Genomic DNA, 72,089 nt, shown 5'->3' with positions numbered 1-72,089 from the left:
TATAGCATCTCCTATGCCTCATTACAATTTTGATTAAGATTAATACCAAAGATCTTAAACCTCTTACTCAAACCCAATTCAATCACCTATGATCGACCAAAACCTCTGCATATGGTTACAACCTTATTTGCACACAGATAATCACATAACCATCCATCCCGTGATCTACAAAAAGATCTTATATCATATTTATACAAACCCTGGACCTAAACAATTAGGTCGACCACCTAAAAGATAATACAATAAATCCATTACATAAACCCGCAAACCAATGATAGTCCAAGTCGACCTAAGATCGAAACAATATTAACCAAACAATAAATCCAACTAGTAACGCATCGGGATCATCCACCAACATGTTACATAAACCGGTCCATAACCTAATAGAATAGCATCAGACCTAAAATAGGTCGCCATAAGCCAAATGCAACACCATCGATCAACTAGAACATGAACAAGATAACCATCAACATCCCAAGAACCTTCTAGAAGCCGCACCAACACCACTTATCGAATCCATCAAAAGATCTTTAACAAAGCTCTATCCGTAAAACCCTTATCAGTAAACAAAAGGCTTACTAGAATATATGATAGCTTTCAGATCACCAAATCCCAAACCAATTGACTGTGACACGCACATGAATGACCGAACCAAACCAATTCCACCAAATGGAACATACCAGAGAATACTGGAGATGATCTCTAGATCAATATCATAATCCAACCACTCTATCGGAACCCGACATATAACCAAACAAGCTAGTGTTGACATCAATGACAAACATCAATGCAACACATAATCAATTCCTCCAAATTGCCAACAATCTCCCCCTTTGACATTGATGGCAACACTAGATGTGAAAAAAATCCAAGTGCCAAGAAATGCCAAACAAGTCTCCCCCAATGGAAGATATCCAACAAATGATATATCAATGAAGTTCTGAACCAATTATCTTTGCACCAATTAACCATCCATAGACTTGAACCAAAACTACCCCAATGGGATACAACCAATCTGAAATTTTGTTCCTTCCCTTTTGACTGATATCTCTATTAAGCTTTGTTTTTCACATGTATATCTCTCCCCCTTTGACATCAATGCCATAAATCTAACATAAATATTGAAGAAAAACCATAGATCCTCTGAACCACATAGCTGACTACTTCCCCTGAGTAGTATCACCAACTCATCAATCCATAATGAATGATAGTTCTGATAATGCATATCGGACTGATGCCAATCAACATCACTTAAGTCTTTATTGGAGGGGCAGAGACCCCCAATCTATCTCTAAAGTACTCAAATGATTCCTTGGGCAAAGGTTTAGTGAAGATATCTGCAATTTGCTCTTTAGTGTTCACATAAGCCAATCCGACTTCATTTGCTTCCACCTTTTCCTTCAAAAAGTTATACTTGATTGATATGTGCTTTGTCTTTACATAAAATATCAGATTCTTTGATATGTCAATAGAAACATATCGCAGTGAATAACTATTGATTCATCACAATCTACCCTTATATATTTCAACATTTGCTTCATCCATAGAACTTGTATACATCTCGTAGCAGGAACAACATACTCAGCTTTAGTAGTAGATAAAGAAGTACATGACTGTTTCTTTCTGATCCATGAAACAAGTTTCTTTCCAAGAAAGAAAACTCCATCGGATTTGGTTTTCTGGTAATCTATATCTCCAACCCAATTCGCATCTGTATATATGCACATAGTGTAAAGTCATTACAAATCACAAACCATACCTGAAAATCCTTGTTACTGGAGCAAAAGATTCATCATAATCAATTCCTTATGAGAATATCCTTTGCAAACCAATCTAGTCTTGTTGCTCACAACTTGTCCATCTTCATTCAATTTATTCCTAAAAACCATTTAGTTCCAATATCATTCTTATTTTTAGGTCGGGGAACTAAAGTCCATGTGTTGTTCTTTTCTATTTGATCCAATTCCTCTTCCACAACTTTCGTCCAAAACTCAGCTTTACATGCTTCAACTACTGATGTCGGTTCAATTTGAAAAATTAAGCATACCTCATCAGCTACCAACCTTCTCCTTGTCATCACTCCTTTGCTCTTGTCTCCAATGATATGATCTTCTGAATGATTCAACCTTACATACCTAGGACTCTTCTGACTTTCCATTCCTCTGCTCTGATCTTCAGTTACTATTGAATTTTCTGATACTACCGAGGTTCAACATTTTGTTTCAGTATAGGCATTACTAGATCAGTTATGATCATTTCCACTTTCGATTCTCTTTCATAAGTCCTGATTTGACCTTTGTACTTCTCATTCACTTTGACATTAGCACTCTCCATAATTCTCTGCAATCTTCTGTTATAACATCTATATGCTTTACTTTCATTTGAATAACCAAGAAATATCCCTTCATCACATCTAGGATCAAACTTTCCAATTCACTACCTAAGATTCTGAAATACTTAACTGTAGGTGTATGACCAAACCATAACTCATAAAGTGTCTTACTGGTAAACCAAACCAGATCCAAGATCCAACAAATATTTGTTGGTTAAACTTCAAGCTAACTTCTCCAAAGTCTGAAACAGACTTTTAGACCACTACCAGGGGCAATGGAAGATCTGTCATCAATTTTCCTACCCCAAAGGCTAATGCCCTAGTTACCAGATGATTTTCCTATGGGTGCAAGAACATTTTGCTCTGTTGGTTGAGTAACCAAGGTATTTGCTTTTGTCGGTTGATCCCCATACTTTCTAATCCACTTCTTCTCATGCTCCTTCCCAATATCATCAACTTTTTGCTTTCCCTTCTCATTGGATTTGTTGTTTCCTGGTGGTAGGTTCCTGCTTTTGCAAAATTTAGCAATGTGTCCTATTTTGTTGCATGCATAACAAGTGACATTGTTCTTTTGAATTGCCTTGCTATAACCTTGATTATTTCTTGACCTAATTTAATTAGCCATATGTCCAAACTTTCCACATGCATGATATTTTACATTCATTCTACAATTTGTTGCCCTATGACCATACTTGTTGCAATTGAAACACTGATCGGTAAATGAATTGTTGTTCTGATTGACTCCATTTCTGCATTGACTTTCCATATGACCAAACTTATTGCAAATAAAGCATTTACCATTAAATTTACGTGCATTGGGTTGTCTTACTGATGACCTCTAATTCCAGTTGACTAGTGGATTCTCCTGATTGTTCTTCTTCCCAGATGTATCATCCTAATTTGCAGTACCAGAGCTTTCTCCATGCTCAAATCCAAGACCTCTAGTTTCTTCATTGTCCGTTTGATTCTTCAATAATTCATCAAGATTTGCAAAACCGACCTTGAACTTGTCTTTGTACTCATTTGCAACATCCAGATCACCTCTTAGGACTATTATCATTCTTTCCAACTTTTGCTCATTGTTCCGAGATTGCACCAATTCATTTCTCAACATAGCATTCTCATGTGCCAACCTAATGCATTCTTCATATCTGTCTTTCAGAGATTTGGCAAGATTTTCTTCATTCTTCTTCTGGTCTTCAATCTCCTTAGATATCCTCATAGTTAGGGGTTGCATTTCATTCTTCATCACACCATTTTCCTGACTCAACGACTGACATAGTTCCTTAAGAGCATTCTTTTCTCCATCATCCTGATTTTGTAATTGATCACAAAGTTCTTTCCTTTTGGCTTGGGCATATGACAACCTCTCTTGCAGAGTAAAGATAAATTCCTTCGTAGATCTCAACTCATCTTGCAACTTCATGTTCCTCAATTTTTTAACATCATAGTCTTCAAGTGCTACTTGAAGCTCTTTCCTCAAACTCATCTCCATGGATTCCGGATTCAGGATCTTCCTCGAGCTGTTAGAATTATTTCGAGGCACCAGGTTCTGATACCAATTGTTGGAATCCAAGAACACTGAGAGAGGGGGGGGTGAATCAGTGTTCTCTGAAATGATTAATTTTAACCTTATTAACACACCAACTTAGCAACCGGTATGCATAAAAGCAAATAACAATAAGTAATAATGCAACCACAAATATGAACACCATAACACCACAAATTTATATGCGGAAAACCTCAATGAGGAAAAACTACGGTGGGAATGGAGACCCACAATATCTATCCATTGATCAGATGAATAAATATTACATATAAGGGGTCTGCACATGCAAGAAGACCAACAACCTAGAGCGCACTGCTCATCACAAAAGGAGCCTCACTGACTACATAAATCTTTGGACTACAATCCAGAAAGAAGAGTGAACTACAAGTATAGCATCTCCTATGCTTGAGTACAGTTCCAGTTAAGTTCAATACCAGAGGTCTTAAACCTCTTACTCAGACCCAATTCGATCACCTATGATCGATCAAAACCTCTGCATATAATTACAACCTTATTCGCACACAGATAATCAAATAACCATCCATCCCATGATCTACAAAGAGATCTTACATCATATTTATACAAACCCTGGACCTAAACAATTAGGTTGGCCACCTAAAAGATAATACAATAAACCTATTACATAAACCCATAAACCAATGATAGTCCAAGTCCCCCTAAGATCGAAACAACACTAACCAAACAATAAATCCAACCGGCAACGCATCAAGAGCATTCACCAACACGTTACATAAACCGGTCCATAACCTAACATAATAGCACCAGACCTAAAATAGGTCGCCATAAGCCAAATGAAACACCACCGATCAACTGGAACATGAACAAGATAACCATCAACATCCTGAGAACCTTCTAGAAGCCGCACCAACACCACTTATCAAATCCATCAAAATATCTTTAACAAAGCTTTGCCGGTAAAACCCTTACCGGTAACCAAAAGGCTTACTAGAACATATGATAGCTTCTGTATCACCAAATCCCGAACCAACTAAATGTGACACGCACATGAATGACAAAACCAAACCAATTCCACCAAACAGAACATATCAAAGAATACCAGAGATGATCTCCAGATCAATATAACAATCCAACCACTCTACCAGAACCTGGTAGATAACCAAACAAGTTAGTGTTGACATCAATGACAAACATCAATGCAACACATAATCAGTTCCTCCAATTTTCCAAAACCTATCACATCAGCATGGTCATTCTCATAATGGGGGCTAGATTTTGTTGGGAAAGTTAATCCTACCTCTTCCAATAGACACAAATTCATCTTAACGACTACCAAATATTTTACCAAATGGGTTGAGGCAATCCCTCTAACATACACCATTGGTAAGCAGATAGCTAAATTCATGCTTAACTACATCATTTTCTCGTATGGGGTACCAATGTGTATGGTGACTGACAATGAACGTCCATTTAAGAATCAAGAAATGCGTGAACTGTGTGACCAATTCCAGATACAACAGAGATTTGCAACTCCATACTATCCAAAAAGTAATGGACAAGTAGAGGCAACTAACAAAATAATATTAAAGATCCCAAAGAAAGTTGTCACTAAAACATGATGAGATTGGCATCTCCATTCAAATCCCGCTCTTTAGGCTTGTAGAATAGGTGTGTGCACAACTACAGGAGCGACACCTTATTCATTAGTCTATGATTCAGAAGCAATTCTGCATGTTGAAATAGAACGACCTTCTTTAAGAGTTTCCCTGAAACACATTATATTAGAGGAAGACTATCGAGTTGCAAGGCTACAAGAGCTTGAAACGCTCGATGAAAAGCAACAAAGTGCATTAAATTGCTTGTAAGGCTATCAAAATAGACTGAGAATGAGCTACAATAAAAGAGTGAGGCCAAGGAATTTTGAAGTAGGAGATCTAGTCCTCAAGGAGAATCAAAGGAACCTAGGAGAACATGAAAAGCTAGGAAAGTTTGAACCTAACTAGCTAGGTCCTTTTATTATAACAAGGGTCATTGAAAACATAGCATATAATTTGGCTACCATAGAGGGAGACCCACTCTTTGAACCTATGAATAGCATGCACCTTAAACGATACTACATCTAAAGGCTAGGTTAGTTTAGGTTTTATTTTCTGCATTTGCATATTCATTTTCTTAAAAACATTACATCGCATATAGTTTCTTTTTCAAAAGCATCACATTCAAAAAAATCTCATGGTATATAGTTGCATCAATAAAGCAAGGATATTTTCTTAGTTAGTCACTTATTTGCGCTCAAAATGAGAAAAGGTCATCTCATTTCCTAGATACTCATGCATGATGTTTTTGAAAGTCTAAGGTTATTCATCTTCAATGTCACCTTGTGATTGAGATTTATCTATGGTTGGGTAGAAGTTTTACTATTGACTCTTGTTACCCAAAGTCTATCAATTAATATATCATACATATTGATCATTGCTCTAAGTCATTATAGATTCCTGGTTGATCATATGGCTAGTGAAAAATCCAAAATTCTACTTTAGCACCGCTATAATTATCACACCCATGTAGGTTTCATTATTTACAAGCCAATACAAAATAATAAAAAAGAAAAAAAGCTATGCCAAATTACATATCAAAATATCAAGGCGAAAGAGAAAAGATATATAGCTGAAATATCATGCAATAAAAGCTCGGCTATGGGAACATATGGGTAACTCCATCAAGGCTATGTACACCTATTGGCGATGGAGAAATATTCGGGTGATTAAAATGTATAACCTTGTCAGGGATATAGACATTTGACTGGAAATGAGGCTCTATCCAAGATGCTTTTGAAGTTAGAATAAACTTACATAGCTAGTCATATAGGATTTTGTTGGCCATTTTGTTGAATTGATTAATGTGTTGCATTGATTTTTTGTCATTGATGTCAATACTAGCTGTTTGGATGCTTTACTAGCACCCTTCTGGTCCCGGTAGGTTGAGTGGTTTCTGATTAACTTGGATCCGATATGATCCGTCAGACTCCGGTATAATCTAGTGATGGAATTGGCTTGTTCATGATACTTATACTCATATTTGATCAGTTGATTTTGGTCTGGTGATTGGATGCCATCCTGCTTGCTTAGAAGATTGGTTTTTGGTTCCGACAAGGGTTTCACCGATAGAGATTTTGATGGATATCTTTGATGAATTACATAAGTGGTGTTGGTGTAACTTTTGATGGAGTTTCAGGATGCTGTTGGTGATCATGTTTGAGACTTGACGATTGGAGATCATTGCTGAAGTGTGTGGACCTATACTTGGTCCCAGTTGATCTAGGTTATGGACCGACCTTAATGTAACATGTGGGAAGGACCTATTGATGTATTTTTGGGATATCTTATGTGTTGGATATTATTTATTTGGTCTCAGGCCAACATGGTTTGTAATTATGTAATCGGTTTATTGTCTGGTGCCCGACCTGATTGTTTATGGTCGAGGGTTTGTATAAATAGATGTAAGATCTCATTGTAGATCATAATGGTTAATGTAAGAGGTCATGGTCAAGGAATATAATGTGAGAATAAAAGTAATATAATTCAAGCAGAGGAGTTGGTCGATCATTGGATATCGAATTGGGTTTATGTAAGAGGATTTAGTCCTCCGGTATTGAGCTTAACCAAAACTGTACTCTGGCATAGGAGATGTTATCTTTTGCAATTCAACACTTCTCTGGATTGTAGTCTAGATTTATATGTAGTCAGTGAGGCTCCTTTTGTGATGAGCAGTGTGCTCTAGGTTGTTGGCCTTCCTGCAAGTGCAGGCCCCTTCATTGTAATTCACATACTTACTGTAGAAGTATTATCTAACTGTGGGTAGGATTCTCACTGTGGTTTTTCTCTTTACCAAGTTTTCCACGTACAAATCTTGGTGTTGTGTGGATGGATTTTATTTTGTGATTATGGTTTATGCTTAATTGGATTAACTACTATTTTGGTATTAATGCTTTGGGTTCGGGTATAAAAGTTTTAATTGCTAGATGTTCTTGTGATCCGAGACAACTGATTCACCCCCTCCTCTCATTTGTCTTCCAGTTATCTAAATTGTCTAATAGATTCTAAGGGTCTCTAACGTTTACAAGAGTCAAAATAAATTCAATCGTACACACATAGGAAAAAGAATATCAAAAGTTTCAAGTATCAGTGGGGAACTTTTCCGTGTCTCCATTTATAAATCCTAGTTACTCAGTGTGTTAGGTTGGATGATCCAAGGTCTTTTGAAGATGGATTGAACTCTTATCTCTGAAATGTTTTGTACCTTTTATTCAATCAGTGCATAACACAGGGATAAACATAGACAATCATCCTTGTCCAAATAGGAAACACATTTTCATCCTACACATCATATTGCATAGAATAGTTTCATATCAAAAATTTCATTGTCTGTACTTGCATCCTATTGATCATCATATCATAACGTTTTCATATTGGGGGCATAGTTGAAAAAATCCATAAATCAGAAAAAGTCTTGCAAAAACCCCTAAAAATTGGAAAAAGTCTTGCAAAAATCCCTAAAAATTAGAAAAAGTCCTACAAAAATCCCTAAAAATTGGAAAAAGTCCAACAAAATCACCAAAAACATTCAAATATAGTCTTGGAAAAATACCAAAAACATCCAAATATGATCCCAAAAAAAAAAAAAAAAAAGTCCAACAAAAACACCAAAAACATTCAAATACAGTCTTGGAAAAATACCAAAAACATCGAAAAACACAAAAGTACCAAAAACATCCAAATACGATCCCGAAAAAATAAAATGAAAAAACATCTAGAAAATAAGCAAAAACATGAAAAACTTGCAATAAAATGTCTTGTAAGAATCAAACACCCTAGCAGATATCCAACAAACACTTCATATGTAGTTAACAAAGGATATAACTATCAAAGCAACAATCTGCAATCAAGCTGATCAAATCGTCTTATCAATCGTATCAATTATCCATATCAAGTGATCATTGTCTTGTCTTAAACAAAATATGATACACTCAAAATCAAATAGGTCAATCTTAAATGGGGTCCAAACTTTATGAGATCGGACATTATCAACCATCACATCAAACAATCAAAGCAAAGACACACATTAGTATGGTTGCTGAATTTTGTCCTAGTCAGTCTTTATCTTTTATCATTTGGCAACAAGTCATGTTTCTATGCTACTCAAGGATGTCCACAAGTGACTAGAGGAGTCGAGATGGGCATGATCCTTTTCTTTGTTTGTTGTTTGTGGTGTGAACCAATGAAGTTCTGGGGCAATGGTACCTTGGGTGTTTGTGTTGGTACATTCATTGGACAAATATCTCATGCAAAATATCATGGATAGTTATGCTTGTGACTATCGCACATACCTCGACCCTTGGCGCTATTCCTAGAATGGAGGGGTTCACTCCTTGTTTGCTACGTGTTTATTTATGCAATAAGATATCTTTACATCTTGGTTCCTTATACCTTGATGTGCAAAGCTCCATTGTTACATAATAAGGCTCAATGATGATTATATACTGCGCTATGAATAACAGGCACAAGTTCGTGTATCAATCATAATCAATCATTTCCAATCATTCTTGTTTCACCTTATTTGCTTATTTCTAGTTTTACTGATTCTTTCTCTTCATCATTCTTCCATCATGTTTCTCTCTTTTGAATAATTTTCTTTCCTTTTATCTAACATATTCTTTCATCAATTTTCTCTCTCTTTCATCCTATTAACATTTCTTCTAAGATTGGGTCAAGAGGTAAAAAAAAAATGTTCTGACATGTTTCAACAAATATATTCATGAGCACATAGTTGCATAATTGCATTCATTACATTATCATGTAGTTAATTGTAGTTCATTTTAGTTGCATTATCACATGTAGTTCATTTTAATCGCATTATTATATACTCACATTCATTACATTATCTTGTAGTTGCATTCATTCTAAATTACATTTTGTTATTATATGACCACATCATTAATACATTGCATTCATTCATTTCAATTTATTTTATCATGAGATAATATTCAATTACTTTATTAGTTGCATACATTGCATTATCATCATCATTTGCATCAATATAAAGTATAAGGAAAATAAACATAGAATGCATCACATAATCACATAGAAGGCATCACACAAACACATAGAAAGCATCATAAAGGCATATAGAATCATGCATTATAGATGTAAGACAAGCAAATAAAACTGCCGCCAAAACTGCATATGATATAGATCTCAAAAATGATAATGTGTCAGAATACAATCATATAAAATTCTCAATGGCTCAAGTAGCATCGTCAATAAGTGTCTCAACCGACATTGCCTCTATCAGGAGGTGGATCCTGTCCACTAGTTCTTGCCCCAAGATGACCCAATGGTGCTTGGGGTGGACCCATCACTCCTCCACTGCTAGTCTTGTGCAATGTCGATTGACTGGATCTCCTCTCATATATATAAGTACTATAGCTCAAACATCGCTCTCCCTTAGGGACAAGCCTCTCGTACTCCCGATGCCAGTATAAACACTCCTAAGCTAAAGCAATGAGTCGATCTTCACGCGACCTGGAACTTGGCACTATAAACTACTGGTAGGCATCATGTGCAAACTGTTCTGTCCTAATGACATTGTCCCACTCTCTTTGGAGACGGTCCCTCTCAACAGCCACCTGGTCCCTTTCTATCACCACTATTGCATACTCCCTCCAAAATAAATCTCGATCACTTCTACGTGTCTTCCGCTCTGTGGCTAGGGAATCCTCCAAACTCCATATCTGAGCTCTAAGGACCTCCAGATCATCATCACCACCCTGCTCCTATCCACCCTCCCCACCTACTCCTACAACAAGTACATCTTCAACCTTTGGCATATCAATGTCCTGCGAGCTCTCATCATCATCATCATCATCCCCCCCACTACTCGATGATTTTGAAGACAACTCATCATCATCACTGCTAGACTCGATGTTGCCACCAATTTCTACCTCCTCCTCCTCTCCCTCATCCTCCTCCCCCTCGTCTCCTCCTACAACAGCAATGGTCGCACCTGCTCCCCTCTCTCCATCGCCTCCCCCATCATCCCCTCCTCCGTCTCCATCCTCCCCCCTCCCTGTCGTCTCTAATGCCGATTCTTTTGTGGCGAGATGGGAATAATCAGATCAGTCAATGGAACAGGCCTTTGTCTAGCCCACCACCCGTCATACTGCGGTGTAGTCCCTATATCTACCAATACCACACCCAAACCCCACTATACTGCATGAAGTGAATCAAACTCAATAAAAGCAATATGAGGCTGTATACAAGCCTCCCAATCAAACACCTCTCGAGCAACATAAGAAAAATAGTTTGTAACATCAGGTACACCTTGTACCTCCCCAAACTATTTGAGCACTCATCCTGGAAGATGCAAGTCTATGATCTGCTACGTCTCAACGAATCGACCAATGCGATATCTCTGTTGTTTGCAGAAAGGCAAATGTTGTGCATCATCAGCCCAGCCAGGGCAATCTAAGTATGGTCTCCAAATAAAGTACTGTATAATATCTATCTGGTGCCTCCAATACAAGATGTCCCCCGAACCCCTGTGTCTGATACTCAGAGTGTACCTGTATGCGTAAGGCTCCTCTGCCTGAAGAGATACATGAACAACTAGTATGAAGATTGAAATATGCTCCCAAGCCCAGATCTGGAGCAATATAACACCACAATTGATAGATCTATAAGTCAAATAGACAATACCATGCATCTGATAATACAACATGGCGAGAAGACAAGGACCCCATGCAAACATGCGTCTATGAGCAATCATGTCGTGAATGAATCAACCTCATCAAATTGGAAACCCATGAGATCACTTGTCAGGGATAAGAAGACCTGCTACTATACTGCATAGGACTATAGTGAGGTGATTGTAATCAAGATGATACCATGCTATCTCATATCGGCCAGTCATCTGTAAATCTTGTTCAATGCACTCGAATAGATCATACAATCCCGTGATACTTAATTTGTGGCCATTTACTACTCTCGCACCATGAATCAAAATATGCAAAATCCGCCATAAATCCTCTAAAGTGATCAAGGCCTCACCACTCGGAAGATGGAACAAGCATGCCTCAGAATACCACCACTCGACCAAAGCAATGATCATGGCCCTGTTGGTTGTAACCTCAGGTAAATATAAAACACGATATAACCCAAGATGTCTAATCAATGTAACATCCACCTGAAGTAATTGATCTCAAAGATCAAGACTATCAGGCCTCGTCTATCTACAAATAAGTACATTGAGATTCTCCTACAAGAGAAAAGCAAGAAAAAAGTCAGATATCATAAGTCGCATGACAAAATCCAATTCATACATGTTAAAATATTAATATTTACAATGAATGTGAATCATTTAGGATGAATGCCACACAATAAACACTAATGTGAGCCATTTAAAATGAATGCGAGACAATAAAGATGATTGTGCATCAATAAAGACATGTGAATTTAACAGTTGAATGCACATCAATAAAGAATTTTGCGACATAAATTACGAATGCGCATCATTTGCAATGAATGCAAATAAATCGAAGTACAAATGCACATCACTTAACAAATTTTGGTCTAACAAAATTTCAAAAAATTGGACACAAACAGGTAAAAATGGGCAAAATTTTCAAATACATACCATGCCTCCAGTCTCGGCTAGTCTCTGATTTTATTTGACTCGCTCAGAAAGGTGAAGACGTGCTTTGTAACAAGCCATGATGCTCAAATAATTGTAAGAAATCTCGAAACTCACATAAAACTCAATGAACTCAAAAGAAAGCTAATGAGCAAATGAAGGGGTAAAATTTCTATTTATAGCTCAAAATTAGGGTTTTTCTCACTCTGACGGTCATGGTCCGGCCCCTAAACTTCAATGCACTTGTAGGACAGTCAAATGGACTCAAAATTGCACAAAACTTGACACGATTTCTCACTAGCATGGTATCATTAAATTGGTCTCAATTTTATAATTTTTCAACCACTTTTTCGAGGGGGCATATTTATACTGTAAGCGTCACCGAGGCATACAGGGGCAAAATGTTTTTCATTTTCTTTGAAACAAAGTCATTCTGACATTGTCTCAAAGAGGGGCAAATGTAGATACCTAAAAATGTCTCATTAATCATGTACTAATTATTCGTCTAATTGATTAAATAATTCTTTAATTCTTTAATTAAGTTGATTAATCTTATTCATCTAAATTCACATTTCTTCATCATTATATCACCATCTTATTAATTATTCCTATTTCAATTTCTATTCCTCATCAATTAATCATTTAACCCTTTTCTAATATTAATTAAATATTTATTATTTAATTAATTATGATTTAATTCTTTTAATTAAATAATATTTATTATTTAATTAAATTTAATTTCTAAATAATTAAATTATTTCTTTAAATTATTTAATTAGTTAATTAATTCTTCAATTCCAAATCCCCAAATTCTAATTTCGTCTAATTTCATTTATTCATCTAATTCAGATTCATATTCTTCCAATTTTATCTAATTTTGTTACATGTGCATTTCAATTTTATGATTTCAAAAATCAAATTGAATTCCTAAATTAGGTTTGCATGATTTCAAAGATCAAGTTGAATTTAAATAAAATCAAAATTCAATTAACATTCAAAAATCAAATTGAGTTTTAAAGTCAAGTTCTAAAAATATTCAAAGATCAAATTGAATTATAAAAATTCATTATCATGCAAGATTAAATTAAATTTCTAAATCAAGTTCAAAAGCATGCAAGATGGAATTGACTTTCAATAAAATATCCTACAACACATATTAAATTAATCTATTCAATTAATTGATTAATTATTTCATTTATTTTTTCCCAAAAAGCTTTCAATCAGTCATCTCTAGTTAACAATTTAATCTATTTAATTGATCATTTCAATTAATTGATTAATTAAATCATTTTCTCAATTATCCTCCAATCATTTTTTTTCATCTTTCAATCAGTTAACTCTTTTATCTATTCAATCTATGTTGTTCCACCTCTCAATCAACTATTCAACTATCAATCAATATGTGAGCTCACTTGAGTTACACCTCATTCAATCTTCTCCAAAATTCTATAAATTCAACATCAATTCTACATTTTCAACAATCACGAACTTCAAATCTTTATGCCATTTGCAAGTTAGCAACACAATATCTGAGAGCCAACAATACTCAAAGAAGAGAAGAACAGTGGAAGCTATATGCGATCATGGAATAGGGAGTTTTAATTGAATATTATACATCCTTATTGTCTTATTTGCATTATTCCATTGATATTTGTTAGAATTCATAGCTAGAATAGGGATTCATGATTTCCTTATTATTTCTAGTTAGTTATAATGAATTTTACTGAGTGACAATAACCATTGGAAATATTGGAAAGCAACTCATTAGAGAGCCAAATGGAAACATTATCCTCTGTAAACATTGAATAAAATTGTCAAACTAGCTCACCATTTGAAAAAGGAAAAAGACAAAAAATATATTATTGGGGGGGAGGTGAAATAACTTAGGTTCTATAGGGTGGCCATTAGGAAAATAGGCAAGAATCTTTATAGGTTGGGAGAAAGGGTACATTTCTTATTTATGTTAGAATAAGGATGTTCAAGATATGATATAGAAATTAGAATATATCAAAGAGGAAGAGGATAACAATTTTGGGAGGGAGATGATAGAATGGATGGTATGCTGACGGAATAGAGAGTTGAAGGAGGAATGGATCAAAGCTTTAAAACTATGAGACAACATTTCTTGAAACATTGAATTTTTTTGCCTTGGGTACATTATTAATATTTTTTAGTCTGAGGTAACACGACTAACCAACCATCCTTTTTCATAGATAATGGTCATCATACTATTATTTAGACATTTTAACTTTGTTAATTGTAATGGATTAGAAACTCTTTTTTTGTCGATATTGATGAATTTTTTATTAATATCAAAAGAAGAGTACAATATTCATAGTCTTAGCTTTTCAGCAACAAAAAAATAACACCAAAATTGTTCCATAGATAAAGTCTAGAGTCGTAAGGCATTCAACCAAAACCCTACCACCATCTACCCACTAACTTTCCTATTACACCCATAAAAGTCTAAAGCGAGAATAACATATAACAAACTATCTTGTAATTACATACAATGGTCATATAACAAAAAATATATATAGATTCACAATTCATTTCTTCCTCATGGATTTGAGTGGTCCATTCACCCACTAGTCTTTTAGCTCAAACCCTTTCTCTAGTTCCTCCATCATCCTCACCTTCCTCTTTCCCTTGGCTCACTCATGTTCCTTCTCCCATAGAAAGAGCTTCAGCGAATCAAAACCAATGTACGTTCCTGTCTGACATTCATCCTTATCAATCCCCTTTTCCCAACAAATGAACGACATTAATTGTTGGGGCACATCCTTGTTTGAGCTCTTCACCACCTCTATAGACAGAAACTATGCTCTCGAGACTACTTGTTCAAGCACCGCCTATAGGCCATACAACCAATCACTTTCCATACAACCCTTCAAAACCCACTCAATCTCTTCTTTCCTACCAACCTCCAGCCCCCACACCACCATCGTTGACACAATATCCATAAATTTATTCTGTATTTGTGTTTTGTCGTCAAGAATTGTTCACCAAGAAGAATCTCCATTATTTAAATGAAGATGTCCTCATCAAATTTGCAAAGATTTTTCGTTCTCTTCTTTGATGTTTTCCCCAAAATGGTAGCTATTGCTTCAACATTATCAATGAGAAGGTGGCTTCCATATTGTGTTTCACTCGCCACCCATTTATACTTGTGAATACTAAGTGCAATCTCTGCGAGCTTTGTTTACCTTCCTGACAACCCATGTCACATCAACCTGCCACCACACCAATTCATTAATGCCTGCTAAGAATGGCAGTATACTATTCCATCTCATCAATCAAGCTCGAGATCTCAAAAATCTTTCACCATACTACTTGACTCATCATTTAATGACAATGCCCACTTTGACAGCCTATCAGCCATGTCATTACTTTACCTCAACACATGTCCAACTTCAGATTCTTCAAAAGTTTCTAATAAATGATTGGCAACAAATAATTATTTACATAAGTTCCATGCATGCATCTCACCATTCTTGATGGCATTAATAATAATAAAAGAGTCTCCTTCAAGCTGAATTTTTGAAAGATCCATATTTTTTGCCATTTTCAACACCTCAATAGGCGCTTATGCCTAAACTTCATTATTCGTTCCCTCTGATAGTCTTGATGCACCAACTGCAATGATATTGCTCTCTCAATCTCATGCCACACATGGATAACTTTAAGAAACCACCCCCTGGGCAAAAGTGTAAAATCCTGGCGAATCAGACATTATTTTTGGGGGGAAATTTTCATATTGATGGCAAATTTTTTTTTCAAAATAGGGAAAAAATTATTTTGTATTGGCGATTTTTTTCTAAAGTACGAAAATTCCATAAATTTCTGGCGAATAATATCTTGTTCTATGGGGAAAATTCCATAAATTTCTGGCGAATAATACCTTGTTCTATGGGGAAAATATATATTGTAGGAGGCGAGTAAATTTTGTTAAAAGGAACAAATATATAATTGTATGGGCGAAAATTTTTACTTTGAAGGAAAAATTATTTAAATGTATTGCGATTTTTATCCACCGCTTGAAGATTATTTAATTTGTTTTGGCGAATATTTTGTTATTTATGGAAAAATATATAATTTATTGGCGATTTCATGAATTAATTACCATTAATAGATAAGACACATCACATCACATCAGTACATCACATTGAGTCTGGACTCTGCATGATGTATCAATAAGTGCGACCTCTTTGACACGTGAAGGGTGAAACATACCTAAAATCCATCAATGATTTTAAACCATTCGATGATCGTAGATCAATGGCTGAAGTTTTATTTCGGCCCAATTTTTTGAAGAGAACATAGCTCACCAGAAAGTGCCCGGAATGGAATTGGATTCAATAGACACGTATCAAATGTCACGATCGATAATTTCAGTCATTTAATATATATCTATTTACTAATTGCAATCCACTCCGTCCCCACGACTTCCAATGTCCAACTTGGTACTGGTTTATAGTTGTTTCCAATTTCACACACTAGTGCATTTATGGGAAATATTTGCAAAGATACGAAAGATTTAAAAAAATTTAAAGTAATTAATACGGTTAGAGAAGTAATTATTACAATAAAGATCTTCAACTATTTATATACGATCTCTGCTTCTTTCATCTTCAATTAGCCTTTGCCATTTGGTAGATAAATCATCGGAGCTCATGGTATTTAAATTTTGCCTCTGGTTTAGGTCTATAGGCTCAGGTTGTTTAATTTAGTAATTTGATTTCTCAAGATGGACACTCCCATCCACTTGAGAAGCATTTCTACAGAGGACCAGAGGGCCTTTCTGGGCTCCGTTAGAGACCTAACCCTCCAATCGGTCCGCAAGGAGGTTGGGTCGTTCACCAATGAGGCTATGCGGATGTTGTTGGGTAGAGACTTTATGCTGAACGAAAATAGATACCGTGTTAACACGGACATTACATCTCCGTTCTTGGCATCTCTTTTGGACCTCAGAGGAGACAAGGTGGATATGTTGATGTTGTTGAGGAAGGTGTTTAAGGAAGACTTCCTTGGAGATGACGTTACTATTGTCATCCTTGCAAAAGTAAGGGTGGGGATCTCTTGGGCAAGTGAACTAACCAAGCTTCTCCTCCCTGACCAAATAGTGCCAGTGGCTAGGCAACCGTTTCTTCTAAACCTAAATGTGGAGCAGTTGACGCATCATAGGAAATGGGCGCAGATAGGTAGGGACTTTCTCTGAAAATGGTTGCTCCTGGATGACTTTCCAAACTACAGGTGGCTTGAAGAATTCTCTTAGCTTAATCTGTCTGAAGAATTCTACATGGAAGGAGGGCTAGATTCTTAGGGTAAACCATTCACTACTTGTGCCCTAGCCCTGACCCCCTAGTAGTTTTTTTTTAGCCTATGTCCTCAAAACCTCATAGGCTTAGTGGCTCACTCATTTTGGCTTTAAAGTTTTTGAGGGACTCAAGTCTCAAACATATAAAAATTGTAAATTTTCAAAACATAAATATTAATGATAATTTTTCAAATTCCAATTTGTTTCAGTTTGCCTTTGATGGATATAAAAATGCTTTCTATTTCATTTTTATTAATGAAAGTTTTTCAAATGCTTTTTGTCTATGAACTACGTTATTTCAATATTTTGTTAAACAATGGAAATAAATTTAATACTGTGATCTTTTTTATGTAATGCTTCTTCCTCTATATTTAATATATAAAAAATAAATTCAGTTCGTTCCATTAATTATTTGTATATTGATTATGGTTGATTATAATTTTATAAATATATTTAAAAAAGATGTTTATCTCGCGAAAAACAAGTGAATTAAAACTAAAAGTCCAACTTACTTCTTGTTGAATTTTTTAACTAGTGCATGCGTGGGTTGGTATTGGGTACATGCTATGATTTATAGTTAAGATTTTATCATAATGAAGAAATTTGAGACATTTATGAAGGGTAGATGGGATCGCTTTCATGGAAGAGAACCAAGGGCAAGGATGTCCCAACTTCACACAAAATTGATCTGATGTAGGATTTAGGAATGATAGCAAAAATGACATCTAAGAACTTAGTACCAACCTTAACAGGAAGAGTAATAGAACCTATAGTAGGGCAAGAGAAACCATCAAAGATCTTAACCACTAAATCAAATTTATCATATCAATATGTTACTTCATGCAATTGTAAAGTATAAAGATATTCTTAAGTTATTACGTTCACCATACATGTATAGCCTAATAATCATCAATGAGAACCCCTCGTGAGAGTATGTCTTTGATCTTTGCAGTGATATATAAACTTATAGTGGGCCATTAGGTGTTTCAATAGTCTCACTAGGATCAAAGGTAATGCATATTGCATAGGTCCTTAAGAGGTACAAGTTTATCAATAAGATTCACCACATTATTAGACTCAAGGCCAAGGTCATTAGAAGAAAATTCAAGATTCTAGACTCAATTAGAGAACAAGATTAGACTCAATTAGATCAATGGCTTATGGTGGATTTTTCATAGAGGCTATAAACTTTGTTGTAAACACAATCATATAATTTTTTTATAGTCTTTATTTGTTTATTAAATTAATTTGAACTAAATTAAATTAAAATTTATATTAAACTAAATTTATGTTAAACTTTTATATATATTTTTAGTCTTTATTTATTTATTAAATTAAATTAAATTAAAATTTATAGTACACTAAATTTATGTTGAAATTATATATATATATATATTTTAAACTATTTTTTAAAATTATATATCGTAAACATATTTTTAAAGAATTTTGTTAAACTTTAAATTTATATTTTAGATTTAATATTGAATGTTTTCTTTTTTATATTAAACTTTTACCTTTCAAATTGTATATCAAAATTTATATTTTTATTTAGTTATTTTTTTTATTCTAGAATCTAAGTTTCATGTTCTATACTATTTTTGAATTTCATATTTTTACAAATAATATTAACATTATATTTAATAGTTATCTCAAACTATTGCACATCTTTAAATGTCTCTTATTATGGGACCCACGACATCTCATAACAAGTACCATCGTCCGTTGGATGAGCAAAGATCAACGACTTAGGGTGGATTTCGGCCTGAATGTGGGAAGTGAACACATTTGTGAGAACTTCGCCCAGAATTGAACGTTTTACATTTAATTAAATATAATTAAGTCTATAAAGCTCTTTCTCGAGCGGAAGTTTAAAATGATTAAACAGACTTAAAAAATAGTCCCGAAAAGTGACTCGAGTGTGGTGATGTGCCCAAAAAATGGCAAAAGTCATGGGACCCATGACAACTGACAACAGAGACCATCGTCCGTTGGATGAGCACAAATCAACGACTTAGGGTGGATTTCGACCCGAATGTGGGAAGTGAACACATTTGTGAGAACTTCACCCGGAATTGACCGTTTTACATTAAATCAAATATAATTAAGTCTATAAAGCTCTATTTCGGGCTGAAGTTGACGGATTAAAGAGACTTAAAAAAATAGTCTGAAAAAGTGACTCAAGTGTGGTGACGTGCCCGAAAAATGGCAAAAGTCATGGGATCCATGACAACTGACAATAGATACCATCGTCCGTTGGATGAGCACAAATCAACGACTTAGGGTGGATTTTGGCCCGAATGTGGGAAGTGAACTTATTTCTGAGAACTTCGCCCAAAATTGAACGTTTTACATTTAATTAAATATAATTAAGTCGATAAAGCTCTATTAGGGGCGGAAGTTGAAGGATTAAAAAGACTTAAAAAACAATCTAGAAAAGTGACTCGAGTGCGGTGATGTGCCTGAAAAATGGCAAAAGTCATGGGACCCACGACAATTGACAACAGATACCATCGTCCGTTGGATGAGCACAGATCAACGACTTAGGGTGGATTTTGGCCCGAATGTGGGAAGTGAACACATTTGTGAGAACTTCGCCCTGAATTGAAAGTTTTACATTTAATGTCCTTATAATTTAGACTGAAGTAATGAATGTTTTGTCCTTCGGCGACAAATAGATATTAATAATAATTAATAAAATTACAACATGATTCTAGATATTTTTCCCTTTAGGTATTACTTTTGTACTTTTTAGAGTTTTCAAAATAAGTGACTCATAAATCATAATCGTATTTCATTTCATGGACAAACCAATAAATCGAGGGAGATTCAGAAACATCTACTAGATTGAGGAATGCAAGTTGCAACAGAGACTGTTTGCGCCAATCTAGTGAAATAGAAATTTCGGGTAAAATCTAGAACACCTACATCCCGCCTTTTTTACTTTTTTTTTAATCTGGTGGTCCAATTTGAGGGTTAGCATTTTCAGGTTAGTATCTAGCATTATTTTAAATTATTAACAATAACCGCGATGGGGAAAACGAGAAGCAGTAGCTCAACAGGAAGCCAAGTGAAAAAAAAAGTACCTAACCGAACTGGTTAATACACCAGGTTTCACTGATGAATACCATGATATTTATGACCCTGCTATCCATGGTGAAAAGCGTATCATAGATATTAGATATGCATTGTCTAGTAAGGCGGCAAATCCAACCAGGGCAAAATTTACTGTTTTCAACACAATGTTAAAACAAAGAACAAATAAAATCGCATCGTGGGATGCTGGATTAGGAAGCTTGGTGTGACCTGAAGTATTCCCTTGCCCCGATTTTGTCATGGTCTATGCTGAAAATTATGATGAAGATAAAAAACAATTGTCAATAAAAATACAAAAGAGGAAATTCTATCCATAAACATGGGAGAATTTGCTCGTTTGTTGAACCTAGGGTTTGAAGCACAAAACTCAAACGCCCAAATTGACCTAGGAAGACTGGCAGAGACTTATGAGAGTCTCGATCCAAGTCGTATAGATTCATTTATCGAAGCTCTAATAAAGCGTGGTACTCTGTTGGATCAGAATCATAAGCCTCCTTATGATTCTCACATTTTTGTTCCATGGGTTGGGGATACAGTTTCCTTGTTGTCGTTTTACCTGGGATTGGAAAATGATAGGGAAGTGGGTGCAAGCCTTCTTGAAATGATTTAAAATATCCATTGTGTAGCTCAGCCAGTAAGATATAATTTTGTTGAGCACGTTGTTCAATCCATGCAAAAACAATTACTAATGATCAAAAAAGGTTCCTGTAAGACATTTAGGTTCTCATCCTACTTGTGCTATCTCCTTCTATCCAAGTATCGTGCAATATTCAAGACCAACAATCTTCAAATTGTGAACTATAAGATTGATGAGAAGACTCATAATAGAACAGAGTGTCCAATATATGAATGGACACCAAAGATAAGGATGCATGATAACCGAAAGAACTACAACCATTTTGTAGACTTCTTTTTGGCACCAATGTATAATGAAATTACAAGCACTCCAATGCCTAGATTGCTTGTGTCTTGTAGAGATTGCATTCAACTCGAAAGTCAAATAGAATTGGCTGACTGGTTCTTCATGGAAGAATGCACTATTTTAAGGTTTTACGGATCAACAGTAAAACTATATAGACTTCCAATACATGTGACAGAGAGGGTATTTGCATTGGAATATGTACGACAGTTGGAGAGCACAAATAGGCACTTCCATGGTCAGCAAAAGAAGAACATATTTCCTTCCTTGCCTTTCTCATGTGGAGGGTTCACATTTGAGAGAAAAGCATTCAATGTGGCAAATGATTTTTTGACAGTTTTTTAGCTTTGGTGATGAGGGTCTCTGGTAGTATGATCAAATTGGTGTAGTTCAAGAAAGGATTAAGAAAAATGGGAACTCTTCAGCGTTATGTCAATATGAAAGTAAACCATTGCTAGCAAAGCTTAGAAACATGGACTCCTGGGATGAGGTAAAAAAAGAGATGGAGAAAATTGCCACTGACAATAAAATTTCAACAGAAGAAATGTCATCACAAATTATGGTATTGCACACACACAGGACAACAGAGGAGGGCCAGGGCATCCAAAATAGGAGGTCCTACAATTTCTACCAAAAATCTGTATCTATTCCCAAATCAATTCTATAAGAATGTAAAGAGAGTTATTGGACTCAAACCAAAATAAATGATTTTTGGACTATGAGGAAGAATCTCGGTGAACCAAAGAGCAGTGCAAAATTTGAGATCATCGACGAGGATGAAGAGTTTAGCAAATTGTGGAATATGGAGCATCCCACAACAACATATGATAGGAGTGAAGATGATGATGAGTATGAGGTTGAGGCCACTCTGACAACTACTACAGTCCCTAAAATATTAGGTGAAGTCAATGAGTCCATGAAAGAAAAAAATAGCAAAGGGGCAAACATTATGGAAAAAATGGGTTTTGTAGGTGGTGGTCTAGGTCCCAAAGGAGAAGGCATTTGGTATCCACTTGAGGTACAACTTCCATCAGATTCAAAATCAAAAGCTCTTGTTAAACCAGTCATTGGACTTGATTCTTCAGATTCATCACAGAAAGGTACTACTCATTACCCTCAGGGTCCACCTGCATTTGTTTCGGGTTCAAATCCACAACCACCACCACATCATGGTATTCCCATTGGTGGTGAATCAAGTTCCACTACCACTGGTGTTGAATATGGGGATAGTATTCCTATTAGTGTTCAGTCAAGTGCCGTTGTGATTGGTGGGGTTGGCATGAGTACTACTACTGATACTAGTTGTCTTGGTGTTGGACAAGGGCAACAACAAAATATCTCTTGCAAGAGGCCACTAGTGGTAGATACTCATACTATTCAGAATCCTATATCAAGTGCCACTGACACTACAAATCAATCATTTGCAGCTTCATATCAAACACCTCAAAAGATTATAAAAACTACACATGAAAGTGTCAGTGGGACAAGATCAGGAATGGTTGTTGGTAATCCTAGTAACGCATTAGTTAAAATCACAAGCATAAGTGGAACTAGAGCCTCAACTATTCCTATGTCACCTTTCAAACATTCAATTGTTTTAGCAAGCCCACATTTTCAATTTCGTGATTACCATGAAAAAATTGAACACACAACAAATGCAAATAAAGAAAAAAAAAGAGAGCATTTCATAGGGTTGCCCTGAATGAAGTTTTAGATGAACAACCTGCAAGGAACATGGTATTTCCAACATATGACCCACACAAAGATATGATGGAGTTCATGGTTGTTATGCCCCCAACTAAAGATAAAAATCCACCACACAGTCAGATAGATCCCTCTGAATTCCAAGTTAGCGCCCTCCAAATGGATTTTTCCAAAGTACATAATGTGGACAAAATTAGTGTGTCAAAAAGGACTAATGAAGTGGTCTACAGTTCACTGCTAAAGGTGGAGAGAGAAAAAAATAAATTGGAGAAACAAATAGAAAAGTTACAGGTAGACATGGCAAACAAAAAATCAAAGAGGAAAGCAACAAATAACAAGTGCAATGATTTACAGAAAATGATAAAAAATTCGGGCTCTGCAGTAGAAATTGCAGAGAAGGAAAAGATGGATGCAGAATTGAAAGACTTGAGAGAAAAACTGGCTAAAAGCAGTAAAAAAATTGATGAGGAAAGAGCCAGTTTTCAAAAATTATACAAAAGTTACGAGTCTGTTGTTGCCGAAATAAGAAAAACACAGGACCTATTGGGTCATGAGAAGGAAAAAGAAACACATTTGGAAGAGGAAGTAGAGGAAGAAAGAAAAAAATGTGCACAAATGAAAGAAGACTTGCACAATGTAAATGATAAAAGTAAAACTTTGGAGGATAGATTGAAAGATAATATGAAAAATACAACGAAGTATATAAAAGAAAACATTTGGCGACAAATAATGCAGAGTAGTGATAAGTTGGGTGAATGGTTTGAATTGAATGAAAGTCCGAGATTAATTTATATGAAAATCAAAGGGCACTTTGAGAAGAGCATACATGTTTATTCAAAAGTGGATATGGCAAAACAAATTCTGCAAGTAGTCTACAGTACTAGTGACAACTACTTGGCATCCAAGGGAATTAAGAGTCACATTGATGCCACAATTTAAGACATCATTTATCCTTAAAAAATGCCAGAAACTAAGGGAAACATCAGAAGTTATGGAGAAATGTGGCAAAAAGATATTGAAGCTGCAAGAAAAGAAAACTACTTTGATTAAACTTGGTTTTCCTAAGACCGTTGACCCATCAAGTAAATTCATTGGAAAAGAAGCTTACAAAAAAATAATGGAGATAAAAATGAAGTCTGATTTAGACTTGCTTCCTAAGAACACAACTCCCCAAAGCTTTCTAGAATTCATCCAACCATTTACAACTCTGAATGAGGTATTGGGCGAAACATTGATATCAAGTCACTTTTCTAAACATGGATTGTTGATGAAGTTGCAGTTTACTTTCCATAGTTTACAGAATATTGACCTTCCATTAGACGAAGAGTGGAGGACCCTACAAAAATTGGCACAAAAATCTTAAGAATCATAGTATGAAATCTTAATAATCATAGTATGTATTGCACAATTTTCTTCTTTTACTCTTAATTTCAAGGTTTTATGTTTTTTCTGTTTGGAATTTGGCATCGCTTGAAATAACTCTATTTTATGAATAGGAAAAAACCAGCACTCGCTATTGCTAAATTGCTAATCTAGCCTATGAATCTATGATGCACAATGCAAAACTTCAGCCTGTAAATTTGTATTCTCAAATTCTCCCAAGGTTTAACATTTTTGCATTTCTCTATTTTTGATTACTAGGTTTTGGGCACTGCTATTATCTATATTTAATTTGTCATGGCTTGAATTAATATTTAATTTTGAACTCTATTTTTTGAACAAGAGACATCAGACATGTAGCAGTTGTTAAATTGCTAATCCGGCTTGTGCTGGCCATGTAAATTTGTGCTGAGTTTGTGATTTTGATGTTGGGTCTTCACATGTTGCAAATCGACCTGAAGCTGTTGTTGCTCCCTTGTTTCTAGAAAAGGGAATTCATGGTCATTTGCAAAGGGTTCTGAAACTTTATATTAACTTTTGCATGGAGAATCACACAGATTGGTGTATTACTATTGAATGAATTGTATCATATGGCTATATTTTGAAAGAATTAATGAAAATCTAAGTTCTCAAACATGTCTAAATAAACATCTTTGTATCAATAAACACATTATGGTCTTTTATTATGCTATTTTAAATATGGAAATAGAAAGTTGAAAAATACAATTACAAATCAATATTAAATTCTAATTGCAAAAAGTTAACAGACTCATAAAATATCATCAAGTTATCAACCATAATAATATACTTTTGTAATATGAATGATGAGATACGGTAATAAGATTAATAAATACCAATCTCTTACAGTTGCCATTCATCCTCATCAAAGTCAGAGCTTTCTTGATTCTTGTATGTGGTTTCTTCACTCTGAGTTTGCATACCTTCGTTGAACTACATCTCAATGCTACCAGTAGGTCCAGTACACGAGTCAATAGTTCCACTGGCACTTTGGTTTGAAGTGTTTCCCAAACCTCTTCTTTCACATTTGGACCTCCAAATTTGTAGTGCCCTATCGTAAGGAAAAGTGTGGACATCATACCTAGATGTATAGAGCCTCAAACAATTTTCCAAATTTTTGTCTAGTTTGTTTCTTAGCTTTGATTTTAGGAACCCCAAAGCACTGGAAACTCTCTCATCTTCCACCGAATCCAATATCATGGTAAGACATAAATCAACAAGCTTCAAATATTGGCATTGAATCATGCAACGCTGCATTCTTAGCTATATATTTCCAAAGCCTTGTTACTGATCCCTCTTCGCGGGGGTTCTCCATCGTACCATATTGTTCTCTCGTAGTGTATACAAAATGAGATGATTGCTCTCAAAGACGAGTTTCATCTAATATTCCATTTATAGTTACTCCATTCAATTCTCTGGATATGCAAAATTGTTTTATCAAAGTCAGTAGCTTACTTCGAAAATCAGCTGCTCTGTTGAGGCTCCAATATTGAGGAAACACAATACACATGGCTTCGAGTAGGTTGTCAGGAGGGAATCTGCTTCTAATTTGTGAGGAAAGATCATAGGCAATTTTCTTCACAGAAGTAGTTACAGTCTCAACAATCTTGTCGAAATCTTCCCTTGTAACTCTTGCTAGTTGCTTCCTAGGGCGCTTTCCTGGTTCCTTGGGGTTGACCGTGGCATATAAGTGCATTGGTATCTCAACTCCCCATACATTGACACATACCTCCTCGTTTGCACCCATTTATAAAAAATTATCAGGATTGTTCAAATCTGTGAGTGTCCGCCACTTAACATTTTTTTCATCAGATAGTGTTGGTTGATTTCGATAGAGATTGTCGAGGGTCATGCATGTCATCTTACACAGCGTAGCATATTTTGCATATACAGAGCTTTTTTTTGAGCAGCCTTCATAATATTCCTCATTTCCTCTAGCATGGGCAGAAGAGCTGCTAAAGTTAAGAGTGTCTCTAGATTACTTAACCTTCGAAGAAGGTCAGGAAATTTTGGTTGCTCTGATTCGTCGCGAGTTGTGTGAAATAGTCCAATCAAGGATGGATATTCTGAAAAAACTCGATGCGCTGGACCATCCAAAGAGATCCATCGGGTATCATTGTCCTTGAGAAGCTTGTTCCCATCAGTTATTCCATCAGCAAAGTGTTGAAATTCCATAAATCGCTTGGACTTCGACAGAAGTGTGAGTAGAGCTCTCTGATTAAGATTTCAATTTTTTTTACCGAAGCATACTTGCTCACAATTCCAAAAGATAGATTCATTCTGTGAGCCAAGCAGTAAATTGTAGTAATGTATAATGCAAATGAAGTTTCAATCTTTGTACAAAGACCGTTCCTGTGACCTTGCATTACTGAAGCTCCATTTGCTCCAACACACACCAATTTTTTGGCAACCGTCATGTCATCACCTCCATATTCAATTAAACTTCTCTTTACTAGTTGAAATAAATTTTTCGTTGTCACACTCTCCTTCATTTTAGCAATAGATAGTAGATGAGGTTGGTGGGTATGATTCTGTACAATATAAACATGCATGCATACCCATGAAGTATTGTCTACTGCCGTAACATCGTCTAAAGAAAATGCAATAAAGTTTGGCTCTCTTATTTTTTCCTTTACATCTTCTTTTTCAACCTCAGCAAGACAACTTGACCATTCCCATCCACTGTTTACTGACCAGTGTCTATTAGGATAGTTAGGAACTTTCAAAAAGTGTAATAAACCACTAATTTATGGGAAATCTGTCATAGCGCGCCCTCTGCTCAAAATATAAAAAACAAAGTTTAACTGAACAACTTTTCCTAGTTGTTCTATTTGCATTGCTTTTCCAAAACTAGCTTCAATAGAACCTTTAACTTCATCAGGCTTCATTTGTATTTTCTCATGAAAATAATACCCTTCGGCATTCCTCACATGCTTACATTCCTCCTTTTTTTTCCATCTTATCACTGATTTTTCAACTCCGTCTATCATTTGTTTTTCATAAACTTTACCCATATGCTTTTCTATGGTGTCAAATTTTAGCTGCAATCTAATTTCCTTGTTATGTTTCCAAGTGCAAATCTTACACTTGCATTCTATTAGAGGCTCGCCTTCAATTGGATTCTCCACTGGTTCAATGAATGGATACTTTGATGCCCAATTAATTTAAAAATTCCTCACTGACATTTCCCACTTTCGATCCTTTTTTGATTGTGGTTAATCCTTTTTTGATCTGGCTTTTCTTTTCCCCTTCCATGCATTATCATCAATGGCATTATCACCCAAGTCGATTATATCATTTTGAATAACTTGGGCATCTACTAGATAATCTTCTTCAAGATCATCCTAGTCTGAGATATCAGGTTCGCTGTTGTCTTCAACATGCGGTGTAGGTTGCAAATTTTGTACTTGTACTTGTGATGATGTACCTTCTTGATTTTCACCATAATCTTTTCCAAAGCCAAAGTAAGAAGACAACGTTCTTCTTTTTGTTGGCCTCTCATGACCTTCCCCACATTCAGGTTTCCTACCCTTCTTCCCGTATACGCCTAAAAACGGTCTGAAGATAATTAATTAAATAAGTAATTATTTAATTAATCCCCCTTCCCAATTTAATTGAATTCATTAGGCATTTTGATTAAATTCTCCCTTTCATCTACTTATTAATAAATCTAAGGATTTATTTAATAGGTTCATTTCCATAGTCGCCTTTGATTAATTAATTCAAATTAATTAATCTCCCCTCCATTTCAATTAATTCTTCTAATCCCCTAATTAATTAAAACAAATCAATTTATGAGTTGTTGAGAATTAATTAGTCTTTTCCTATTATTTTAATTTTTAAATTCAAATTACCCACATGCCTCCTAACTTCTAACCACCTAACCTAACCATCCCTCTAACCTAACCCATTCCACCTAACCTTGGGTTTAACTAACCCTATCCTATCTTGCACATTCTAACCTCCTTATCCTAACCTCCTATGGTGTGGATATTTTCTTCTTGAGACACATGACACTTTGGCCACATGTCTCCTCTCTTGGACACTTGCCCTTTTATGAGCAAATCTCCTTGACACTTGTCACCACAGAGATGACAAGTGTCTCTTCCTCCAACCTCTTCTCCAACCTCCTCCAATTTCACCCTTGATATCTTTAGACTCAATCTTGGTCATTGATTCTTGCCACCTCACCCCTGGCCTTGGAAATCCTATAAATATCCCCCATTTTGGAGCAATAAGGACCCCATCTCATAGCAATTTATGCATTGTTACTATAGGCATATCCATTCTAGCATATCATTTGAGCATTGTTATTATAGGCATTTGCATCTTAGATCTAGTTTAATTTGATCATTTTCTAGCATAGTTGCTGAATCATGTAGCTTAATCAATTTCTTTTCTAGCTTAATTGCATCATCATCATAGCTTAATCATGCACATCATTAGCTTAATTAGTCTCTTGGATCGATCTAGCATAATCAATCTCATCTTTGCATATCGTTATCATTTCAAATCCTCCATCTAGGTGTAGTCAAGTCACTGGGATTGTTTATCTAGATCTGAGAGCAAATCCATACTCACATTTCTTAGGAGGCGATAGGTCGCTTTGTCATGGTTCATCTTTGTTTGCTTATTATTTGCTAACCATGCTTGTATTGATCTATTGAGTGCTTTGTGTTGCAGTTGTAGGTATCACACTTCACAAGCACGATACTTCCTGTTCGACATCTCCAACAAAATAAAGGCTGCCAAAAATATATCAATTTGTTGAATAAGCAATAATAGACTATAAAGTATAATATATGTTTCATTGGCCCTACGACCTACAATCTAGATGTCTGAGGTCTGAATGTCCTGACTGACCACTTGGCATTGACGGGTCGTCACTGAATAAAAATGAACTCAACAGTGCAAACAAATATAGATAATTTTAGAATAATATTATAACACTTCAAAAATATAATCGCTCACCTTTAGGTCACTAGCAGTCGCCAATGCAGTCAACAACAATGATTTTCCTTGGTCTGAAACTTTGCTATTAATCTAAATTCAGAGCCTAGAACCCACCAGATTGTGTTGAGATAGATTTGATCTTTGCATGTATTTATACCAATCCTTATATGGCGAATTCCGCGGGAATTTTATATGGTATATAGATATTTGATGAATTCCGCGTAACTATAACACAACATGTAATTTTTGAGGCGATTATGGGTCGTCCAAATAATTGGCAAATACAATATAGTTGGCAAAAGTTGGGGTGAATGGAGACACACGTCGGCAAAATGTCGGCCGAATTGGGTCCTCCTGGCTAACAAATCTTCACATGCCTATAGGCGAATTATGGTCGTCTATTAAGGCAACCTCAAAGAGTGTAGGCGAAAAAATTAAATTTACCATGTGTCCATCGTATATTGTATTGGCGAAATCCTTGCATAGAAACATTTAATTACATAAAACATATGGCGATTAGGCCGTGAATTTGACGGAAATTGATAATGTTTTGGCGACATGACCACCCCCAGTCGATACAAAATATTCGCCATTTCTCAGGTCGTCGACATGAAAAATTCGCCATTGGCGAATATTCGCCACTAAAGTAATCTCTGGCGCCACATAACTAGCCCCCAATGGTCCTGGGTTACCCTTTGAAGCCCCATCTTCTCTAATATATGTTTTTAGTAAAATGTATAAAGAATAAATGAATAGTGAGACTCATGTTAAGCCTCTTAGTGTATTAAATTGCTATCTTATTATAGAAAAAAAGATGATAACTATAGAAAGGTAGTAAATTAGAGATTATAACTTTTAATTCTCTAAGTAGTTTTGATGACAATATATCATCATGAGTGTTTAGGGTTTAAAGGGAGTTAAATGGAATTATGGATGATCATTTTAGAAAGGCAAATGTTATATTTTTGCATGTTAGAGTGAATAGAAATGATGTAGACTTATTCATGTTATAGTTATTATTAAAGTTGTTATAGCATAAGAATGTATACACATTTATATGTACATACGAGTATATATATGTATACACATACATACATGTGATAGACCTTCAAGTAATTAAATATTTGTATAATCTTGATCATTGTTGAAATCTCCTTATTCTGTTATAAATTTGCTTGCTTATTTAGACATGAATGTTGACGTAATTGCATTGGAAAAGAACAACACATAAGTACTCATGGTTATTATGCGCAAAGAATCATGTAGATTCAGTTGCATTGAGAAATATTATTTAGTTGTGTTATCATTTCAAGATCCATAATAGGAGAATAATGCATTAGATTCATAATGGTGGGCATATGCATGTAAGAAATTGAATAGACTTATTAAGCATTTGCATGATTTCTTGCATTATAGACAGTAGTTATTTCTCCTTGTGTGTGTTTAAGTTATGAATTCTAGGAAAGGGTGTCAAACATGGGTAAACAAAGAAGGATGATCCTCTTTTCTTATTATGTTTCTCTATTATATCTTGAAATAAGAGTATTGCATCATCATATATTTAGATATGTATGTAGATGTGTCAAGTTGCACCAAGGTTTCCTCCTTGCCATTGTTCCATGTAGTTAGGCTCTTCATGTAGGGTCGGTGGTTCTTTGTGTAATGAAGAACTTCGGGGAAGCAATGCTTCATGGTTGGGCAGAAAAGTGCTAGGGCCATGATGTTCCCATCCTCGACTTGTAGTTGACCATGCGAGTTAATGGCAACCAAGGATAATTGTTATGAACTTGTATTATTGTAAATTTCACATTTCATTGATTTATTATTGATGTATCCATGACATGAAATCTATTATTGTACAAAAGTATATATTTGTACTATTACTTAGAATAAACACTTGAACCTTGAAATTGTATTTATGACATTATGTAATTATTAGAATTAATATTTTAATTTACGACTTAATGATGTATTAAATGAATAATTAAATTAATTTGTGAGATATTCAAGAATAGGAAGCTTACATCCCAATCTATATGATGTAAGATACATCATAAATAAATATTAGTTTTACTTTATGTAGACAACACACCTCATAAATAATCAAATTTATTCATTCATAGAAACCAATCTCTGATTTTATTTTAGTAAAAAATAGATAAACGGGTCAAATAAAAATTTAAAATTTTAAAAACATATAGGTAGAACCGATAATTTATTAAAACTCGTGCGTGTTACAGTCAGGATATATGCAGTGTTGTGTTCGAATCCTTCGCCACGTGATTTTAATTATTTAAAAATTACCAGTACTCAAATCATTTCGGATCTCTTAAACTTCAATTAATTACAAATGTATGAGTTTTCAAATTCTTCCATACCTGCCAACCTTAATTGAATAAAAACCTATGAAATTTTTTCCACACGAAATGTATACCCGCGGTTAGGAATCAGAGAAATCACCAAATTTTAAATTAGTTTATGCTTGCATAGCTGTGTTCTTCAGGGCTTCCTGAATCTGCTCAGGAAAGCCGGAAAGTCGACGAAAATGAATCTTGGAATTGCAAAGTGCAAGCTATATTCCACCCAGAACTTTCCGGCTGTACTATGGATAAGGGCAACACGTCAGCTCTTCATTCAACGTTTTTTCTGCGAATCAGACAGCTTGTGGTTGTCTGAAAAACATGGACCCAGAATTCATCTACCGTCCATCAGCTATATATACATCCTCTTTTCTCCTCAAATCACAACAAAATAGTTGAGAGCCATTTTTTTTGGTTGTTGGAAATTTTGATCTCTACTTGCGAGATTATGACGATTGGGTCGGCCTTTGCAATCAGCGAAGGGAATCTGGTCATACAAGGGAAAGTGGTGCTCACGGAAGTTCCCCACAATGTCTTTCTGTCAAATGATGAGCCGTCGAATTCTGTATTCCTCGGAGCAAAATCTTCTCACCCTAGCAGTCGCCATGTCTTCAAGCTTGGACAACTCCAGTAATTTCCAACCCTTCTATTTTTCCTTCAAAATTTTATGTTGGCCACATTTTATTTTCCTGAATAATTTGTCTGTAATATTAAGCACAATAGATTCTGTAACCATCTTAACAAAGAACTAGGCTTATCAACCTCTTTGATAACATATGATCCATCAATTCGGGATCTCCTCTACTTGATAATGTATTATCCATCTTTTAGGGATCTCCACTAATTGATAATGCATTATCTATCTTTTAGGGATCTCAACTATAACTGTGTTTGGACTGATTCACCTATAGAGGCTAGTAGCTCAGTGGTAGAACTACCTCCACCCAGCCTATGAAGGGCTATAGCTTTCAATCCCATATCAGATCCATGAACAATTAACATGTGCATAACAAGCACCATCCTCTCTAAGGCCTTGCATATTAGATAATGAACTAATCTGGCTTAATTGTTATTTGAATTCCATTATAAGCAAACCAGGTTAGCCTAGGTATGATTGAAACTCAACTATTAAGCTGGCTTATCCCGAATGGGGTAGAAAACTAAGTTAGCTTAGTTTGATTGAAATTTTAATGTTAAACTGGCTTATCCTGAAATAGGTAGCAAACTAAGGTAGCCTAGTGATGAGAGAAAATTCATCAATAACACTGTTAAGCTGTGTTATCCTGAAGTAAAACTAAGCCAGCCATTACAATATAAACTCCACTATTAAGCTGGCTTATCCTGAATTTAGGGGCAAAGTTAGCTAACCTACTTATGATCTGAACATTATTAATTTGGATTGATCCTGAAATCATACTGTATCTATGAGAGATGGGTTCTGATGAACCACTATTTTTGAAAGAAAGGCCGTGAAAGTTGATTTAACAAGTAACTGATTCATGATGCAATAAAAAACAATGTTCTGTTCCAGGTAATTGACCTCTATGATTTTTTAATGGTTTGCAGGGGATATAGGCTGATGTGCTTGTTCCGCTTCAAGTTATGGTGGATGCTACCTCATGCGGGAAACTGTGGCAAGGACGTACCTGTGGAATCGCAGATGTTGTTGTTAGAGGCCAGACAAAAGTGTGCTGTGGACCTGAACAATGGGGACTATACCTCCGACGATGTATTCTATATCCTGTTTTTGCCTGTCTTGGAGGGTTCATTCAGAAGCAGTCTGCAGGGTAACGAAGCAAATGAATTAGAATTATGTGTAGAAAGCGGTGAGTTGTCAATCTGAAGAATTGATTCCAACTACCCACAAGTTTAAAACTATACATTAATGGAAATGGATTTCTATCATGTGACTACTGTGTAAGAGTCAAAAAAATGAGAGGAGTTTATAGTAAATTCCAAATATAGAAGCCAATCTTTAGAATGCTATGAACACATGTTTTTTAACTTGTTTTATGATGCTAGCGTATTATTATTTGTGATTCCAATCAATTCCTTTAACTTGTGTATTCTCTCTCTTTAGGAGACCCTGCGGTGCAAACCACACAGGCATTGCAGGCTGTATTTGTCAATGCAGGGGAGAATCCATTTGAGCTCATAACTGAGTCTTTCAAGTAAGCTCACGAGATCAAATATTTTGATTGCGTGTAGGATTTGCTTGGCAACTCTTCTCTCAGAACTATACTCAACTTATAATCAAACTTTTGTTGAATGACAGGGCTCTGCAGAAGCAAAAGGGCACATTTGTTCAACGCGAAAGGAAGAAGGTAAGCATATTTTACTGATCTATTGGAGTTTTATTTGATGGAAGAGAATGATTTAAGGTATTGTTAAATAAAAGTGGCCATGGAAACCATATTTCTAATTTCCATAAACCTGTGGAAAGGAATTACAGTAGTAAGAGAGGAAGCTTTAATAACCCGAACACAACATGTCTTTGATAAATTTGGGTCTAATTGAGGATTCCATCTTGTTAGATTGATTGCATATTGGCTCCCTTCAACAGATGCCTGGAATCCTTGATTGGTTTGGGTGGTGTACATGGGATGCATTCTACACCGATGTCAATCCAGAGGGAATAAGTCAAGGTTTGCAAAGGTGATTCTTAATGACGAACTGTTATGGCTCTAAATTTAACGTGCATATTCGTTTTCTCTCCTCATAGCTCTGAAGTTCTTACCATTTTTGGTCTTTTAGTCTTAGTTTAGAAGCATAGATTGAAACAAAAATTCATTTGCTCACCATTGGTTATTATGATCAGCTTGGCAGAAGGAGGTACTCCAGCAAGGTTCCTTTTAATTGACGATGGTTGGCAAGAAACAATCAATGAATTCAAAACAGAAGGAGAACCATTTATTGAAGGCACCCAGTAAGTTTCCTAAGCTGTTCTCAAGGAAAATCTTTAATGTCTAACTATAAGTAGAGTTGGCTGGCACATACAGTGTCCAGTATTATAGTAAAAGAGAATGACCATTTTTAAGCATAAAAATAACAGCCAAACATAGTAGAAATATTTCCATCAAAACTTTGAAAACTAGACAAATTTTTTGAAAGAAATTATTTGTTATTCTAACTGATTATTTAAACCAGTGAACAAATATTCAATTAAAAATTAGCAGTCAGATTAGAGCACTCTCTATTCTAGCCTTGGTTTAAAAGAGCAGGGAATTGTGCATACTATCCCTCAGTCAGCCTTGTAACGTGTGTATTCTCAGTATTCCTCTATGTTTGCTTTATTCGGCAGAGCCTGTGCTTTAGATACCAAGGGTTAAAACAAAGCTTTTGAATGACTAACTACCTTTTTGGGATTCCCAGGTTTGCAACAAGGCTAGCTGATATCAAGGAAAATAAAAAGTTCCGGAAACATGGTCAAGAAGGTTCCGAAGAATTGGTTGATGGTTTGCATGATATTGTTAAGCATCTCAGAGAAACCTACGACCTCAAGTAAATGATGATAATCTGAATTCCTTCATATTCAAAGAGTCTGGTGTAAAACAGGATTTTCAATTAATTACTTAAATGTTGCAACATGTTTTTTTAATTTTTACAGGTATGTGTATGTATGGCATGCGCTAGCAGGATACTGGGGTGGTCTTCTACCATATGCTCCAAATCTAAAGAAATATGAAGCAACCTTAAATTATCCAGTACAATCACCAGGAAATTTAAGCAACGTGCGTGATATAGCCATGGACAATATGGAAAAATATGGAATTGGAATCATTAACCCCAACAAGATTGGGGAATTTTACAATGACTTGCATAGATATCTTGCTTCAGCAGGAATAGATGGTGTCAAGGTAGATGTGCAAAATCTAATTGAAACCCTTGGTGCCGGATTTGGAGGCCGAGTATCTCTAACTCAAAAATACCAACATGCTCTGGAAGATTCTATAGCCAGGAACTTCTCTGAGAATGCCTGCATATCTTGTATGAGTCACAACACTGATTCAATTTACAGGTATGTCTTCTTCTTCTTACATCATAGACAACTACAGTGTCCTTCTATTTATGGCTTTTGATTTTGCTGTTGAACAGTCTGGATGGGAAACTTATATGGAATGGATTTCTTTAGGGTCCTTTGGTTCATGTGTCTCTTTGGGTCATTTCTTTCCTACATCTGTTTGTGATGAAGAAATCACTGCTCTTAGCCAAAAAGAACTTTTCAGTGAAGGGAAACAGCCTAAAGTTTGCAGAGGAAGTGCTTCTTACCTGACTTAAAAATCCAGAAAATTTAAAAATTAGCAATGTGGGAAACTTATATGGAATGAATTTCTTTAGGGTTCTTGGATTCATGTGTCTCTTTCGGTTATTTGTTTCCTACATTTATTTATGATGAAGAAATCATTGCTTCTACCTAAAAAAACTTTCAGTGAAGGGAAACAGCCTAAAGTTTGTGAAGGAACTGCTTCCTACCCGACTTTAAAAACCCAGAAAATTATAAAATTGCAATGTGGTAGCTATTTTCTCAACACCTTCCTAAGTTTTGTATTTTTAGAAACTGAAACCGCTGCTTCAGAGACACGGTAATTGACAAATTTTGCTGTTCAGCTTTCTTTATTTTGTTAAATCATGAATTTCTAATCCAAGAGTGTAAACTCAAAATCAGAAGCTAAACTTGATCTGAATCTTTAACTGCTGGAGAATGTATTTAATCCCTAATTTTTTGTAAGAGCATAAGTAAACTATTGATTTTTGGGGCAGATTTTCATTGGGGAAAATGCACTCACATTATTTTTGCTTCTTTAAAAATTTTCATAGTTGCTTCTTTAAAAAGAGTATATATTATTGATGACTATTCTGAAGAAAAATTAGTAGTGGTAAACTGGATTTCTGATCTTCCTGCCTAAAGCTACACTTAATGCTAAAGAATCTGCAGAAACTTTTCTAATCTTTGCTAGACTCTCCAGCAGAAGATTCTAGACCGGCACTAAAAAACAACATGGTTGTTCTATCATAAACTTGACACAATGCTAGACAATAGTTAAAATATAATCATAGTTTTGGATTGTTTTTATTATCAGAGATAGTTTTACATAGTTTTGTTCTACTCAATTCTTCCCAGCATATTTTCATTTGTATGAAATTCTCCATGAAGTATAGCTAAGTTGAAATCCCCAATGTTGAAACTATTCCAAGAAGCAAAATATATAATAATATAAACCAAATATAGATACTGCCTTTCTTTATACGAGTAAAACTCAGCTGGCAATTTGCATTTAAATAGCAGAACGAAATAATCTATGAAAGAGGAACATTACTTTTTAAGGTATCGTAGTCATGAAACTCAATCCGTGGAATGATTCACTTGGACTGTTTTTTGGCACATTGTATCATCATTTCATAATTTTTCTTGTCACTGCATTTTTTATTCCGATAATCCAACTTCAGTAGAGATATAAAATTATAAATAGTTTAAGGATTAAGAGTTTTTACCTCACGTAATTAGAAAACTTTGACTTCCAAGTTCTAACTCTGACGAAGTGCTTAAGCAGTTCCAAGCAGACTGCTATTGTAAGAGCATCAGAGGATTTCATGCCAGGGAATCCAACGTCGCAAACTCTCCATATTATTTCTGTGGCCTTCAACAGCCTACTTTTGGGAGAGGTGATGCTGCCTGATTGGGATATGTTTCATGTAAGTGTGGAATTTATATCGCATTGCCCCGTTGTTTAACAGAAAGCAATCTTAAATATTTCCTGACCTAATTCTTCTGTCTTCTGAATTGTAGAGTAAACATATTGCAGCAGAATGTCATGCTGCAGCACGGGCTGTGGGAGGCTGTGGAATATATGTCAGGTATGAAGTTTTACCATCTGACTGCTCAGTGTTTTAGAGTAAGAGCTTGTGAGATTCAGGGCTTTAATCCGCTTTAATTATGACCTTAGAGTTTAGAGCTCATTAGGCCTGTTGATATCTATGTGTACCCATGAACATGTGCTTGCTACTTATTACAATATTGGTTCTCATGGCTTGATTAGAAGGTCTTGTAACCAAAAAGTATCTTGAATCTCACAGTGATAGGCCTGGTGATCATGACTTCAAGGTCCTGAAAAAGCTTGTCCTCCCTGATGGATCAGTACTTCGAGCAAGATTTCCTGGAAGGCCCACCCGCGATTGTCTCTTTGTTGATCCCACAGGGGACAAGAAAAGGTGATTTCGATATCACTTACACTGTACAAGCCATGACTTTGTCTGTAGTTCATGTATTGTTCTGCTTTTTTTCTTTGATCGTCTCTCACTTGTTTGAGTTATGTTTGTGAGTTGGTTTTACAGCCTGCTCAAGATATGGAACATGAATGCATGCACAGGAGTTGTAGGAGTGTTCAATTGCCAAGGAGCTGGATGGTCAGATGAGCATAAATGCATTGAGGCCTATGACAGTCCTCCTGAATGTGTTACAGGTTGTGTCCGTCCAATAGATGTGGAATCTTTACTAGATGTTGCAGAGGGAGAATGGAATGGGGATTGTGCAATGTATGCCCATAATACAGGTCAGTCATTACAAAACATTGCATTTTCTTTTGCTCTGATATCTAACTACCTACTCACAAAAGTCTGAAAAAAAAGGAATGAGGGATGAGTTTAATTAAAGGTTTATAACGCACTACATAACCTAACAGTCATGCCAATCTGGAAGTAGTCTTGGGGTGCAAGTCCCTGGGTTGATGTGAGGATCCATGGCATCCTACTGTACTCTGGTGCAAAATTTCAATGCAGTATCATACGCATCTTTAGGTCAAGAGGTGTTTGGTGGCATCAGTGGAGTGTCATTTCTTGACCAGGTAAAAAGATAACTAAAAAATTTAAAATTATAAAATAATTCTTATAAATAAACTAAAGATAATTCCTAAATAGTTCTAAAATAAAATAGAACGACTTTTTTTTTTTTTAAACAAAAGGGGTAAAAATATATTAATCATAGAAGTAAAATACAAAAGAGAAATGACCAACAGCCCAACAAAGAACAACCAATTATACAGCCTTATCCTCCACAACTAATTGCTGGAACATATGAGATAAATCCAGAGGCAAATCTCCTCTATTCCCAACATTCCAACCCTGCAATCCTTGGGACACCCATTTGGTCAGGCAATCTGCAACTCTATTCGACTTTCGGGGAATGTGAGAATAGGTAATAAAAATACAGCGACTCTGAAAAAAAAACTCCTAACTAAATAAAAATAACTATAACAGCTTAAAAAAAACTAAAACACAGCTGACATATTTTAAAAACAACAAAACTTATAAGTAAATCTTAATTAAATTAGTGTAGATATCTTAAATACATTTATGTACAAATGTCTCCTTCATATCTTAAGTACATAGTCACATCATTAGTATCAAAGATCTATGAAAATAAAATATTCATAGTAAGGTCATTATTATATTAAATACTTTGATATGTAAATGACTGTTAAATTCAAGGTAAAAGGTAAGTTTTTCCCATTTCTCCCTACCCTTTGCCGTCTCTGTAAAAATCAGAGTAATAAAATAAAACAACTCTTAAGCATAGAAACAGGACTCAGACTAGGCGAGGCCGACTCGGCAAAGTGAAAAACTCAAGAAATTTAGAGATTTTTAAAGATTTAAAACTTGTTTCATGCACCCTTTATTAAATACACTTTAAAGACACAATAACATCATCAAATAGAAGCTAATTTGATTACATACACAAGTATACATCAATCATATAAGCATAAACACAAATTGTAGCTGAAGGAATATAAATATTGTCAAATGTATACAATATTACAAAACTCATGGAATAAAAAATCCATGTCATCATATGATCAAATGAGATGCAAACTCTTCCTTCCCAACTCTTGATGCACCAAATGACAGTATATGTTGTTATATGGAGCCTAATCAGACTTGGAGGTTAAAATTTCCCTACTTTTATCAGCGTAGTTTCCCCCCTAATTTTACAACGGGGGTTTGGGGGCAGCGCCCCTTGCAGGGTCGAGGGGCAACGCCCCGCGAGACAAAAAGACTTTATTATTTTATAAAGGCGTCGGGTGTTATTTTTCTATTGTTTCTCCTCACAACTCACCTTTCTCCTCCTATTTTGCCAAATGAATGAAATGAAGTTCACTTTTAGGCTCAAAGCATAATATAAACAAAAAAAAAATCAATTCGAAACATATTAGAAGTGTTTTTTTTTTTTTAACTTAAAGTTACATGCCACTGGCCGAGTTTGGGAGTCGGGACTTGCCAAACTCGGCCAAAATCGCCGACTCCGAGTTTGGGTGATTTTGGGCCCCCAACTCGGCCGAGTCCAAGTCCGAGCCCCCTGCCTGACTTGACTCGGAAATCGCCCAAACTTGGCGATTTCTGGCGATTCTCGTTTCTCTGCTCTTAAGTAAATAAAATAATAGTGTTTTCAGCTTTTTAATTTATATATTTAAGATATCTATATTAGTTTACTGCACATTAAGGTAGAAAGTAGGCACTGAACATTTTTCTGCATGAAACAATCTCTTTTTAATTCCTAATTTATGGCTGAAAAAAAGGCACTTTTGGAAACATAAACAAAGCAAACAGCTTATATCTCAGAGCTCACTATTCATTTTCAATATTTTAGGGAAAAAAAACAGTGGCTGATTTTGTTTTTGCTCTCTTTTTACAGGAAACCTTACAAAGCTCTCAAAAACAGGATCTTTGACAGTGTCGCTTAAGATTCTAGATTATGAAGTTTACACAGTCAGTCCCATAATGGTTAGTTTTACTTACTTTTTAGCTTTTCCTTTATTCCTGCAGTGCCTTTAATTCAATAGGGTATGGAGCTATAATGGATAAGAAAAAAGTTGTATTAGATTGGATTTTTCAAGTTAGAAAAATAAAGGCTGTTTAATGGATTTTTACAGTGACATTTTAAATCACATTCTAATCGATTATACTTTGGGATTCCAAAGGTGGATGTAACCTGCTGTTCCAAAATTTTCTCCAAAGACTTGAAAAATCCACTTCAATGAACTGTGAAAATCCTAATGCTACTGTATTTATTTGTGTAACTTGTTGCAGGATTATAAGAGTAATGTTTGTTTTGCACCTTTGGGACTCATTGATATGTATAATGCTGGAGGTGCTGTTGAGAGTATAGAGTATACTGATGAAGACAATAAGTTTTCACTTAAGATGACAGTGCGAGGCTGTGGAAGATTTGGAGCATATACAAGCAAGAACCCAACAAGCTGCCTTGTGAATATGAAACAAGTAGAACATTCTTATGAAAGTAGCAACTGTTTACTAACTCTCATTATTCCAACTTATGTTGCCTCAAAAAAAATCACAAGTCAAGAAATTGAAGTTCAATTCTGAATTGAACAGTGATTGATACTGATTGATAGATAGGGGCAGTAGCTAATCTGGCTCCAAAAACATCACGTTTTCTGCATAATAACATGAAGGTTGGTCAGCCGTTTTGGAGCCAGATTAACCACGTCCATAGATAGAAGATTGAGAAGATTGATGGCCTTCAGATGTGCCTTAAGATTCATTCATGTGGGGAAATACCTTCACCCACTAGTTAATAGTTTGTATGTGATAACTTGAACGTTTATTCAAAAATTGAAAATGAATATATGTCCCATGGATTTAGTTTTGTATGTTTCATAATCTTCTCACAGGATGGTTTAACTTTCTTGAAAGATCCAAATTTTTTTATATAAAAACTTATCTGAATTTCAACAATCAATAAACAAACAATTACATGGACCCACAATACTAGGACAGTAAACTATCAGCAATAAACTTAAACCAACAACATAGAGTTAGCTAACACAACAAAGACTATAAACACTAAGCTAATTAGGAGGCTGGAAGCTAGAGAGCTCCAAAGAGCTCTAAACTCAGAGATCAACCTTGCTTGCTGAATCGTCGAAGTAGGATGGCTTCTTGATCATTCTTCCTGTTTTACGGTCAATCCAAGATCAAAAAATATTTTAGACTTCCTTATTGCTTTCATGCAAAATAAACACTAGAACTCAAATCCTCATTTTTTCCAAGAGAATGCAAAACCGTTTGAATAGAACAAAAAATGTTCTTTCACCCTAGCCTATCAAACAAATCTTCGTAATCAATGAACTCCCCTTCTCATATCAGAGACCCATTCTCTTGGGGTTATTTACAAAATGGGAAGAGATATCACTCTCAAAATATTTTATTCATTTAAAGTTATTTTATTATATTATAAATTATTTTATTTATATACATACAGATTCATAAATTGTTATTTTTATTTAAGAACTATTTTTAGAGAAATATATGTGAAGAATACCAATCTATATCTTTGATTGAAAACTAACTTTTATTCTTAGTTCATTTTATGTGTTGTTTGTAATACTATTGTTATATTAAAATTTACGTAGAATTGTTAATTTGCACAATATTTTCTCATAAATTCAAAAAAAAAAATTTAATTTTTTCTTTTATTTAATATATAAATTTTATTTTAAACACAAAAACTATCTATACATTTTTTGAAATTAAAAATAAACCAGCTCAATCACACTCTCAATATGCAATGCTTTTTAACTGATAGAAAAATACATGACCCTTTATAAATTCTGTACCTTTTGTAAATTCTTAAAGAAGAAGTAATTTTTTTTTTCAAATGTATTATTTTTCACCATATATGATCCTAAAAACTCAAATTTATATGCTAAATCATTCTATAATTTAAAGTGATGTCATTTTGAAGGAAAGCAAGCATGATTAAATAGAAGTCCATGTAAATGAAAAACCTGCACTAAACAAATGATTTGGATAGAATATAAGCATCCATTATCAATGATTAAAATTCAACTCTATCATTCAAAGTAGGTGATTTGGTCAAAAAGTGAAAGGTCAAAGAAAAAAATTTCTCAATTAGTATAAAATAAATTTGATGAAAAATTATAGCAAATACAATTAGCATGTGTAAAGTCAATGCAAAACCTCAATCCACCAAGTGTTCCTTTGTTGTGACATTGATTAGAAACCCGATTGCAATGCCAATCAAGGAAAACATGACAAATGCAAAAGAATAAGTGGTTGTTGAGAAGAGTAGCTTGCTTGGAATTAATTGTAACAATGCTACACCCATTGCAATTCCTAGGGCTTTCCATGCTTTGCTAATAATTTTCAGATGTGTCTCCATCAAATCATTTGAAGTAAAGAATTCAAATCTGACCAATTTAACGTTATTAAATTTAAATCTGGAATTAATTAACAACAAATTTTATACATTACTATTCTTTGTTCAACACATATATGATTCTACTATGGTTGCAAAAATCTTCATTGTAATTTAATGCCATACCCATCAAAAATAACAAACTAAGCACAAAAAAAATATCAACATGTAACTCCCAATTATAAATTTAATCTCTTTCATGTTGTAGATATAGGAAAAGTTGAACAAGATTTGCAAGGTACAAATTAATGAGTGTTGCAACACTTACAAGTCTTGTTAAGGATTGTTAAGGTCGCATACATCACTGAACAATTCTTTATCATCAAGTGGGTTCACTCCATAGGCTCATCCATCATGCTGCTAGTAGAGGCAAGCTCATAACAATGCAAAAATTGTGAATAGAATATATATCACAACCAAAAAAAGTTCATATTTTTTGTTTTTTGTTTTATTTTGCAGAAACCATAAACAAACAGAGTCAAAAAAATATTTATAGATGGGTAAAAATTGTCTTACCCCCACATGAAAAGGACTTGAAGCCTTGGCTTTCCTAAATAGCAACTCCATTCCCTTGTCCTTTACCATTCTCCTTAATCTCCATAAGGGAGAAGAGGATAGTGCTTTTGTTGCTCACATATACTACAAATAATTATTATAATAGTATAATAATATAAGATCATATTAAAGTAGAGGAAAAAATATTAAATATATTAATAATGAAAACTAATATAATAGTAATAATTAATTTAATATTAATATTAATTACTTAATTATATTATTATTATAGTTAATATTAAATTTGATTAATTTAATTAGAACTAATTTATTAATAATAAGAATATATTTATAATGACCTATTAATGGGTCATCTAGGGTTCATCCTCCTCATTGTGCAAAGAGTAGTGAAATTTGGATGAATTCGTAAGCTGGATGGATCAAGATCAATTTTGACGGGTTGTCTAGGGGTAACCCAAGATCATCTGGGGTTGGTTGCATTGCAAGAAATGACAATGGTGATGTATTGGCAATGGAAGCACAAAAATTGAAAGATGGTACCAATAATGAAGTGGAGGCTCAATCGGTGCTCATTGTAGTCTCTCTGGCAGGCAGATTGTCGATGTCAAGACTTCAAAATCTTGGCTATATAGAGAGAGGGTAACTAGGAGGTAGATTTTCTTTCCAATGGGAGGTGTGATCTTAATAAGAAAGAGGTAAAATGGTGGGAAGGCTTACGTAAAGGAAAAATGATTGAGAAGATGGTGGAAGGTGATGTCATGAGGTGAGTTGGCAGGGCAATAGATGAGGTGGCGAGTAGATTTGAATCCCCAATAAGCTCTGCAGGTTTAAATGCTTGATAGTCACATCCAATAGTAGTGATAATGATCGATCAAGGACTACGTTGCCAAAACTCAAATTTATTTGGCGTGGTGCGAACCACAAGCAAATTTGAAGGATTGATACGTGTGAGCATTTATGGCAAGGTAAGGAGGTGGCACACATCACGCAACATCCATTTTGAACGGATTTTTATGAGATTGGCGAGGCTTTTTAAATGATTGCAAGGTAATGCAAAGAATTTCATTTTTGGAACTGAAACAAGAAGGGTGCATAAAAATGTTGCTTTGAGAGTAGAGATTGCAGAGTCTTGGTCTGCTCTTGGTTGTAGGGGGGAAACAACAGAATGTTGGTGGTGCGGCGGTGGAAATGGAGGCAAATTTTTCGCTTGTCACAACAAAACAGTAACTGGCTTTCATAGGGCGATATCGAAAGATATAATGCGTAATGTATTCAAGATTGAGGACCAAAAATTCTTCTAGATGGTGGACGTGTTGTTGGGGAGGGAATTCATTGAATCTAAATTCAAGAATACAAACAATGCTGATTTGGTTTCTATGTTCTTTGCATGGGGGATTGCATTAGGAATGAAGGAGGATGTCAAGTGAATTATGAGGGAGAGTGTCAAGGAGGAATGAAAGTTTAAAATGGAGACATTCATGACCATGGCAAGACTAGGGGAAGGATTCGTGTCCACAAATGGAAAATGGATTCACCCTATCGAGTTCATGCCACCTTTGAGACCATTTCTGATTTGGGGGGTGGACATAGACTAGGAAGCTCGAAGGGAGGAGGCGTAGGTGGGGTGGGAATACATTAAGGAATAATTGAGAAGCAGAGAGCATATGGTGGACATGGTGGGGCCAGATGAGCTAAAGAAGACAAAGAAAAAGAGCGCCTTCAAGAAGGAGGACTACTGGTTGAGCCATAAGAAGCTAGTGAACTAAAATTGCATAGAGTTTTTTTTTGTTTATCTTTGCATAATACTTAGTTTAGATTGATAGAAAGTTTATATTCTGTATAAGGAATTGGTAGTAGATCATGGTGAGTAGGAATAGTTAGATGAATAGAGTCGGTTATGGTGGTTGAAATTTTATTTTATTTTGTCTCTGAGGTTTTGAAGATTCAAAAGCTATGAACTATTTGTAGTTAATTTTGATGATATTGATATATATACTATTTACCAATAAAAAGAAGACTATGATAACAATATAATAAATATATTTGTATAAAAAACTATTATATAACAATAAAATTACATTATTAGTATTATTATAATATTAAAACAATAATATAATATAAAAATTATGTTAGGAATGATATCCTTATTTATTCGATGACAATTTATCATTTAATATTTAATTCTATATGTCTCTCAATGTAATTATTTTTGATGAATAAGTGTGTCTATATCTATTAATCAAGTATAATTACACATATTCAAAAAAAGATAGGAGGACACAAGGTCACTTCGTCAAAGTCACTCGAGTAGAGCCCCAAAAAGCATAAAAAAAGTCATATGGGTTGAGCCCGAAAAAAAAATAACAATCACACAAGTAGAGCCCGGAAATCAAAATAACAGTTACATAGGAAAAACACAAAAAGTAGATAAAACAATATAACATGCCACTTAAGCGACAAGAACAACTTTAGATGGTGATGGAGGGGATCCTTGTCATCCACTTTTCCCCATACATCAGCAAGGTCTTGGGTGATGTTAGGTATGTGTTAACGAGTGTACTCGTTTAACCACATACAATGACTCAGATCTGTTGTCTTCCCAATCATAGATGATATACTGCTATCGTCTCCCCCGAGCACTCTGCCTATGTATCGACCTACTTGTCTTGGTATACAAACTGCTCTTCATATTATACAATATGTGCTTTATGTTCTTCGATACTTAAGGGAAGAGGATAGATCCTTATTTATATTCAAACATAGACACCCTTTCACCAAGGGTCGGCCTCTTTTGAAGCAAGGCGACTTTACATCAAGGTGATGGACTCTCCTAAAGTCGGCCACTTAACAAAATACCAACTATATAAAGTCAGCTATATAAATGAGTAAAGCTGATTAGGCTACTTACTCATTTGATCTCTCCAAGTCGTCCCAGAAGGAGACCAAACACAACTATAACATCAACACTCCCTCTTAGCTAGGGAGGACTCCTTCCTGATATCTATGTCAAGGAATGACATTCACCATGGCTACTCTTAGAGGGTGGAATAGAGTTCCTCACGAAGGCACTCAACGTGATGACATCCATCGTGGCTACTCCCATGTATGAAAATGAATACGTACACAAGTTCCCATCACGAATTCACTCAATGTGATGTCGTCATCTCATCATGACGTTCACCATGGCTACTCCCAGAGGGTGAATAAACACAAGTGCTAAGTCATGGAGTCTCTCAAACATGACATCCACCATGGCTACTCCCAGAGGGTAGAACAAGGGCTTTCACCTCAAACTTCTCTCTCACAGAGAAGAATGCATTAGCAAGGGCTTTCACCTCAAACTTCCCTCTCACAGAGAAGAATGCATTAACAAGGGCTTGAACCTCAAACTTTTCCCTCACAGAGAAGAATGCATTAACAAGGGCTTGCACCTCAAACTTCTCTCTCAGAGAGAAGAATGCATTATAGTACATCTCATGAAATTACTGATGTCGAGACTCCCTCTCAGCAAGGGCTTCATTCTCCACAACTCCAAGCTTGTCTAAAAAATGCACAAACTTCACTTTGGAAAGAGGCTTGGTGAGAATATTGTTCGTTTGATCATCAGTGCTAATGTATCTCAACTGAAGGGTCAGTGCAAGAAGATAAGTCCACTTTTTGGCCAAAAAGTGGAAGTGTTTTCCTTGTTTTTCAGATTTTGTCTCATTTGAGCTTAAATTTTGAAACACTTAGAGATTGAATCTTGGAAAAAGTCAGTAATATAAAAGATAGCCCTCTGAGTTTACTTTTTAAATATGTAATTTATTTTAATACCCACATAATAAAAAATAACTTTTTGAATGGAGTTCTAAAAACTATGTTTTAAAAATCCCTGTTTCAGGACCATACCATGCATGTGTACGACCCACACTTTTTGACACAATTAAAATTATTTTCTCAAACCATTTTGGGAAATGGTTTGTAACACACTGAAGATTGATGAGCATATTTTCTGTATTTTGTTTTCAAATATATTTTTTTTAATTAATTTTTTAATGGCCGTAATTATCTTTTTAAAAATTTGACGTGTACGACCCACATAATTTGACGTAAACTTAGCATTTTTTGAATTTTTTTTTTTAAATAGAAAATAATTTTGTGTAGATTGATGACATATAATTTTTTTTTCGAAATTCATTAAAATAAAAAAGTTATTAAATTAAGAAAATTAGTTAATATTTCAAATTTATGGACCTGATTTAGTATAAATTAAATGAAAAATAGTTAAAATAATCAATTTTTAAATTAATTTACATATTTAGAATCTAGACAGTATAATTTGAAATGGGTTTCAATTTTGTATAAAAATTCTCTAATTAGAGGCACGTAAACTATTTCAGAAGTTCATATTTGTGCTTTCATTCATGGAGCTTTGAATTTGCAAGTTCATGTCTTAGGTGTGGCCATCCCAGGCCTATCTCGGGCCTAATCCCAAGGCAAGTGGCAGGTTGTGGATTCAAATTTTACATAACGTTGTTGCTAGCCCCGTACTCTAGCAGGCGTACATTAATTGAGGCGGGTGGGAGGATATAGTGGGGGTAGTTGCAAAAACGGGGGCCCGTTCCATTTTTTTGCCCGTTGGATTTAATAACGGGTCCTCGTTTCTAAATAACCGTTACTGTAAAAAAAAAGATAGATTGCATCGATTTACCACACTATCATTGAAATCCATACTGACAAAGATTTTTTACATCATTTGGCAGTACTTTTTAATATTTTTTACACGATTTTTTGAAGAACTCAGTAAAAAGATATTATTTTTTGAAGACGAGTTTGTAAAAATGGGTTCTAAGCAACGTCAAAAGAAAAAAAAGAGGACAATGACAGTGGACGAAATTCAAGCACAAAGAGAGGAGGCAAAACGCCAAAGAGATCGAAGATCACAACAACAACAATTGAATAACACTTCTGAAGCATCTAGTTCAGTGCCCGTTGTAGATGAGACCATTGAAGACATCATGATGGATGCAAGAAATGTAGAACCACACACGGGTATGACTGTTGATGCAAATGTTGATGTAGATGCGAATCCTGGTATGTTTTTAAATCCCGATGACTATGATGCCAATCAAATTGCTGATTTAAATGAAGCTGGATATAAATTTCATACACCAATACAAAAAGAAAAAAAAATTGAAAATATTACACCACCCTCTCTGAAAGAAAATGAATGTAATTTGTTTACTATTGATAGCAATGTGCTAGATAATCTTAATGGGTTAGTTTCTTGGAGACAAATCAGAACACATGCGAACAGATTATATAAACAATTTTTCTATAATAAAAAGTTAGGATTCCAATGTCAATTAATGCTACAATTAATAAAAATGTTAAAAATGCGTAAAGTCATGAAAAAAATAGGTATTTATGCAAAACCAAAAAGAAAAGATGAATCATATAAGCAAGTTGTATCTACTGTTGCCAGTGCCATCGATTCTATAGGAAAAACAAGTCGATCTAAAGATAAGAATGCAACACGTAGAGTTATAACGACTGCTATAGTTGACAAAATGATTGTTAGTAAAAGAATGTTAAGTGATATAAGTGGCTATTTGAACTTACATCGTAGAACCTTGTCAAGAGCAGCCAAAAGAAGAGACACAATTGAAATTGATCCACTAAACCATTGTTGGAGTTTTAGTGGTAGACTTCAAAGGTCGGACATGAAATTAAATGATGAAACTAAACAATTAATTGCAAAATTTTGGTATGATAACACTAGAGTTTCATCAAATGCTAGAGATGTTTTAAAGTTAAGGGTGGGATCAAAAATTCGTGATCCTCATCCAAAACATCTTCTTGACATGACTCAAACTGAATTCTTTAAAAAATTTAGTGATGAATTTGTGTTAATGAATTTACGAATTAGTCAAAGATCATTTGAAAAATGCAAACCCTGGTATGTTAAACTCAATAAACAAAGAATATCTTGTTGTTGTAAAAGTCATGTTTAGTTTTGTTACTATTATGATGTTTTTCGATATATACGTTGTATGTTGCATGGTAATGATCTTGTGCAAGATTGTGGTGTTTATGTTCCACCTGAAACTATAAAAGATTTTATTGGAAGTTTATTTTGTAAACCACCTAATGAACAATTATTTCTTTCTAGTTCATGCATTTATGGCCTTTGCAATTTATGTGGGAACTATTCTTCGATAGGTGAATGTTTGCATGAACATGTTTCATCTAAGTTTGGACAAAAAATGGTTGATGTTAGGAGATTTAAAAATATAGAATACCCTCTAAAGGATGGAAGGATGGGGAAACGTTTAGAATTGATTACAGAACATAATAGTGTGAATGCATTTATTAGTGAGTTTAAAACTCATATTGTTCCAAAATATGTGAAACATTTCCAACATGCTCGATGGCTTGATGGACAGTTTCACATATGCAAGAACACATTTCCAGTTAGAACAATAGTATCAGTTGTGGATTTTGCAGAAAATTATACTCTAAAACCACAAGAGGAAACTCAATCACAATACTACAACTCAGTGCAAGTGGCCATATTTGTGCACATTATATATAGACATGACCATGACAGTAAAAAAGATAACAAATTTTTTTTGAGGGAGTTTCTCATGTGGGAGTTGGAACTAATTCCTGTTTACCTACTTTTATCCATGTGGGGGGGAAAAAGACGTCTATATTCGGCCACAAAATTTCTTTTGTATACTGCCAGTGGTTCCATTTTTATCTTAATGGGAGCTTTAAGTATGGGTCTCTACGGATCTCATGGACCAACCTTCGATTTTGAATTATTAGCTAAAAAAGATTATCCCATCACACTTGAAATACTATTATATTTAGGGTTTTTGATCGCTTATGCAATAAAATTGCCAATCTTCCCTTTACATACCTGGTTACCAGATACTCATGGGGAAGCACATTATAGTACATGTATGCTTTTGGCCGGAGTTCTATTGAAAATGGGGGGATATGGGTTGATTCGGATCAATATGGAATTGCTACCTCATGCTCATTCTTTGTTTTCACCATGGTTGATAATAATAGGAGCAGTGCAAATTATCTATGCAGCTCTAACTTCTATGGGTCAACGCAATTTGAAAAGAAGGATAGCCTATTCATCAATATCTCATATGGGTTTTGAAATTATAGGAATTGGTTCCATGACATATACAGGTCTCAATGGAGCCATTTTGCAAATGATTTCTCATGGATTTTGCAAATGCCCCTCTATTAATAAAATAACACATTCTAGTCAATACCTAATAACCCAAATTCCAACTGTGATGCAGTTGATATTGACTAATCCGAGGTATTTTGATTTGTTGAGAACAATTGATGTATCACAAAATAAACATCAGAACAAGGAAAAATAGTTTTACACCAATTTGGTTAATGAAAATGATCCAATAGAAATAGTTAGAACGTAACTATTGAAACACTAAAATTGTTTCCGTATCAAGTGAATACAAAAAACTTTTTGTAAGATTTTCGTTATCGAAAACTTACGGCAGCTTGCCAAGCAAAGGCTAATAAAAAAAAGAACAGAGGGATAATTGGCATTACATTAACAACTGGATCGAAAATTGCATAAGCTTAATGGACCGTTGCGAGATATAAAACGTCTTTCCCGTCGAGTGGTAAAAAAAGATATCAATATTAATACAATCATTATCTTCATATCCAGATTTATTTATCCATATCTCTGGACCCATATGTTACAGATCACTTTTATAATTCAAAAGAACTTTGAATTGATAAATTATTAATGAATCTTTAATAAATTATATCTCTGGACGGGATTTGCCCATAGAGAAAAGATTTTTTTCATTAACGATCCATAGAAAGTATTCTTTGTTTTATTTTAAACATATTTTTTTATAATGACAATGCAATAAGAGAAGCTAATTCGCTCGAATAGTATGAAAAATGGATTTATCCTGTCTGGATAAATTTCATATTCTTGACAATTTCGCAGTATAGTAATCAAGACATTTTCATTCTCCAAAACATCCTGTAGCTTGTTTCCAATACTCAGTAGCTTGATCAAACCAAGCTTCCGCAATTTCAGGATCTCCCTGTTGAATGGCCTGTTCTCCTCGGTCGGGATAGATCAACTTCTAAAAGTTTTCTTCCCTTAGAACCGTACTTGAGAGTTTCCTACCTCATACGGCTCAATCAACTATTCTTTAGTCCTTTACCCAAACTTCCAAAATAGAAGAAATACGTTCAGGTTAACCGAAAGAACAGAATGGGTCAATGACATGAGTTTCAAACTTCACTTTCGATAAATGATCAGGTTTTCTCCTTTCTCCCACCCTAAAAAAGATGAAGTATTAGAAATAAAGAGATCTACTTCAGATTAGATCAGATAAAAATCTTTTTAAGAGGTAACTATCTATGTTCTGTATAGAAATTTTGAAGAATACTTTCCTACCAGGAAAGTACTTCACGTCTTTAGGATCCGATGCTACACCGCTGCTCAATAGCCTAGTAAATCAACCCTATTACATAAATTGAATCCTTTTTTTTGCCCATGAGCAGATTTGATCGTATTAGCCCGAACTTTCAATAATTGATCTTTATGGTGCTTTTTCCATCAATTGAATTGATTTTATTTTATCCATGGACTATCCAGGCTATATTTACCGATTCATATTTGGGCTCCTATGAGGGATATTCTTTTGACTACAGCTGATAAAAAACCGTTGTTTTGGACGGTGCATATGTAGAAAGCCTCTTTTTTTTTTTTTCTTTTCCGTAATTCTAAACGAATTCATTCTATAGTACATATAGCCACACGTAATGACAGATCAAGGCCGTATTATTAAGAGCTTGTGGTAAAGACGGGTTTCGTTCTAATGCCTGGAAATAATATTCCAAAGCCTTAGTATGTTCCCCATTACTCGTGTGGATAAGACCTATATTATATAATATATAACTTCGGTCATAGGGGTCAATTTTCGGTCGCATGGCTTCATAATAATTTTGTAAAGCTTCCGCATATTCCCCTTCGGATTGAGCTGACATTCGTTACGGTCGTTCATTCAATTGAAATGATCTCCGCTTCAAAACCGTACATGAGAATTTCACCTCATACGGCTCCTCCTTTTTTTACAGAATAAGGGAAGTAATCCATTAAATGGACAAAAAAATAGTTTCTTATATTATGAATTAACAGGAACTAGCGTATTTCCGATGAATCTCTAGCTATCCTTCTTGCAAAGATTTTTTTCTAAATACCAAGTATTTTAGCTTAGCACTATAAACATAACCTCTACCAATTTCTTTGTCCTTAACGCACTGTATTTTACGGGGATTATTCACTTCAACAGTCTCCGATGGTTCTAGCGGTATCCGAAATACAAACGAGATGGATGTTTGTTGCCTCAACCATTCTAACTAGCCCTTCCTTAAAAAGCTTTTGTGTATTATAACGAAGCATTTGTGTTGTCGATTTTAATGCGTAGTGCTTTTTCCCCTATGCATACCTATCATATAGATTTGACCATTAACATCTATGTAATAGATATAACCTTTCGCTTAATACTAGAATCTCAGAAGATCAAAGCATCTAAGGCTGCATAAATCGGGGATACACGACAGAAAGAATTGTTCTATTTCTAAAACTCACCTTCACTAAGCGTAAGTTTTCTTTAACTTAACTTAATAAATATTCCGCCATTCTATGAAACGAGAAAAAGCAGAAAGAAAAAAATATCAAATCACACCATCTCTGTAATAGGTAAATGCCTTTTTCTCCCCTGAAGCCATTGGGATTATCTGCAATAATATATCTGCTACAATTGTGAAAGTCTTGTCGATAAAATTGTCATTTCTCTGAGATCTAGGCATAGTCAATTATAAATTTGATAATTTTTTTTTTATTCCCCATACGGAAATGATTCCATGAAAAAAATTATATTCCAATGCACAATAGTATAATAAATGGATTTCCTTACGATCGCAAATATGTAAACATTATCAATTTTTTCTAAATAAAGAAAAAATGGGAATATTTGAAAGAGTTCATTCAATTTATTGATGAACAATAAATTGAATTTTAGACAATGTTTATATCTATATATGCAAATTTAAGAAATATCGCACTCGTTTGCTCATGATCCCAAGGATCAAACGAGCAAGTAAACGGTAAATTGGTGAAGAGTCAATTTTCTGCTTTTTGATAAAATCAGGATCGTGTGTGTTCATACTTATTCTAAAACATAGAATATATTGAGTATAGTCATTATGATATAATTTGTACCATTCATTCTTACCAAAAAATGATTCATAATATATTTATATATATAGGATCATTCTGGATCAATAGATCTGGCTTAATTTCACAATTGGATCGGCAATAAAACCCCGAATAAGATAAAATAATCAGATTAGATTGAGAAAAATAAAATATCTTTAAATAAGAAGAAAAGAAGGAGTGTGGTAAAATACTCTTTTGTCTTTATGCCAGATTTCATAAATACTTTACTTATGCAAAAGTAAGTTATAACATAATAAAACTTGTTCTTTTCATTTTGTCGACAAATGAAGAGATCGTATAGGAAAGATGGCTGAGCGGTTCAAGGCGTAGCATTGGAACTGCTATGTAGGCTTCTGTTTACCGAGGGTTCGAATCCCTCTCTTTCCGTATATTCGCCTTAGTCTTTTTTGCATCGTTTTCTCATGAATCTAAACCCAATAAGATGCTTTCATCCTCCCGCAATATCCTTCTATTTCGGGATAGAGAAAATAAAAAGAGTAAAGGTATGGCAAAGGAAAAAAATAAATATTAAAAATAGAATTCGTCAATCAATGTATTATTGACAATGACATTATCATGTAACATATAGAGGGACAGATGTGCAGAGATCCTTTCTTTTCATTCCCAATTTAAACTCGATGGGAATAGTATTCTACGACCAATAATTCATTAATCTTCAAACCGATACGGTTATTATCTATTATTTTTTTAACTAATCCACTATATTGTGACTTTTTTTTAATACGATTTAAATGGGGTGGCACCCTCATCTTATCCTTCTGAAAAATATCTATATTGTTATTAATTCTATCTCTCAACCTTTGTTTATCCTTTATAGATATAAAATCTTGGGGTTTGCAACGATAACTTGGTATATCTACTATACGATCATTGACCAGGATATGCCTATGGTTGACTAATTGTCTGGCTTCAGGAATGGTAAGCGCCATACCCAATCGAAAAAGGATATTATCCAAGCGCATTTCAAGTAATTGCAATAGAACCTGACCTGTTGATCCGTTGGCTCTTCTAGCAATACGAACATATTGAAGTAATTCATTTCTATGTTAGTGATAATTGATTACACTCTTTAGAGTTTGTTCAACATTGCTTCGAGGTATTTTATGATAATCTTAAGGAAAGAGAAATTGACATGAAACAACATATGATATGATCAGATAACTGCACTGGACAATTCAAAAATGCAAGAATGTTTTATTGGCTATGCAAAGTTCACAAGATAACCAATGTCCAACATTTATGGAGTTTTTTTGAAGCGGGACATGGTAAGGAGGAACATGATGGAGCCGGTGCCTGTATAAAAAGAGCTCTTGCTAGAGAACAATTGAAATTCGAGGATGCAGTGAAATTCAGAGATGCTCGTGCAGTTGTAGATTGGTGCAATTCAAAGTTGTTAAAAGGATCAACTGAAAACTCTGCAATTCGACGTTTCTTCTAGTTGATAGAGGAAGATAGTATTCCTATTCGACATGATTGTAATACCATCATTGGATCGGCTAAATGGCATTCGTTTAAGAGTTCTAATTCAAACACATGGACTATATTCACAAGGCAACTTGCTTGCTTTTGTCAGTTTTGTGTTTCTGGAGATTGGGAATTTTGTGAGAATAAAGAATGGGTTGAAGAATGGCAACAAAGATCATTGACACCCATAGATGCAAATGATCCACATGAAAGAACTGATGAAGATATGGATCAAATGTTTGCATCAAATGACTATGATCGCATTTCAGATCTTATACAACAAGGTAAAATTATTTTTGAATTTTGTTTTGATTTATTAAATAGTACATATTTATGAAATCTTACAGTGTATATTTTTATTTTTATTTCTCATTAAATATTAAAATAAAATTGTTTTGTGCACAGGACATGTCTATGCTGTTGTTGCACCAGAGGACAATGAAGAGGGGACAGAGTATTGGTTGTCTCGATGTGTAGAGCCAAAAGATAAGCTAACCACTCCTCAAGTAGATGATGATGGTTATGACTATCCAATAGGATCTATGGTTGTTGTTGGCACTTGGCTACGCAAATATCTAACAAGAAAGAATGGATTGCCCGCATTTGAAGATTATGAATTAGAGAAGAAGATTATACATTACTCGCATTTGGTAGTGGCAACTAATATAAAATTGGATAGATATTGTGGCAGGCTTGCTAATAAACAATTATGGACTCTCTCTATGGAAGAGCACAAGACAATTATAGATGCTTTGCAAAAGAGCGAGGATGCAGATGGTATAACGGAATGAATATCAAGTAAGTTATAGTTTAAACCCTTAATCCACCTCCCTTTTAAAAGTCATGATGCATATTATATATAGCATTTTATATCATGCATCATAATTATAAAATCTAATCTAGTAAAATTTTATTTCAGGTCTACCACAAGTAGAAGGCATCAATTGAAACAAAGTTATTTGTGCATACTTTATGTTTCATTTTGAATAATTACAAGTAAGTTAAATTTTGGTACCCTTAAGGCAAATCCCTTTGTATTTTAAATTCAATGCATCCTGATTATAAAAATTAATCATATGTATTTATTTTTTCCTGGTCTCTCAGAGTAGACTTGGCCTCAATGACCACTATTGTTTCTGCATACTTTATGTTGTATTTTGAGAGATATAAATACTTATTATTATAATTTAAATAGATTGTTTATTTTATTTTAGATCTGTCTTCTTGATTACATTTTGTGTACAATATACATAAATGAGAGACTATTGGTCAAATTTATGAATGAGATGATTATGTTTTAATCAAGTTCTATTCATTATATTCGTTTTGATACTTTTTAATTTAGAATATGTTATAATTATAAGATATGTTTCGATACTTAGTTCATGATGTATGCACCTTTAGTTTATCTAATCACAAGAACTATTTAAATGAAATTCCAAAAATAAAATTACAAGTCCACATAATGCCTATAAAGTTGTTTAAGCACAACTTCCATAAATAAAATTTCAAGTCCACATAATATATAAAGTATGCACAAAATTTCAAGTCCACATAATTTCAAGTCAATATATATGATCTAATGTGCACATAATTTCAAGTCCACATAATATCTAATGGGCACAATACACATAAAGTATGCACATAATATATATGATCTAATCCTATTATGCAACTATCCATATATATAAAGTATGTGTGCATGTGTAAACAAATATGTAAAGCCCATAAAATAGTACATACCAGAGCCAAATAAACAGTAAAATTTCAAGTCCACATAATCCATATAATATCTAATCCATATATATATCTAGATGGTAACATGATGTTCACTCCACATAATATCTAATGTGCACAAAATATATAAAGTATGCACAAAATATATATGATCTAATCCTATTATGCAACTATCCATATATATAAAGTATGTACACGTGTAAACAAATGTGTAAAGTCCATTAAAAAGTGCATATCAAAGACAAATAAACAGTAAAATCTAAGTGCTATCATCAATAACATCCCGTGGTCTCTTGTCCCCGGGACGTGCTCCAGATCCACCCGTCTCATGCTGTACAAGAAAAAAATAATATTAAAATATTACTTGAAATTAACTATTAAAAGAATCATTTATCAAATATAGTAGAATTCGTAAATTAAGTTACAAACTTACCATATGCTCATCAGATCCTCTAGCAGTATCTCTCTTGTCCCCGGGACGTGGTCCAGATCCACCCGTCTCATGCTATACAATAAAAAAATAATATTAAAATATTACTTAAAATTAACTATTAAAAGAATCATTTATCAAATATAGTAGAATTCATAAATTAAGTTACAAACTTACCATATGCTCATCAGATCCTCTAGCAGTATCTTGTGCAGTATCAACACCAAATGTAGTGCTAGCTAACTCCTGTACAAGGTCAAATTCAAAGTGTCCAATTAAATCTTAAATTAAGAGTCAAAATAAGATCAAATTAAGTATTACATATTAATACCTCAAAGGATGTCGATGTGCGTTCAAATTGGCTCTGATCAAAATTATGAGGATAACCTATCCTAATGGTAGTGTCCACTTGCATACATGCATTCAATGAAATCATATTTAGTGAACATATATATGTGTACTAAATAATTTCAAGTTAAGTTACAATGTTGTAAGAGTTCATATTTAATTTAAGAATTATAAGATACATACCATAGATGGTGTCACAGTAGTCAGACCCTCTTCTCGATGTGATGTAGAGGGTCCCTCATGACCTGAATCCTGGAGAAAGAAGCATTCAATGTATCAACATGAAAATTTATATAGTATACGATGATAACATATTAACTTAAAAAGATAGTACAATGTCTAGATAGAAATTTATACTATACCCCATAAGGTGTGCCGAGTTGTGTTCCAGTAGATGCAATATTGACTCTAATATTAGGTGTAGTCCTTATCTACATAAACAAAATTTATTTAATGAAGTATTAGATTGTATAAAAAAAAGAGATGCACTTAGTTTATACCTATATTTAATGAAGTATAAAAAGATTGACATGTACATGTATATATATCTATACTTGGTCAAGATGAACATTCGAGCAAAGAAAATCCATATAAGATGTCATCATACTATCATCTGTTGCATCATGCTCAACTGGAATTGAAGTAGCTCCTGCAGCAACAGTAGGACCTACACACGTCTCATGACAACTCGAACACATATGTGGCATCCATCGAGGAGCAGATGCCATGTGAGCAGCTTGCTCACTCAGGTTACCTGTGAGGGAAGTCAAAGCATCTAATGTCGAAATGAATGATGTATTTTGGACATCTGCAGGAATCGATGGAGCAACAAGTGGAACTATGGGTGGATCCGGTAGGGGATTATTACTCTGTGCCCCTAATCTATGTTGTGGCATTCCACGACCAACACCCTGGAATGACTTAATGTCAAAATAATTTGGTTTTTGGTTCATTACAAACTCACAGTATAATTTCTTCAAAAAATAAAAAGGGACCTCATAATTACGATGTGGTGGATAATCAAAAACCATCCACCATCTATCCCAAAAGTATCTAGCCATTTTTGGATGCACACACCACCTAATTGAAATTCTTTTCTGGTTAGGTTGCATTGGTTCTCTTGTTTTTGGGTTGGTAAAATATGGACATAAATGAGCTTTGGTTATTTTCAAATCAGTGATTTGCCTATAAGTTAAACCATCGGCATAAAAATCATGCAACTCTTGTCGTCGTCTATGAAATTGATCTAATTGAGAATCAACAGATCTAACTGACTCGACAACAGTTTGCATTGATTTTGCAAACTCTACAAGATGGGGTGGCATGATTTGCTCATTTTGGATAGCAGCAATGTTTTGTTCAATCACTTGTAGGTTTTCATTAATTCGTTCTCTTAAATGAATTTCATCCAATCTAGGGGGTGGAGGTGGAGGTGGTGGGGGTGGTGGAGGTGGAGGAGGAGGAGGAGGGGGTTGTGGTGGGGGATTTTCACCTAATAGTTCATCTATGTCAAAGACATCCATGATAATAAAGAGCTCTTGCATATATAAAAATATACATGAATTATATACAACTCTATGTCAAAGAAGAATCTATTTTACTAAATTAAAAAAAAAAACATTTATAAATAGTAACATTTCTATGTTGTTGAATGAGATACACATGAAATATATAATATAATATTGAACTTAAAAAAATATACATGTACATACTATTGAATCTTTAAATATAAAATTTGCGCACAAAACTTAATAAAAACTTTCAATGAAACATCATAAATCTAATATATATTCAATTTAATAAATTCATTTCTTGTAAAATGCATCAACTATTAAAATCAATATAAAATATTTCATACATAAGATCAATAAAGAAGTGAGAAATAAGATGATCCTCCTTCTAGTGTAAGAATATATAAGGATTGATGATAAGTGCTTAAAATAAGATATTGAAATGTAAGATCATTACGCTCTATAAACCAAGATATGATCATAAGATCATCATGTGAGGCACAATCATATGATATTAAGATGCAAAAATGCGTGATCAAATAGTGATAATCTATTATATTCTCTATAATAATAGGCCAATGTATGAACATAAGATAATACTTTAAGAAGATAGATTAACCAATATACAAACATAAGATAATGCTTTAATAAGATTAAAAAAACACTATATGAACATACATGTGAAGCAAATAGTCTTGAAGATCATAAGCTAGAACAAATATTAAAGTATAAGACATCAATCATTATGGGAAATTAGTAGTTACTAATAAAGATTAGATTTAATGTAAAAATAGGAGATAAAACACATGAAGTAATAGAATATGAAGTAAACATAAAATATTAAATCATGTGATATATAGTGGTTTCTCTTTTATGTTATGTGTCACCTCAATGTGTGCATTCACTTTGTTGGTGCATCATTATTTTCTTGCATTTACCTAACTATTGTATTGCATATTTGCACCTAGAGGATAGGATAAGATTACTTGGGTAGATATCTACCTAGGTAGGCATCACATGTTCAACTCATACTCCCTACTTTGGTAGAGATGTGGATATATGTTACTCATCTTCTCAATTTTTTTGTAACAGTTCTCTGTAAATAGGATTTTATATATTAGAATTTTCCTAAAACATGTCTCAAAATGATTAAAAGACTTGAATCAAGGTCAAAAACTAGGAATGTGAGATACATGATATGGATGATGACAAGGATGGTTGAGAATAAAGAGAATTTGAATGGATTATGGTATACTCCAAGTGTAGGGTACTTTTTAAAAAAATTATACATGATGCCAAGGTACTTGTCCAAGGTGTCATAAGAATGGTTTTCACCCATGAAAAAAAAATTATGTTTAATTTTCTCTCTTTTTTAATTTTTATGCAAAACCAAATCCTTTAGGTGTGGATATTTTAAATGATACACATGATATTTACAAGTTTTTAAAAATCTAATAATAGGACCAACTATGGACCTTTTATACAATGTCATAGCATAATAGGACCTATTATGCTATCATGGCATAATAGGTCCATAATTGGTCCTATCATACTAAGTAAACATGTCGAATTAGCATAGTTTCAGTGTTGGAGATGAATTAGATGATGAAGTTGGCAATTTTCGAGAAAATCATGTCATGTTGTGGCTTAGTAGGTCTTATTATGACATAATAGGTGGACTATTATGCAATGTCATGGCATAATAGGACCTATTATGCCATGATGGCATAATAGGTCCTATTATGTCATGTCATGGCATAATAGGACCAACTATGGATCCATTATGCAATGTCATGGCATAATAGGACATATCCTATCATACTAAGTAAACATGTCGAATTAGCATAGTTTCAGTGTTGGAGATGAATTAGATGATGAAGTTGGCAATTTTTGAGAAAACCATGTCATGTTGTGGCTTAATAGGTCCTATTATGGACCTGTTATGCCATGATGGCATAATAGGTGGACTATTATGCAATGTCATGACATAATAGGACCTATTATGCCATGATGGCATAATAGGTCCTATTATGCCATGACATGATATAATAGGACCAACTATGAACCCATTATGCAATGTCATGGCATAATAGGACATATTATGCCATCATGTCATAATGTGTCCTATTATGCCATGACATGACATAATGTGTCCATAATTGATCCTTTTATACCATCACATGACATAATAGGACCATAATAGGACCTTTATGCCATGACATGGCATAAACCTAAGCCTAAACTTCGATATCTAATTTTTGAAGAGTAATGTTAATTACTTTTAAGGTTATACTAATTTAGTGGTAACTTTTGTATTGCCTAATGAGGATTAAGAACAATTTAGGTACATATGTTCGGTTTTATTTCGATTTCCTTTTCGAACATTTTTGTTTTTGTTTCCATTTCATTTTCGTTTTTTTGTTTGTGTCAATTTCGTTTTGTTAGTTATCTAGGTTTGGTTTTGATTTCTAAATTTGTTGATTAGGGTTTAGGGTTAACTGTTCAAAAATATTTTAGATCAAAATCAAGAATTTACAAATATAAAAAATAATTTATTTATAGGCTACTATAAAAAAAACTAAAATAATACAAAAAAAACTAAATAATACACAAAAAAAAAAAAAAAATATACAAGAAAATTATGAAATGTGAAAATAGATGACTGAATGTGTACCTGGGATAGTGGTGGAGGCTTGAAATGGAAACCACAGCATGGGGGCCCGTTTTTTATCTCCTCTTGTCAATTCACTGTCACGGTGAAAATGAAAAATTTGCCCAAAAAAAGGGTAAAAATAGAATTTAAAAACAGGGGCCCATTTTTTAAAAACGGGCCCCCGTTATTTAAAAACGGGCCTCCGTTATTTAAAAACGGGCCTCCGTTTTGTTTAGAAACGGGGCCCCATTTTGTAACAAAACGGGGGCTTGTTTTATTTAGCTTTGGCCCCCCATCACCTTTCGGCTCGGGAGGCCGAACCATTAATGGGCCCCCTTTTTTTAGAATGGGCCCTCGTTTTTTGAAAATGGGGCCCCGTTTTGTGGAGTGTGTTTTCCAGCGTGCAGACTTCCATGAATTTGTGACTCATTAGCTTGCACACACCCTGAATAGCATTCCTTTGCACCATATCTCTAATATAGTGATATTTGATCTCCACATGATTTGTTATGTCATGAAACACAAGATTGACACAAATATTCACACAGCTTTGGTTATCACAATGAATAACTGTAGGCTCCAATGATTGTCCAAACAATCCTGCAAGGAGCTTCCGAAGCCACACTTCTTCACGAGCTACCACACATGTTGCAATGTATTCTGCCTCTGTGGTGCTCAGTGCCACTGAAGACTGCTTCCTGCTACACCAAGAAATCATAGCAGATCCCAAACTGAAGCAACAACCAGACATGCTCTTCTGATCAGTAACAATCTCTTCCCAATCAGATTAAAATGGCCTTGCAGATTTAGGTCCACATAGGAAGAATAATTCAAGCCATATCCAACCGTGCCACACAAGTATCTCAAGATATGCTTCGCGACAACTAGATGTATCTGACTTGGTTCACACATGAACTGACTAAGTGCACTCACTGCATAAAAAATATCAGGTCTTGTGTTAACTAGATACATCAAGGATCCAATTAACTATCTGTACATAGTAGGATCCACAAGATCTGAACTAGCTTGTAGATTCACTCAACTTCTACAAGTTAGTTTCCATCGGTGAAGACATAGACTTGCAATCCAACAACCCAAATCTCTTCAAGATGTCAATGGTGTATTTGACCTCCTAACCTCCTTGTCCAAGGTTTCCTCTAGTATTTTGACAGGTTCCCTTTGAATGTTAATTCCTCATCTATGAAGAAACTGATCTGAATAGGTTCTTCCTCTTTTGAGAGATGTCTCCAGTTATGTGCCACCAAGCTATGCCTTGAGCTCTTCTTTCCTTGAATGTGATCTCTCATCCTCCTTCTATTCCTTGATCCGTACAAGAAGCACTTTGGAGAGAGATTACAAATAAACTATCCCAAAGAGAAATACTAATGCTAGAAGCATACAAGATTCACTATCCCAATGCCATATCATGAATTAATAACTCAAAAAAGAATTCATGGACATTATACAGGGATACAAGCATAAAATACTTATCTCTTTATTGTCGGTACCCATTGAGTTAGTCCTCTCATCCACACAGATGACCCAGACTGCTAGTTAACCCTTTGCCACATAATTTTCCTGACAGAGTATTCAAATGCATATCAATATACTCAGGCACTGAGAGGAGGCGATTATACAACGATTAGGCCGAGCCTTGTTAGGATCTGGCCGGCATTTCCTAGAAAGCTCAGTAACCATTTCTCTTTATACAATTCACCACTCTCTACAAGAATAATACACTTTCAACTTGATGCAATAAGAACTGGATGATGCACAGTGGAATAAAGTCGACTATTCATGAAGAGCAATCCGATCACCATAATCACGAGTGAATCTTTCAAAATGAGCAATGACTACAATCCTTCACAACCTCTGCAATACAAGTCACCAGTATATTTGCCAACTAAGATCCATTAATATACTGCCCTACAACGAACCCTCCCAGATCTCATCGAAATCGTGTGACCAATTTCTAAATACAACTACCAAAGTTAAGAACTCGACCCAATAGAAAGAATTAGCATGACTTCATCAAAGAATTTAAATGTTGTCCAAAGAGGATATACTCTGGTTGCAAACATGATGATCCCATCAACCTTCCAAAGGATTTGAAAGCCTACATTGTCAAGCCTCTTAAAATTCACACAACAAATTACAACAAACACTAGATGAGGAATGATAATGGCAATGATGAATGTCTCAACCCACCGACCAATGATACACCAAGGGTTGGATCTTCGAACTACTATTGATCCTTCACTGTATGTGCCTTCACACTCCTCCATTGTGCAAATGGATACAATATTGTCCACAAGTGAGATTCTCCCTCACCTACTCGATGATTAGAGATCTGGAAGTAAACTTGATCTTTGATGGAGAAGCCAATGGCCGCGGTCGAGATGTTTGAGGTGTGAGAAAACACGGCTAGCAGAAGATAACATAGCCCAAAGATTAAACCCCTCAAATCAATTTAAGTATCCCAAATAATATTGCTCTCCAAATACGTTGCATATACTACAACGAAGACCTGCGATACCCATATGACAATAAGGCGACAATGGATATGTGTTGTCCAAATAAAACATAACTGCAATGGGTAGGAAGTGATTTGGAAACACGCTTGGAGGAATATAAGTTGGCCCAAATCACATAACTGATTAGAAGGAAAGTCGATCTCAACAAATCCAATTCACTGAGATGCAAATTAGAGGAAGCATGATCCAAATGATCCAACCAAGAGATGCGATGATCATGAATACATCGCCAATCATGTAGGCAAATCAGACAAAACTCGAGCCCTCCATATTACTGATAATAATAGATATTGAGAAATCAAAAGGAGGGTTTCCAAAAGAGTAAGCTACCAACTTGGAGATCACCAGACAACTGTCAACAAAGGAAGGTTAATCCTAAAGACCAGACCAATGTTATAAAATTGCCTTTAGAAATCAATGTGATCTACACCAACGGGAAAAGAAGCCTCCAATAAAAGAGAATTGTGGCTACCCATGACAAAAGAACCATGCCAACACACAACCACGATGTAATGTGGAAAGTTGATCCAAAGTGTCATGACAACTGCCTCGCAACACAATTCAAATTGCCTTGAAAAAATCAAGGTTGCCGATAATATGGGAAAGATTCCCACCACGCCAAAGATTTGTCACCTTGAGGTCGATGCTATCGGCCACCACATAAAGATAAATATTGGCCTTGAGCCGTCAATGGAGTAATAAACCTGATACACAAAGAAGGAAGTCGATACAGATAGACTGAGAAAGGTGCCAGACTCACAAAATGGAACTCTTCACACTACCTGTAGATGTTGGCAATTGACACTCATTGGATTCATATATTGTTATTGATGGCAACAAGATTCTATATGGCAATAAGATTCCATAAAAGTCATACACCTAAATTTGGAGGCATTCACCGGTAGACACCGACATTGGAGAAATCAAGGCAGACACCGACACCGACATCCAACACTTCAGGGAAGCCGACATCATAAAGTTTTATTTGTAAAATCATTTTGTAATTATTGTTTAAGGTTGACATTGCATATCTTTTGTAATGCATTTTAAGCCAACATAAGGCATGTTGTTTGTGAAGGGTATATAGGTCAGATTGTTAGGTCATTATGAAAAAAAGAGGAGAAATATATATTTGCGAGAGATATATGAGAATAGGATTATGGGTATATTGGAAGGATATGTATGTAGATCATTTGTATGAAAATGTTATATCATGCAATGATCTGTAGATGTTTTGTAAGACATTCTTGGAAGGAAGGAGATATCGGTAGAAGGTTCAGGGTTTATGAACTGGTACAGAACAGAGCTTTAACTAGAACTCTTTTTGGCATTGCAGATGCATTTTGTGAGTTCATCAGTACTGTTTTATTTCAACATAAACTTGTAGTCAATGAGACTCTTTTGTGTTGAGCAGTGTGCTCTAGGCAGTGTGTCTTCCTGCATGTGTAGGCCCCCATGCTATGTAATATCTTTCATATGGCAGTGAATTGATATTGAGGGTCACAAATCCCATTGTGGTTTTTCCTCTTTGAGGTTTTCCACGTATAAATTATGTGTGTTATGGTGTTCATTTATGTGGATGGTTTATTTGGTTTTTGTTATATATTTCTTCATTTATCGGTTTATATGTGTATGTTGTAAAAGGTTAAAATCTTGTGTTATCGGTAGAACATTGATTCACCCCCCCCTCTCAGTGTTCTTGGGTTCATTTTATTCCAACAATTGGTATCAGAGCTTGGTACATCGGAAGAAGTTTAACAGCTCGAGGAAGATCCTAAAACCGGAATCATTGAACATGGCTATTGAGAAGCAACATGAGATAGCACTTGAGGACTATGATGTTGAAAGGATGAAGAACTTGAAACTGCAAGATGAATTGAATTCTGCTAATGAATTCATTCTTATTCTGCAAGAAAGGTTATCATCAGTTCAAGCTAAGAGAAAGGAACTTTTGCAAAACCTGGATGATGAAGAGAAAAATGCACTTAAGGAACAATGTTAGAAACTGAGTCAAGCCAACATGCTCATGAAGAATGAAATGCAAGACCTGACTATGCGGTTATCAAAAGATATTGAGGATAGGAAAAATAAGGAAGAAAATCTTGCTATATCTCTGAAGAACAAATTTGAAGAAAGTGGCATATTGAATCATCAAAATAATCCGTTGAGAACTAATTTGACACACTCCCAAAATAATGAACAAGAGCTTGAAAGACAAATAACTACTCTGAGAGATGATCTGACTACTGCAAGTGAGTATAAAGAAAAAATCAAGATTAGAACTACATAGTTGGATGATTTATTGAGAAGACAAAGGCAGAATGAAGATTCTACAGGACTTGGATTTGTACAAGGTGAAAGCTCCAGTACTACAAATGAAGATCAGACAACCAGTATGCAAAACTCATCATAATAGGGGAAACTGGTAAGGCAATCTAATGCTTATAAATTTAATGGTAGATGTTTTGTTTGTAATAAATTTGGGCATATGGCTAGACTATGTAGAAATAGAGAAAATCAAAACTACAATCTGTTCCTGGTCAGTGCACAAATTGCAAGAAATATGATCATAAGTTAAAAGACTGCAGAATGAATGTTAAATGTCATGCATGTGGAAAGTTTGGACATTTGGCTAATCATTGTAGGTTAAGGAATGACATCAGATAGTTCAAAGCAATTCAAAAGAACAATGTTACATGTTATGCATGCAACAAAATAGGTCATATTGCTAAGTATTGTAGAAGCAAAACTACACTGGTTAGCAATGATAAATAAAATGAGAAGGGAAAACAAAAGGTAGATGAAATACAACAAGATCACACTAAGAGATGGGTTAGAAAATCTGAAGAACCATGTGAAGATGCAACTACATCGGTAACTGCACCTGTAACTCCACCGGTAGACTAGAGCATTCTTGCACCGGCAGGAAATTCAATTGGTAACTGAGGCATACGCCTTAGGGGTTGGCAAACTCATTGCAAATCTTGCATATTCCCCGGAGGAGATCTGGAAAGTTGTGGTAATAATTGATGAAGGTTTACCCGGCATAAGATTGATGAAACTCTTATGGAGGCAGTAGAACCAAGGACCATATGGGTCATTGAGCTTGGATATGAAGTGGAAGATAGCATTTTTGAACTTTATGCAAAAATGTTGCTTGAAACTCCATTGGATGATAAGACAAAACACTTTGATACTATTGAAGAAAAGGCTCTTGAAGTCAAGATTGGTTTTGACAGGAAGAGAAGAGAGAATAAAATAGATAATATGTCAGCATATATACATAATGTAATCCATAAGATAGATACATAACTGGGTTTTGGATCCAAACTGGCAGCAAAACCGATAGTGACTAGTGCTCCAGAGGTGAAGAAGCTTGAAAATTTCGTTTCTCCTATCACTTTTGATTTTGATCCAGAGGACAACCAACCTCTAGCATTCAGAATGGTACAAAGGAAGAAAGTAGACCAGCCTCCAGCAGAGGAGAAGAAGGTGGAGCAAAGGAGGAAGCTTGTAAGAAAAGTAACAAAACCTACTGCATCCCCACCTCTGGCAAGGAAACCTATTTAGAAGAGGAAATCAGTTACATCCACTCTGGCAACCCACAACAAAAAGAAGAAGAGTGATGATGTTACTGAATCTGGTAAGGCTACAATGACCTATGCTGAATTGATTGATGAAATAATAAAGGATGGAATTTTGAAGAATGTATCCATTTATTATGAAGATTTAGAGGATAATGAGCAGAATGAGATTGAAGAGGCAATTTTGTTATACATAGATATATATAAGAAAGCCTTAGTAGAAATTTTGAAGGAAATTCCTCTATCACTGTAAAATAAATTAGATGCTAGAAGAGTTGATGCAGTCAAGAGGGATAGATAAATTAAGGAAGTAGAACTTTTGAGTATGTGTGGATCAATAAACAATGAGGAAATGAAATGATGCATTGATGTTGCAAACATATCAGTTTTTAGTAGCAAACCCCGATAAATAAGTCTAATGATGGGTAGAGTTAATGAGGTAGTATGTAGTACCCCTGCCCTAATCAATTTTTAATCTCAGTTTAATCTTGGTTAGTTTATCATAATATAATGATTATAGTCAGATGTGTTGATTTAGTGCATATCTATTAATGCGGTTTTCGCACCAGTTGTATGCAAGTCATTAGTGTTCCTATTTCATGGTATTAATATCGGGCTAACGCTTTCATTAAGTATATATGTATGCATGTATGACTCTTGGTTGCAGGAGATTTCAGGTACAACGCCGCATGAGTGCGAGGTTCGTCTTCACCTGGATTTGCAGGTTTGAGTGTACCTCTTTAATCTTTAGAGTTGGATTAGGTGGTCGGGAGTTTCTCGTTTGACCATAGTCGTGCTCAAGTGAGCGTCGTCAGTCATCGTCGGTATTCCCTTTTGGTTGGGTTTGCGAGTCGTCTGTCTGGTTGACCTTCTTGGTTTTCGTGTTTGGTGTGTATGGTTAAATTGAGTAATTTAGTCCCTAGTATTTAATTTGATTAAATATGTGTTTGTGCATTAAAGATTAATGGACTAAATTAAACGGGATTTCTTTATGTGATTTATCGTTAATTTGAATTGCTCGATTTAAATTGGGAGCAAGTTCAATTAAATGGTTAAATTTAAATATCAAATTGGTTATGTATATGCTGTTGAAAAAGAAAGTTTTGAATTTAATTGCAATAGAATTAATTGTATTCTATTGGCTTTTTAAATTAGAAAGGTTAATTTCAGTTAATTGAAGAAATCAATTTTAGATTGAAAATCAAGTGAATATATTGATATAGTTGGAAAATAAAGATTTTTGTGATTTATTTTAAATAAAAATTTTAAATCCAAAAATGAGATTTTTGGTCAAACTTTTCCATATAACCTAGACTTTTGGAAAATATTGGGGATTGAATTTTTTGGAGAAAAATATATTTTTGGAAAAATATTTTGGATGAAATTTGGGGGTTTTGGGGAGGAAGAAGGTTTCTGGAGCTTGCAAGTTGGGCTCTCCTTCAAATCTCTTCCAGGATTGCATATGAAGGTAGGAATCTAATTTGTTTTCTTGTTGTCAAAAGAATTTACTGTTCTGGTTGAAAGAAATGAATTTGTTATTGAAGAATCGGTCTGATTGATTAATAGAGTAGAATGGAAATAAGATCTTGAATTATCCCTCCTTGATTTCATTCCTTGTCTTCAAATCAATTTCTGGTTTGCTAAGAATGATTTAAAAATAAATAAAATTGAAGTTTAGTTGGGGGTTTGGCAGATTTGATGTTGAATTTGTGAAGATCAATCTCATTTTGCCAATTTGGTGTTGTTTTGGAGAGTTTTTCCTTCCTAAATCTGGGCATTTGAAATTGCCAATATTGGAAGAAAAAAAAACTCATAGTTTTCTGAATATAAAAAAAAATAACAATAAATTATTTTTTTAAGTCTCTGCTGAGACTGTATTTTTTCTGTGTTCTGTTAATTTTGTAACAGCAGATTTTTATTTCAAAAAAATTAAATTAAATTATATATATATATATATATATATATATAGTGTTTTACATGAGGTGGGGAGCCAAGGCTCAACCCCAACCTCACGCTTGGGCTGCCAAGAGCCATATGGCTGTGGGGACCATTCCCTTTTCAAAGGAAAGGGGAACCACGTGGGTTTCCCCTTACCCTTTTAAAAGAAAAGAAAGTTTCTTTTTATTATTATTACTTTTAAATTAATGTATATTATTAATAATATATTAATTTTTAATTACTAATTAATGTATATTATATATACATATTAATTGTAGTGAATTATAATTAATGAGTATTATTAATTATATATTAATTGTCTTTATTAATTAATATATATTTTTTTAAATATATATTAATTGTGGTTGAATTATGAATTTATAAATTAAGGTATATATAGTTAGAGATATATATACTGATTATTATTTTAGGTTTGTATATTTGTTTAAATATGCGCAAGGAAATATTTTGGGTAATTTGGGAGATGTTTATCTATTTTTTGTTTCTTTAAATGTATATTTCCTTAATCTGAAGAGAGTAACTTGGTTCTGAAAAAAATGAATTTTGAGAAATTGTTTTCGAACCAGTGTGAGAATGATGTTTTATTTTCATGAATAAATATCATATTTTAATTGATTTATGTTTATTTATTTATATTCATGTGAATTTGGTTTGAAAACTCATGATGACGTAATTATGTATTTTTATGATGCAAATGAACTTTACTGAGTTAGAAACCATGAACGACCTGTGCCTAGGCAAGGTAGACAAATTGCAATCAAACTTAGATCAATTAGAAAATTGGATCGATTGTAATGTTTAAATCAATATGGAAAAAGATTGTCTTTTCCGGTTATTGCCTATGCGAGTTTAATTTTTGTATTCGCTTTTGCTTAAGTAATGGCAAGCCTTGCTTTGTTTGATTGAATCCGGTTGTAAGGTTGATTTGGGTACCTGTTTTAGTCCTCGGTTCTGAGTTGATTGTTGTTTTGTAGGTGTGTTGTAATTGGTCATATCCTTTATGCGGGTGTCGAATGATGATTTGTGGTTGACCATAGTTGGTCAGGTCTCTAGTTAGAGTATCGTCAGTAAGTGTACCACTTTTGAGTCATGTTTGACCAGATGGTTGTTTCCTCCTTTGAAACTCCGTTCGTCTGACCATGTGTATTCCTTGGTTTTTGAGTTCGTCTGAGTTTAGTCTAGTGTCGTATGGGAAAGTGGCTTTCGATTGGGGGTCGCGCCCAAAGTGGTTGCTGGGTAACCCGTCGAAAGTGAGTCTAATAAGTGATAACCTAACAGTAGATTAGAATGTTAATCTCTAAGTAAGATAATTGTGCCTCACACATGAGACGAGTGCTAACACAGACTCGACATGCTGTGAGAAGGCCTGAAATGGCAAACCATCATCCTTGTCTTCACGAGAGGATGTGTGGGTCCGCATGAGGCTTGGATGGGCCGGAGGTTCGGATTAGGTTGCCAGGGTAACCCAGTGTATGGGGCCGGAACCTATGAAGACCTACTAGGGTAGCCATACCAGGTTGTGTGATGACAC

General features: G+C 34.6%; 2 protein-coding genes and 1 non-coding gene across 3 annotated transcripts; 2 read left to right on the top strand and 1 right to left on the bottom strand.

Annotated features, from left to right (window-relative positions):
• Positions 1-32,346: 32,346 nt before the first annotated feature.
• On the top strand, positions 32,347-41,957 carry LOC131059851 (probable galactinol--sucrose galactosyltransferase 2). Its single transcript, XM_057992900.2, has 14 exons — positions 32,347-32,922; positions 33,859-34,118; positions 34,373-34,463; positions 34,568-34,616; positions 34,856-34,947; positions 35,111-35,218; positions 35,665-35,793; positions 35,900-36,310; positions 37,845-37,986; positions 38,081-38,148; positions 38,368-38,502; positions 38,626-38,843; positions 40,979-41,067; positions 41,374-41,957. Exons 1-14 carry the CDS (start codon positions 32,741-32,743, stop codon positions 41,668-41,670), a joined length of 2,271 nt encoding a protein of 756 aa, XP_057848883.2. The 5' UTR covers positions 32,347-32,740; the 3' UTR covers positions 41,671-41,957.
• A 10,093-nt stretch (positions 41,958-52,050) lies between these two features.
• Positions 52,051-53,908, bottom strand: LOC131858885 (photosystem I assembly protein Ycf3-like). The gene is made up of 3 exons (XM_059212359.1): positions 53,785-53,908; positions 52,856-53,076; positions 52,051-52,170 (listed from the first exon to the last, which is right to left on the bottom strand). The coding sequence occupies exons 1-3, from the start codon at positions 53,906-53,908 to the stop codon at positions 52,051-52,053; spliced, it is 465 nt and encodes a 154-aa protein (XP_059068342.1).
• A 709-nt stretch (positions 53,909-54,617) lies between these two features.
• TRNAS-GGA (transfer RNA serine (anticodon GGA)) lies at positions 54,618-54,704 on the top strand. The gene has a single exon. It is a non-coding gene; the product is annotated as a tRNA-Ser (tRNA).
• Positions 54,705-72,089: the final 17,385 nt, after the last annotated feature.

Source organism: Cryptomeria japonica, chromosome 10 (genome assembly GCF_030272615.1).
Source record: "Cryptomeria japonica chromosome 10, Sugi_1.0, whole genome shotgun sequence".
NCBI lineage: Eukaryota > Viridiplantae > Streptophyta > Pinopsida > Cupressales > Cupressaceae > Cryptomeria > Cryptomeria japonica.
The sequence above is the reverse complement of the archived record's forward strand: the minus strand, read 5'-3'. Positions and strand labels throughout refer to the sequence as shown.

Bases quoted from the DNA above. Each gene is read 5' to 3' on its own strand.
- LOC131059851 (XM_057992900.2), top strand. From the start codon at position 32,741: ATGACGATTGGGTCGGCCTTTGCAATCAGCGAAGGGAATCTGGTCATA. The intron at 32,923-33,858 runs GTAATTTCCAAC...AATGGTTTGCAG, and splicing joins TTCAAGCTTGGACAACTCCA to GGGATATAGGCTGATGTGCT. The intron at 41,068-41,373 runs GTTAGTTTTACT...AACTTGTTGCAG, and splicing joins ACACAGTCAGTCCCATAATG to GATTATAAGAGTAATGTTTG.
- LOC131858885 (XM_059212359.1), bottom strand. From the start codon at position 53,908: ATGCCTAGATCTCAGAGAAATGACAATTTTATCGACAAGACTTTCACA. The intron at 53,077-53,784 runs GTGTGATTTGAT...AACGAATGTCAG, and splicing joins ATTTACCTATTACAGAGATG to CTCAATCCGAAGGGGAATAT. The intron at 52,171-52,855 runs GTGTGGCTATAT...AACTTTTAGAAG, and splicing joins CGGCCTTGATCTGTCATTAC to TTGATCTATCCCGACCGAGG.